Source organism: Magnolia sinica, chromosome 2 (assembly GCF_029962835.1).
Source record: "Magnolia sinica isolate HGM2019 chromosome 2, MsV1, whole genome shotgun sequence".
NCBI classification, from domain to species: Eukaryota; Viridiplantae; Streptophyta; class Magnoliopsida; order Magnoliales; family Magnoliaceae; genus Magnolia; species Magnolia sinica.
Window position 1 is genome coordinate 3581763 of NC_080574.1, and position 72089 is coordinate 3653851.

General features: G+C 41.9%; 2 protein-coding genes across 2 annotated transcripts; both read right to left on the minus strand.

Moving 5' to 3' along the window:
• Positions 1–6884: 6884 nt before the first annotated feature.
• LOC131225879 (laccase-14) lies at positions 6885–20794 on the minus strand. The gene is made up of 5 exons (XM_058221480.1): positions 20094–20794; positions 17683–17927; positions 9823–9951; positions 8219–9166; positions 6885–7363 (listed from the first exon to the last, which is right to left on the minus strand). The coding sequence occupies exons 1-5, from the start codon at positions 20267–20269 to the stop codon at positions 7233–7235; spliced, it is 1629 nt and encodes a 542-aa protein (XP_058077463.1). The 5' UTR covers positions 20270–20794; the 3' UTR covers positions 6885–7232.
• A 14238-nt stretch (positions 20795–35032) lies between these two features.
• On the minus strand, positions 35033–45431 carry LOC131232225 (laccase-15-like). The gene is made up of 6 exons (XM_058228425.1): positions 45274–45431; positions 44298–44449; positions 43845–44089; positions 39983–40111; positions 36213–37151; positions 35033–35307 (listed from the first exon to the last, which is right to left on the minus strand). The coding sequence occupies exons 1-6, from the start codon at positions 45376–45378 to the stop codon at positions 35177–35179; spliced, it is 1701 nt and encodes a 566-aa protein (XP_058084408.1). The 5' UTR covers positions 45379–45431; the 3' UTR covers positions 35033–35176.
• Positions 45432–72089: the final 26658 nt, after the last annotated feature.

A 72089-nucleotide genomic window follows, 5' to 3' on the forward strand; every position in this document is an offset into this window, starting at 1 on the left:
ATCCACTTAGTTGGTTTGATTTGAGTTGATATAGGCTACGTGTACCATTTTTACGTGGATGGGTATCATGCATTTCTAGCAGCCAGAGTATCAAATAACTAAAAAAAGAAAAAGAAAGAAAATGTCGAACTAAATCTTAGGCTGCTAACGGTAGCCCCAATGCATATACTTTTGTTCATTCAAAAATTTAGAATATTGTTTATATCTTAAGGAAAAAAAGTCAAAGTATAAAAGGGTTAAAATATGGCAACTTAATTATTTTATTTCCTAGAGATCTCCCATCGATGGCGAGGCCCATCGTATAGACGGTCTGGATTATCGAAAGATAATTTAAAATCCAAAGGAAAGCCGTAGAGCATTACGTTGGGTTGTTTTATCGCATGCCTCGCCGTGGAAAGTCGTGATGTTGAGTTTCTTTGGTCGGGAGGGAGAGAGAGTCGCTAACCGATGCTCGACGAGGGATTTGCACACTATACACGGATTTTCCGTCTTACAAGTGGGGCCAGTGATTCAGTAATCTACACCATTGAATGCATAGGACCCACAGTGGATGAACTACAAGTAGAAAATAGACGCGTTAGATAAATAATAACCTTGTGGGAGAGTTTGGGGCATCTTCCACCGATCGTGGCACGCAACATACCATCCCGATCACAGATAATGGGCCCCACTTGTCAGATAATACAACCCGCGTACACCGTCCAAAATGAAGGAAGTCGACAGGAAGGTCAGCTTCTAGTGTGTCAGGCCTAATAGACAATTTATTAAGGCCAGCATTAATAAATATATTAGGATGGGCCCTATCGACTAGCTGGGCCTCAGTGCTACTAGCTCAGGCCTCACAGCCTATTACTAAGTAGACACTTATATGATACTCAGGCAGCTTATAACGCTTGATATGCGGGCTCTCAGAAATTGTATATGTGCCTCATATTACCTCAAATTAAACCGACTAAATTGTGTATTCCGGTGTATTCCACTGTGGCTAAGTCGTAGTCTCAAAATCAGATTGTTTGGACTATCCTAACTTCTGATTTCTGAATAATTGTTTATTGAAATGGGACCATTGGATATTTTTCATTTAACGGTCCAATAAATTTCCACTGATTTCGATAATCAAATAAAATAATTTTTGGTTCATGAAACATATAAAATAGAATACATAGTTTGGACAGTGTAATTTTGACTTACATATATGCCATGCATGAATTTTTAAAATACATGAGTATCATCCATTGAACTCTGCCAGAGTATCAAACTTTTATCTTATGAAACAGGCCTATAAGCCCAAACTAGGCCTAACCCCCAACCAGACACGGGCCAGGTCTAACATATCCCACTGGGAAAATGGAATGCTGTAGAACTCCGTCCAGCACGTGTCAGTGATAGAAGCCGCTCATCAGGCCATCCCTACTTCGAGCACATGGCAGTGCGTAAAAATCAGCTGGTATGAACATCAGTTGCGCAACACGTGCACATAACACATAAATGGTTAAGAGACGATATTCAAAGGTCCAAATTCTGGGAGTTGGTGGCCCACAGCAATTCGGACATCCAATGGATAGATTCTGTAATAATAAATAATAATCCTGGTACAGTGGTTAGCCTACAAAATATCCCTTTCTCCAGCAACTGATGAAACTGTGGCAGCTCATCCACCGTACACCTGCCGATGTCACGCTGATGGAATGATCTCAACTGTCTGTTTCTCCCAGTAAATTTGGACGATGTAACTTCTTCATTTCACTCATCGATCCATTTGATGGCCTGCTGTCCTACGGTTAGGATTATCTGCTCATTGTGACGATTGGGCCAATCCATCCATATGGGTTGACAAAATGTAGTGAACTGTGCCATACGGGCAGTCAATACTTAAAAAGTGAAAACACGTGTACACCTCCACTGGGAATGATAATAACAATGATGCAGAGGAAGTAGGTCGAGTAGGCCCCAAACATTACATTTGCGTGGGGTCCACCAACTCCAGCCATGAGATCCGCCGGCCACCAAACCAGACCCTTTTAGCTGTATCTATCACGCCTTTGACTAGATAATAAATGGTAGGGCCTTCGTAGTCCGTACTGTCTATTATTTTTATATACACCCTTTTGAGAGTTATTTGATACTCGGGTCGGATGTGATGCATGTGCATGCACTAAGACAGGAATGGATAGACATTGCATGTATCAACTCAAACCAAACCTTCCAAGGTGGCTGAAAAGCATACGCTGCTGTAAACAAACATCAGGCTCATCCACTCTTTGGGTAGGACCCACATATTCTGTCAATCTAGCCGTTGATCATCTTAAGTGTTGGTTAGGATCTGCTGCAATTGCTAATTAAAAATCATTTGGAAATATTGCACAGATTTGGCTCTTGATTTCTTGAACTACCCGTCAGCATCACCACTGCAAACCACGCCATCTGCTCAGATGGACGGTCGGAAAGGATTAAAAAATGCCAGTTGGATTTTACTTAAATATGACTTAATGAGGTGTTTTGTTGTTAAAAAATCCCAAAGATATGCACTTTTGAAGTAGGTGCACCCTTTTCAATAGATCGGTGCCTGTATTATCTTGACCTTGATTTGGCATTGAACCTACCGATAAAAAGTGACAATATATAATAATAGTTGGGCCATACATGCCACTTAAAATATAGTCCGTGGGCACCGTCCAAATCTTGTGTGTTGCACTTTTATGGACATATTGGTCTAAAAATGGTAGGCCAACGGTCCAATAAAATATATTTAAATTTCCAGTTACTTTTCGATGGAAACACATGTTTGGCTGACATTTTTAAATTGAGGTCCCGGTCGCGATCTGAACAGCCGTGTCACACATGAGACCTGGATTCTGGAACCGTGCAGCTACACGTGGCACGCATGCATCCTAATTTTCTACCTCCCAGCTTGTGGGCCCATCTTGATTGGAGCATATCCAGAAAGTTGTAGCAACTGGACAATCTTAACCATTAAATTCTACCTGTAAAAATTTGGGCCGTTGGCGTTTGGTGGTCACGGATTGACGGGCTAGTTTTGTCCAACAAGTGCAATTTTTGGTAAACACTCCTGCAGTGGGGCCCATGTTTGAGCTGTGCGGATCGTGGCAGTTTATTTTGAAGATAAGGGAGAATGTTTAGCTGCCGTCCAATGTTTTAATGCAAATGCTCTATTACAGCTAAGTATTGAGATAAGCACAAGGGAGAGACCGGTACTGATCCACCGTTGATATTTATAAGGCCCACCCTGATAATTATATAAAATCTACTCTAACCATTAGATACCACACTTAATCTTATTCTTGTAAATGGTATCCCATCCATTTTTCTGGTGGGACATGCAAATGGAAACAATTTCGATGGTGAATATCGCACCGCACTCTATTTCCAAACATGTAGTTGGCTAGAAACAAAGATGGTGCTGAGATTTTGTCCCTGAGGGCTTATTTGGATGCTGGAAGTTCTTTAAGCTGTCGTTGACATGTAGGTAAGTCACTTACATGTGAAAGTCACTTACAAGTCATTTTGTTTGAATGTGTGTTGTAAGTTACTTATAAGTAGGTTTTTGTGTTTAGGTAATCAGTTAGTTACTTACATGAAAGGTGTTGTATATTTGCATTGAACTAAATTTAGTATAGGAAATCATTTATATATATATATATAAGCTTGGCACCAAGTATGCAATTTTATTAAGCCCATTTAAATAAATATTTAAGTTAATTTTTAAATTGAAATAATTATTAAGTTAGCCATAAAAGTAAGCTTACGGATCCAAAATACCTATAATATAGGGTACTAACTCAATATAAGAATTCATAGGAAATTATGAGTAAATTTTAATTAAGTCCATCGAAAAATCTTTTTGTTGTAGCTAGATGATTTGGCTCTTTATTGGATTACAACAAAAAGTACAACCTTGAGAAAATAGTGCAACATGCTAAAGAAACATCCCATAAGAGAAACCATGGACTCTTAAACATTAGATCAGCTAGAGCTCTAAAAGTAGATGTTTATAAAAACTCATTTATAGAGCTGGATCATATATGATTCAAATTGTTGGAAGCAACTGGATTGACTTTCTCACTCAATGCCAATCTAGAAAGCCTTAATAGAGCCGTATCATTGTATAACTTTTGGGACCACACATAAGATGATTTAATAAAATTAAAATGGTCCACCTTATTGGGCGATAATTAAATAAAAAAATTTTAAAATATAAGAGCAATGGTCCACTATGATAGACTGGACCATGGGATCTGCTTTGATGTATGTTTCATCAATTTATTATGAGGCATGACCTGGAAAAAAAAAATCCGAATCTCAGGCGGACCACACCACAAGAAACAATCACAATTGAATGCCCACCAATAAAATTTTTTGTGGGCCACAAAAGAATTAGATCAAGTTTATATTTATGTTTTCCCTTATCCACATATGTGTGAGCTTATCATCAGGTTGGATGGCAAATAAACATAAGGATGGGCCGTACGTAGTCTTTAATGATCGACATTCAATCACCACTGTTTTCTTTGACGTGACCCACCTGAGATTTGGATTGCCCTCATTTTTTTAAGCCCAAGCCCTAAAACGAGATTGTAGAAATGGCTAGTCTGGATATATCAATACAGTTAAATACATAACTGTCATTGTCTAACCCAACTGGGGCCGATTCAATCTCCACTGTTTCCTGTGGTAGGGTTTATTCAAGCTTTGGATGTGACTCTTTTTTTTACCTCACGCCCTAAAATGATCTCTCCAAATGGAAGGATGGTATGGATACAATACATATTATAGTGGGGCCACACAACTTGGTGACATCACTTTAATAGTGAGTTTCGCTGCACCACCTGTCAGTAGCTAATCCTTAGCCTTCACTTTTCCATATCATTTTAGAGCATGCTCCAAAAAATGAGATAGATCCAAATCTTAGGTGTACCACAGAATAGGGCTTGAATTCCCACCATTAGAATCTTCTTGGGGGCACAAAAGTTTGGGATCAAGCTGCTATTTGTGTTTTCTCTTCATCCAAGTGTACGTGACTTTATCAACGGGTTGGATGGCTAATAAACAATACAGTCGACCCTTGAAAGTTTTTAATAATAGGCGTTCAATCACTGTTATGTTCCCTAGTGTGGTCCACTAGAGATTTGGATATGTATCATTTTTAGGACTATGCCGAAAAATGAGCTGGTGAAACAGATGGACAACATTGATATGACAAATGAATCAAGGTGGGCCCCACTGCCGGGCCTCATCCACTAAGTTATTACCCTTGCCGCATTGGAAGAACATTAGTAACCCCTGAAGCACTTCGCCCGGGCAGACGGGCTTTTGGACTTCCAAGTACAAGACAAGCCCGTTTATAATTGAGCTTGAAATGTACGCTTGAACCCGGCTTAAGGTGGGCAAGGCCCAGAAAACGGACGAGCCCACTCAGCCCATTGACACGCCTGGCCATTTTCAGGGAGCAGATTTGGTGTGGCTTAGACCTCACCCAAGATGATGCGACCCTTACCGTGGGGCCCACCTTGATGTGTATATTCTATATCTACGCCGTCCATCCTTTTTGCCAAAATATTTTAGGGCATGATTCAGAAAATGAAGTAGATCCAATTCTCAAGTGGACCATATCATAGGAAACTGTGCTGATTGATCATTAATGTGCCACGAAAGTTTTGGATCCATTCATCCAAATTCATGTGACCTAATCAATGGCAAATAAACATTACTGAAACCTTACGGTGGGCCCTAGGAAGTTTCTAATGGTAGAGCGTTCAATCACCACTGTTACCTCTCAAGATTTTAATTTTCTTTATTTTTCAAATCTCTGCGTAAAATAATCTGGTAAAACAGATGGACAGTGTGGATATACTATACATACATCCCTGTTGACACGACTCATGGAGCCATGGTGATGTATGTATTTTATCTAAGTCGTTCATCCTTGATTTTAGGGTATAATCCCAAAATGAGGCGGATCCAAATTTCAAAAGGACCACACATTGGTGATCATGGTAAACAAACCTTCTTAGGATATGAGATTTATTTGCCATCAATAAAACATATTGACGTGAAACTTCTGTTGACCCCAATAAAATTTCGACAGTAGACGTTCAATCCTCTGTTTCCTGTGATATGGTCCACTTGATATTCGTATCTGCTTTAGCTTATTTTCTAAAATAAATTAGAAAAAATAGATGAACGGCTTAGCTAAAATACATACATTACGTGGGCTCCAGGAAAGACTGTCAACATGGATATCCCTGGAGACAATCTGGCGGCCCTTCACACCCTTGTAATGGCGCGTCTCCAGGCAATCCACTTCCGGCCATGGACGGCGTGGATAAACAGAAACATGGCCCCCACAGGAGCTCTGGTCGGACAGCTTACTGTCCAACCAATTTCAGACACAATCCACTTCCATTTCAAGGTGATCAAGCTGATCTTTGTATTTTTCTTTCATCGAGGTCTTCTTGACATTATCAACAGCTGCGATGGTAAATAAACCGTGGGAAAACCTTGTGATAGGCTCTTTGGATTTTTTAATGGTGAGGCACTCAATCACCACTGCTTCCTGTGGGGTGATCCACCTGATATTTGGATCTGCTTAATTTTTGGGACCACATGCGCTGGAGAAACAGATGGACCGCGTAGATATACAACACATCCTCAAGGTGGGCCCCATGGTGTACACGTTAAACCACATGAATCTTACCTAAAAGAAGACATTCCAGAGCTAGAAGAAGTGGAAATAGAATGGGCAATTAGGATTGTCCATCTACTAGGATCGAATAAGGATGGAAATTGATTTGAGCTAGCAGGGTTTGGAGGATTCTTTCTATATATCCAGGCTACACTAGGCTAGAAGTTAAAGAACGATCCCATCCGCTTGGAAATATCCAAGCCGAAGGCCTTTTTTAAGTACAGCTTCACTTTGGGCAGAATCATGCATGGTGGACCCAAGTGTCCATTGTTCGTGCTTACTTCGTTTGCACGCCAATAGGCCAGGGCACATCAGGCCTTTGACCAATGTTAGGTTGAACCCAATCCTTCTATATAGTGGGTCCAAAATGTTCAGACGGCCGATCTCAATTATTTGATAAATCAAGAAGCACAAGAATTGAAATTCTCAATTCGAGATGTTATTCTTAGCAGAAAACCCAAAACAAAAGAAAGAAAAATGATTAAAAAAAAAAAAAAAAGAACCATCCACGTAAGTAGATGTTTTAGGGTCAGCAGTTGGGCAAATCAGGTGGTGGAGGAAGCATCTGGGCTCCTGGGCCCACACCATTTTTTACTATGAAGACCATCCCCATTCCCCAGCTCTGGTGTCTCTCCAAATGGCAATGCATCAGCCAAACACCTGCAATAAATCAATAGATGTATAAATATTTAAGTGGGATGGGCTCAAGGCCCAGGCTGGTGTGGCCTGGATTGTTTTTGAAGGCCCGCTCATATTGGGCCAGGCTTGATCATACATAAAGGACTGATTGGAGAACCCAGCCCGTTGTTACTTAACACTGTTGGGATGGGTACTTGTTCAACGGGCTGGATTAATTGGGTCTAGGCCCATTAGTTAATCAACCCGGCTGATGGGCAGCGAGTGGATGATCCTCTACCAAAAGGGCCCACAAGTCACATTACCATCCAATCCGTTGAGTCCTTACGCCTCAGATATACACAGTGATGCCCACCAGATGAACGGTTCCAACACCAAAACAGCGCGTGCCTCATGTAAAATGTGCAGGTCCAGAGTACAGTTTTGCATGCTATAGCGGACTACTAAGCCGGATCTCCTAATAAAGTTAGGAATGCTCTACTTCCTGAGTAATGTTCTATGGGCTGAGAGTATCCAAACCTTACCATGCATATAGTTGCATTTAGACTTATTTGCATCCACATCACCTATCCGGACCGTCTATTAGATTCTCTCCAGTCTTGGTGGGGAGCCTTCAAAAAATCATACTGATTGGATGATCAAACCGTCAAGTCAGTGGTCTGCAAAGATGGATAAGATTGTTCATCGAAGATAGGTCCAGCCACGAATGTTCAGGACCACCTGACTGCTGTGAACTGCTGTGGTTTTAGAAGAGTAATGAAAGAAGATTAGATTAGACCTAATTGACGGACCTGACAGGTGATGTGAACAATGACGAGTCCAAATGCAACGATATGTATAGCAAGTTTCCATACAGATCAGTCTAGTAGATCAACTTACCAGGGTTATCAGCCCTGAATCTGAGGGCCACCCAGCCGTTCTTAGGAACACCAACGGTCGTCTCTTCTGGGGGGTCCACCAGGTTGTACCCCAAAGGGTCCTTTGTGGGGTCAAAATTCCCAAAACCCCATCCAACCACATAAAAGCTGTACCCATGCAAATGCACTGGATGGTCAATACCAACTAACACATTGGTTCCCTGCAGAACAAGCTCCACACTGGCATTGTACTCCAACATCTTCACCTTAGTACCGAAACCTGTAGCCAGCAGATTCTCCGGCAAGTCATCCCCGGTGTAATTGAACGTCTCCGGTGGGTAGCTCGGGAAATCCTGGTCGTAGATCCCACGGATCCCATAGAAGTATGCTCGTAGAATGTCAATCGATGGAGGTGCAACGAAACTTACGTTGTTCATACTCGCTGCGAACCGCTTACCGAAAGGACCCTTGCATGGATTATCAGTGCAATTGACTAGATTTACGGAGATAGTAAAAAATAAGTGAGTGTCTATCTGCAGTGGGACATTTATTGGATGCTGATCATCTGCTAGGCTTCTAAGGCCCTTTGTGAAGTTGATTGATGCTTGTGTGTCGTTGTAGGAAGGAAGGGTTGGGATTGGAGGAGATGATGGATGGGGAAGTGGGCCATCGTATTGTAAAATGGCTGTAGTTGTGGTATTGTCAAATCCAACTCCTATGGCACTTGAGTAGGCTCTTGAGGCCATGGGGTATAGGTTTGGAGGTTGGTTTGCTTCTAACAGAACGTCCATGGTCTGGCCTGGTGTGATCATGATGTAATCTGTCGGTAACGGTTTCACGTAGCTTCCATCTGTCCCGACCAATATGATCGGGTGTTGGGATACGGAGAAGAAGAGCTCTTCGTTCATGACCGCGTTGATTATGCGAAGTAGATAGCGACGGCCTGGACTCACCAGCATTTTGAAGGTTTCTGTTATGGGAAGGAAAAAAAAGTAAAAAAGAAAAAGAAAAAAGAAAAGAAAATAGGAAGGGTTAGATCAAGATATAATGGGCCCATATGGATGAAATCAAATTCATTAGCAAGATATAGATTCCCTAAATAGTGGTATATGCAGTTTATGCACACACTTTCATTCCTGCCTACACGGGCTATGGTGGGCCCCACATATGTGTGCATGTATCCACCCTGTCCATTAGGTTCGCTCTTCTATCTTTTCCATGGGTCCAAAAATCAGCCCTTTCAGAAAGTCAGGTGGGCCACACCATGGGGAAAAGATGGGAGGGGGTGCCGAACCAATAAAGCCTACTATATATTTGTGGAGCCCAGTGTGTTTTATATATACCATCCAATCTATTCAAAGGACATGGCCCAATAGTTAAAATTGACAAACAAAATATGATGACGTTCTAAAACGCAGGTAGACCACACCACGTGAATTTAGAGTTTTTAGGCATGATTTGACATTATTCCCTGGGTTCGGCTCACTTAAGTATTTTTTCGGCCTCATTTTTGGATTATTAAGTGATCATGATGGGGCCAGCACGATGTACGGAGTAGATCTTATACACACATCACGTGGAACCATTACAGGGTACCTCTTTCTCTCGACATTCATGAGATAATACCTTGTTGTGAGCAGGGATATAGGAAACCCGGTTGGCCATTGATGGTGTAAGCATCTGAGAGTTTGGGTGCTCCACCTGTTTGGTTTGCATCTCTTGATATGTCCATCACGTTTGTCTCCCACCACTCTCCTGCAAGTGAATATCATTCAACTATTATTCCATGGCCCATTGATTAAAAAAAAAAAAAAAAAAAAAAGCTTAGAATCTTCCAATCTCAAAAATCTTTGTGGCCAATAGCTGTGTTTCTCATTAGATCAACCGTTTGGATCAGCAAACTCGACCCAAAATCCAATGGGTATATCAGTAAGTACGACCTATCAATAGCTAAACTCTATGAATGCGCCTATTTCTACTAAAATAAAATAAAACTCCAACGAACCGCTTTATTTCGATCTTGATGGAAGTGGCGTTTTTTTTTTTTTTTTGGCATTATGGTAGAATGCTAATTATTGGAAGTTGACCCCACGACAATCAGTCCAATACATAGGCCCACTGTCACACTGTCAGTTCACACTTCAGTATTAGCCGCCCCCACCAGGGATTGATACCAAGACCTCAGTGTTGAAACGAGGTATTTTTAACTTGGTCTACCACTTGAGCTATGGATCGGGGTGTGGCTAACAGTGAAGTGTCCAATGCATAGGAGTTTCGACATGAGAATGCGAAGCCGTTATCAATACTCCCATGGTATATATATATATTTTAAAAGGAAAGAATGAAAAAGAAAGAAAATGGATGCATTTGGATGTTCCGTTTAATTGAATTGCAATCCTAATTAAAGTGGAAATTATTGTATTTGTGATGTAGAGTGGGTCGCAGACAATTACATGGCCAAGATGGATCAGAAAAGGCCCGGTCGACGACAGAAGTGATCCAGACCATCGAACCTTAAATCGGGCGTATCTTGCAATCCGGAATGAGTTACCTGACGTAAAATATATGATTTTGGGGTAGAACGAGCTACTGAAGCCAACCAACTCCGCTACGCCGGGTTGCGCAGCCCGGAATTGCGAAAAACCCCTGGATTGACGGTCATTTCCCAGTTTTAATTTCGTTTTTACTATAAATAGTAAGTTTTAATTTGATTATAACTCTTCATCCGTCGGGCTTTAGGAGTTGCGCCCAACGTGAAAAGAGCTTAGAATAATTAGGAGAACGGTTTGGTGAAGCCAAATAGGACACCTACTATTTTTGGCCGAAAACCTTGCGCACTAGTAGACATCACGACCGTCTATAAATAGTAAGTTTACTATTTATAGTAAGTCGCGGATTCTAAGAGTTTGAGTTGTTGTTTGATTCTAATTTCTTTTCCATTGCTTGGTAGCCCTATTTAAAGGGTTGTAAATTCGTTTTTATGGATCAATTAATCAATTTCAAATTTATTTGAATTTATTTCTATTTTCTGCTTCCTTTCCTCGTGGATTCGAGAAGTCTCTGTGAGGAGTCCAGAGAAGCTCCGTGGATTCGGAGTAGTTATCCTCATCACGTTCATCCCTGCGTCAATTGGTATCAAAGCGAGGATTCCCCTCGGGCCGATGGCAAACAACAAAGGTATGAATCAAAATCCTGTGGACGGTGATGCAGAGATTCGTTATCTTTCGGAAAGAATGGAAGCTTTCCACCGGGAGAGTCAGTTGACCATGCAAGGGCTGCAGGCAACTCTCGACCGTCTTGCAGATGCGCTACTTCGCCCCGAGCCCTAGGCGGTGCTCCACCACCCATGGTTGCTGTACGACACAACCCCGATTTTTGTAGAGCACTACCAGTGGCAAACCGTAGGGCTACACCAGATGATTCAAGTTCTAGCGACGAGGACCTTAATGAGAGTTTTGCTCAACGACCAATCTATGGAGGTGATCATCTAGATCGTGCTGAAAGAGACTATCGAGGTAAGGCTGAACTTCCTAGTTTTAACGGTTTATTACGTATAGAAGATTTTCTCGATTGGCTAGCCGAAGTAGAGAGATATTTTGATTACATAGACGTGCCAGATCATAAAAAGGTAAAATTGGTAGCGTTTAAATTAAAATCTGGTGCTTCTGCATGGTGGGAACAATTACAACTCTCACGAGCCCGCCAGAACAAGGCACCCATCTCATCATGGCCACGGATGACGCGTCTTCTTCGATCACGATTTCTCCCCAGTGATTATGAGCAGATATTATTCCAGCAATATTAAAATTGCAGACAAGGAAATCGAATTGTTACAGATTACACTGAAGAATTTCAACGGTTGGCTACACGAAACGATCTTTCAGAATCTGAGTCACAGAAGGTGGCACGATTTATAGGTGGGTTGCGACCAATAATTCAGGATCGAGTTCAGATGTACCCAGTCGGAACCATGGATGAAGCAGTTCAATTGGCGGGTAGGACAGAAACATAACTTGTAAGAGCTCCTGCTCGTCCATATCCTTCAAATCGACCCCCCATGACGGGTCCCACGCAGGATCCAGTGCTGCCACGAGGAAAAGATCTAGTACCTCAACTTCCTACAACCGCAAACCGTGATACGGGGAGCAGCTCATCCAGACCTCAACGTGCAGCACCCATAACAGCAGGTCCGAGTAGGATTCCAAATTCTTATACTCGGCCAAGGTCGAACAATTGTTACCGCTGTGGCCAACCAGGCCACTTATCAAACACTTGTCTTCAACGTCCCGCAGCGCACTTGACTATAAACGAAGGGGGCACTGAAGATGAGGTCGCAAAAGAAGACCATCGCTTTGATGAACATGAACAAACCACTGAAGAAATAGCAGGTGGCGAGGAAGTTACGAGCGAGGATTGTGGTGAATTTCTAGTTGTGAGGCGATTACTGTATGCCCCACGAAAGGAATTACATCCACAGCGACACAATATATTTCGTACTCGGTGCACCGTCAATGGAAAAGTCTGTGTTGTGATCATAGACAGTGGTAGTAGCGAAAATATCGTCTCGAGAGTAATGGTGGACAAGTTGTGGCTACCAACGATGAAACATCCTTCCCCATACTCTATTGGCTGGATAAAAAAGGTGAATGAGACCAAGGTAACTGAACAATGCACTATCTCGTTTTCAATTGGCAAAAATTATAAGGATCAAATACTTTGTAACGTGGTCGATATGGAAGTTTGTCATATGTTACTCGGTCGACCCTGGCAGTCGGACCGTGATGCGACCCATCGGGGACGAGATAATGTCTACGTATTCGTCAAGGATAGTCAAAAAATAATCCTTGCCCCTATGGCACCAGAGAACCACCCTGAAGCCTCTAAAATGGAGGAGAGTTCCCTCTTGACAATTCAGAATTTCATGGAGGAATCTAAGGAAACTGGCGAGGTATACGCCGTAGTAGTAAAGGGTGAGGAAGAGGAACCCTCAAACATCCCTCCAAGTTTAAGACTGTTGCTAAACGAATTTAAAGAAGTCTGGTCTAAGGATTTACCTGATGGATTGCCCCCCATGAGGGACATCCAACATCATATAAACCTCGTCCCTGGGGCTATCCTGCCCAATCGCCCTCATTATCGGATGATTCCAAAGGAGTGTGAGATACTTCAGGGGCAAGTGGAGGAATTGATCCGTAAGGGTCTCTTGAGAGAGAGCATGAGCCTATGTGCCGTACCAGCATTATTAACGCCAAAAAAAGATGAAAGCTGGCGCATGTGTGTCGACAACCGAGCAATCAACAAAATTACCATCAAATATCGGTTTTCAATACCACGGTTGGACGACATGCTCGATATGTTAGAAGGGGCCAAGGTGTTCTCTAAACTAGATCTAAGGAGCGGGTACCATCAGATTCGTATTCGACCCGGTGATGAGTGGAAAACGGCATTCAAGACCAAGGAAGGGTTATATGAGTGGCTGGTCATGCCCTTCGACCTATTGAACGCACCAAGTACTTTTATGCGTTTAATGAATCAAGTTCTAAAACCGTTCACTGGCCGTTTTGTGGTAGTATATTTTAATGACATATTGATATATAGCTAGGATGAGGCGGAGCACAGGAAACATCTCAGGCAGGTGCTACAGGTCTTACAACTTAACAAGTTGTACCTTAACTTGAAGAAGTGTAATTTTTTAACTGACGGCCTATTGTTTCTAGGATTTGTTGTAACGTCCACAGGCATTCGTGTGGATGATGAAAATGTGCGAGCTATTAGGGAATGGCCGATCCCGACAAACATTCATGAGGTGAGGAGTTTTCACGGGTTGGCGACTTTCTATCGTTGATTTGTGCGAGATTTTAGCACCATAGTCGCGCCTATAACAGATTGCATGAAAAAGGACCGTTCCAGTGGACCGATAAAGTTGATAAGAGCTTTCATGAGATCAAGCATCGTTTGTCTACAACACCGGTCTTGGTGCTTCCTAATTTCGACAAATTGTTTGAGGTTGAGTGTGACGCTTCATATGTCAGAATTGGAGGAGTATTATCACAGGAAGGCATGCTGGTAGCCTTCTACAGCGAGAATCTCAGTGAAGCCCGAAAGAAGTGGTTGACTTATGAGCTTGAGTTGTACGCAGTTGTTCAGGCGCTGCGACATTGGCGGCATTATCTGATTCAAAGAGAGTTTGTTTTATACACTGACCATCAAGCATTAAAGTTTATTAATAGTCAGACTAACGTGAATCGTGTGCATGTTAGATGGGTTGCGTTTTTTACAGGAATTCACATTCGTTCTGAAGCACAAGTTAAGGCAGTAGAACAAGGTGGCTGATGCACTTAGCCGTCGTGCATCACTACTGGTTACAATGAGCAACGAGGTAGTCGGCTTCGACTGTCTTAAGGAGCTGTATGCCGAGGATAAAGACCTCAAAGATTCTTTGATGAAGTGTCGGGTGACCTTCATATACAGGACGATTTTCTCTTTAAAGGGAATCGATTGTGCATCCCCCAAAGTTCTCTGAGGGAGCAGATTATTCAGGAGCTACATGGAGGTGGCCTTGGTGGACACTTGGGGCGAGACAAGACGCGAGCTCTTGTGGAAGAGCGGTATTACTGGCTGCAGTTAGTACATGATGTGGGAAAAGCCGTACAACGTTGTCATGTTTGTCAGACCTCCAAGGGGCAATCTCAGAATACGGGCCTCTACACCTCGTTACCTGTGCCTAACGGTCCTTGGGAGGATTTATCAATGGATTTCGTGCTTGGTCTCCCACGAACACAACGCGGCATGGATTCGGTGTTCGTGGTGGTAGTCGTTTCTCAAAGATGGCACACTTTATCCCATGCAAGAAGACCCTCGATGCAACACACGTGGCGAATTTATTTTTCAGGGAGGTCGTTCGGCTACACGGGGTCCCCAAGACCATTACTTCCGATCGTGACACGAAGTTCATTAGCCACTTTTGGCAGACTTGATGGAATCGATTCGATATACGACTTCAATTCAGCAGTGCTTACCACCCACAGACTGATGGGCAGACCGAAGTTGTGAATCGCACATTGGGAAACCTCCTTCGCTGTATTTCAGGAGAAAATCGAAGCAGTGAGATTTGTCCTTGTCCCAAGCAGAGTTTACATTCAACAATATGGTGAACCGCTCGACAGGGAGATCACCATTCCAGATTATCTACGGACGAGTGCCTCGCCACACACTTGACTTGGTCCCTCTACCCAAGCACCCGGGCACGAGCATTGCAGCAGAACATATGGCAGACAAGATCATGGGCATCCATGCAGAAGTGCAGACTAAGCTACATGCCTCGAACGAGAAGTACAAGGAACAAGCGGACAAGCATCGGCGACAAAAAGTGTTCGAGGTGGGCGATCGCGTTATGGTTCATCTGCGTAAAGAGAGATCTCCGACCGGGACGTACAACAAGTTGAAAAATAAGAAGATTGGACCCGTCCCAATCATCCGAAAGATTAATGATAACGCTTATATTGTTGATCTTCCAGATGACATGGCAATCTCACAGACTTTCAATGTCGCGGACCTGACCGAGTATCATGAACCAGAGCATGACGAGAACTTGAGGACAAGTTCTTTTGAAGTGGAGGAGACTGATGTAGAGCAGGTCGCAGACAATTACATGGCCAAGATGGATTAGAAAAGGCTTGGTCGACGAACGAAGTGATCCAGACCATCGAACCTTAAATCGGGCCTATCTTGCAATTCTGAATGAGTTACCTGACGTAAAATATATGATTTTGAGGTAGAACGAGCTACTGAAGCCAACCAACCCTGCTATGCTGGGTTGCGCAGCCCGGAATTACGAAAAACCCCTGGATTGACGGTCGTTTCCTAATTTTAATTTCGTTTTTACTATAAATAGTAAGTTTTAGTTTGATTATAACTCTTCATCCATCGGGCTTTAGGAGTTGCGCCCAACGTGAAAAGAGCTTAGAATAATTAGGAGAACGGTTTGGTGAAGCCAAAGAGGACACTTACTATTTTTGGCCGAAAACCTTGCGCACTAGTAGACATCACGACCGTCTATAAATAGTAAGTTTACTATTTATAGTAAGTCGCGGATTCTAAGAGTTTGAGTTGTAGTTTGATTCTAATTGCTTTCCCATTGCTTGGTAGCCCTATTTAAAGGGTTGTAAACTCGTTTTTATGGATCAATTAATCAATTTTGAATTTATTAGAATTTATTTCTATTTTCTGCTTCCTTTCCTCGTGGATTCGAGAAGTCTCTGTGAGGAGTCCAGAGAAGCTCCGTGGATTCGGAGTAGTTATCCTCATTACGTTCATCCCTCCATCAATTTGATTTCTTAAATCAAGTAAAATATAGGACTTGTTGATGTCATCGATAGACTGTTCGATGCCACCTTCAATGACATCAATCAGTGCTTGATCCCATCAGAAAATTTTCAGATTTTCTCTGGTTAGTTGCTGGACATATTAGTGTGTTTTTTGATGACATCGAAGTGGGTTCGATTCCATCAAAGTCAACCTCACGCAATGCTATCGAATCTGGGTCGGTGCAATCGAAGGAATCCAAAATTTCATGTGTTGTCTCTAGATGGTTTAGGTGTTAGTTCGATGCCATCAATATGGCTTCGATGGCATCAAAGTACAAGCTTCAATAGCATTGAATTGTGTTCGATGCCATCAAACTATTTGGCGCAGATTTATATAGAACGTTAATTTTGCGAGATTTGTTTTCGATTTCTTTTAAGATTCCTTTTTAGCTTATAAATATGGATGTAAACATGATTGAGAGAGTATTCAAGGGTTTTCAAATGGTGTGGCAAGGGTGAGATTCAACATCGTTCGAATCGGGTAAGTTCTTTATTTTGTAATTTCTACTTTCATAGTGATCATTTGTTGCTTTGTGCTGTGATTTTTTTTCCGCAAGAGTTTTTCTACTTAAAATTTGTTGTGTCCTTGTTCTGCTTGCTTTGTGTGATTGGAATACTCTCATAGGTTCTTCTTTGTGTGCTTCTGCGATCTCCCAATAGAAAGAACCAAAGTACATTTGGACTCGTTATGAGATAGGTAGGGGCTTTTCACTTGGAATTTGGGTAATTTTCAATGGTCAAAACCATATAGGGGCTTACCTTGGATGAGGGAGTTTCCACCTCTGATCAATCCTTCTTTGGTCCATCTTTATCATGAAAGTATTTACAATCCGCTCTAGATCATTTTCCTTTGCCTTTGAATATTCCAAGGGTTAAAATATTTCAACATGAGACTGTTTTTGGGCCCATCATATAGATGGTTTAGGTAATTGATAAGGACCCTAATCCAACGGATGAAGTCCAAATGTAGTCAATTTCAATAGATTGCGATGCATCCCAGCAAACCTCATAACTAAAAATTGTATTCCATGGAAATCAAATGGAGTGTGTGCCTCCAAAAGGTAAAACTGAAAAATAACAATTCAATTTGCTTGCGCATCCAAATGGGGCCTTAATGTACCTAGTATGATTGGCACTTCCCCATCAGGCATTGTGAATGGATAGGCAGTTCCAGGGTTTGGATAAACGATGATGGCTCCATGGACCGTTGCTCGGGCCCAGTCGCTGTGTGCATGCCACCACAATGTTCCTTCTTCCACGGTGAACTCGAACCTGTAAGTGTAATTTTTGCCTGGTTGAATGGGGCATTGCGTGATATACTCAGGACCATCTGACCATGGATTCCTCTCCTGTTTCACTCCATGCCTGCAAAACTTACCACTTTCAAATAAACAACCTACATGTCCATCCTACACACATGCATGCCTGCATGCATCTAGCCACTTGAGCTGGGTCTGCTCCTCCTCATACCAATGTATTGCTACTTATACATTGGATCTGGAGTCATATTGCAATGATCAGAACCAATTTTATGATGGACTTTACCATCGATGGAAGATATGAGAAATTTCTTCGGGAAGATGCTATCGATGGCCCCACAACAGAATGGTTAAAAGAGACGGTTCCTATTTAGTATGAAATGTTAGGATCATTGGAAAATGACCCCAGATACAACAACTACAATCCGTAAAAATACCAATAGGTTTGATGGTTTTCATTACCCGATTGCATTTTAAATGACGATATGAATCAATGCCACCGGATAGAAGCTATAATCTTATAATCATGCTTCATTGATAATTCTCAACTTAAAATCTTGGATTTGAATATGATTAAATATTCATTTTCATACCTAAGAACCTTTTGAACAAATATTTCTTACTAGTGGCTTGGGTAGTACAGAATCCAGAACATGAGCGGTTCAGATTATCAAATCAGCCACCTACCATTAATTCTGAGGTGGGAAGTCAGCTTTGATTCTACCAGGCTTTCATTTTTTACATGTAGGTTTGTGATTTAGCATCCAAACCGTTGATATTATGGGCCGGGGAGTGAAGGTTGCGTGTACCAAAAATTTCCCAGATGGAAGAGCTCTAAACCTTTCAATAGGTGGTCTATAAATAACGGTTAATGTAGCATCAGTTCCATTCAACCAAATATTCCATGGTGAAGATCTTTGAGCATGGGCTATCTTCTCTCTGTGTCTCGAATATTGGCCCACCTATGTGATTTCCAGGATATATAGACCATCCATTAAAAGGCCACCAGTTTGGACTTTGGATTCTATACGCGGGACGGACTGGGTCCTGGCAGATGCTGTGTGGGTCCACCATATTGTATATGTTTCATCCACGCCATCCATCCATTTTCCCCATCATTTAAAGATATGAGTCCAAAAACAATGCAGATTGAAATCTCAAGTAGACCGGATCGGACTCGGTTCGAGTCAGGCATGCCGGTATAGAGTCGGATCGGATTCGGGTCAGGCCTATTTCGGATCAAGTCGAGTTAGCGCTAACTCGGTCCGTCTCAACTCGATGCGCTGACGCTACTCGAGCTCCAAGTTTTACATGGGCCCAAAGTGATGTATTTATTATATCCACACCGTTCATCCATTTTTTAAGATCATTTCAAAGTATTAGCCAAAAAATGAATCATATCCAAAGGTCAACTGGATCACACCATATATAGTAGCAGGATAATGATTTTTACCATTAAAATACTCATAGGGCCCACCATAACGTTTATTTTTCATCCAATCTGTTCATGAGGTCACAAAAACCTGGATGAAGAGTAAAAACAAATATCATATTGGTCCAAAACTTCTGGGAGCCCCAAAAGGTTTCAATTATAGATGTTCAATCTCCCACTGCCTTTTGCAGTGTGGTCCACTTGATCTTTAGATCTGTCTTATTTTTCAGCTCAAGCCTTAGGATAAACTTGTCAAATAGATGGACGGTTTGGATATAACACATATCGCATGATGGGACCCACAGAACTTGCTGACATCAATACACCAGCTAGATAGCTGATGTGTGGTACACAAGCCAATCCGCTTCGGACGAAGATTGCGTACTACCCCTCGTCCCTAGCTCCGAACAGGCAGTTATGTGGGCGGGCCCACCATGATGTATCTTTACATCCAAGCCGTCTATCCCTTTTCTCAAATTATTTTAAGCATTAAAACAAAAATGAAGCAGATCCAACGGTCAAATGAACCATACCACAGATGACTCTTGTATTTAATGCAACTGACATTTAATGCTTTGTACATTTTAATGTAACCAAGCTTATTATATGGTGTGGTCCACTTGAGCCTTGGATCTGATAATCTGAGAAAAGGGATAGACGGCTTGGATGTACAGATACATCACGGTGGGCCCGCCCACAGAACTGCCCGTTTGGAGCTAGGGACGGGCGGGGGTAGTACGCAATTCGCGTCCATCCGCTTCCACGGTCAGGAAAGATTTGGGACTCTTCTGACGAGGATTGCAAATGGGCTGTCCAGCTAGCTGAGAGAGAGAGAGATACCAATGAAGGGTAATGTTGTATTGGGCTTGATTTTGGGCTTTAACAAAAACCTCATCTCCTTTGTTTACATACAGCGTTGGGCCTGGAAATTGCCCATTTACTGTCAATATGTTCTTTGTTTTGCACAGTCGTGTGTACGGAGTCGATTCCACCTGTAATGGACGCAAAAATTGCATTGATTTCAATAAGTAGGATATGATCTGTGTATAAACTGTGCACCAAAACCGTGTATAAATCACCTATACTCCAAGAAACTTCTGGCCCAGATCACCTTTTCGTCATTTGTTGAATTTCCAGGCCCAGTATGTAGACGGGGGCCAGACCATGCCTGCTTAGAGGCCCAAATAAACAATACTGCAGAAGTTAATAAACGTGGGCTCATGGTTAGAAGTGCGTGATAGGTTTGGGCCTGGGCTAGTTTCCTTGTCAGAAGAACTGGATAAAGCTCTCCGCATCCCATCATGGCCCAGTTTCATCCCTTTCACATTCACATCAATCCTGAAAGTCCAATCAGTGGGCCACCTACTTGACCGTATCTCATTCAGTTGCATGACCTTACAATCTTTACAGATGTAAATCACTCTACCATCCAAACATGAACACGGCCTTGGTCCAAAAGGTCCAATCAAAGGCCCTGATCAACACAAAAACCATTTATATGTGGGATGACTACTCACATCTATATCCATTCAGATCTAGGAAAAAAAAAAAAAGAAGTGTAAATAAATAAAATATATCTATATACTGTGGAATACTACTACAGCTACTAATAACAACAATGGCAACAATAAACAACAATAAGAAGAAGAACAATAACAACAATATACAAGAAAAGAAGAACAAAGGTACTTACAATAAAATCATAATAATGTGTCTTTCCACAAGCTTTGTGCCCCAAGAAAACATGTATCAATAAGAATCCTAAAAACTGAACGCTTCTACTCTTTATTTTCATTTCCTACGCCAAAACAAGCGTTTTTTTTTTTTTGGTTGGGGGAAGGGGGGCTTGTTTTCTGCTCTTTCAGTCTCTTTGATTTCCACTTACATTCTTGAAATAGTAACACCTTTTATTGTTGCCAGATTCTTACGATATTCTCGGCACCGTTTAAAGAAATACAGTTGTACGTAGTTAACTCATATACAACATGCAAATGAGTTAAACTTGAACGTGGAAAACAGCAAACCAACCTTGAGCGTCTGGATCTGCCACATGTGTGCAATTTGTAATGGAAAAGCCTGAGCAGATTGGTTCACGTGGAAACGACATCATAGAGCGACCCATTCATGATCGAGAAAAAAGATGAACGGCGTGGATAAAACACTTAAAGCACGGTGGGCCCCGCAGAGCCCTGCCCGGGAGGCCAGGCCATTGGCGTGCTCCTGCGCAAGTCAGGTTAGCAAGTCCTTGGCATTTCTGGGGTTGTCGACGGGCTGGGTTGGGGCCGGGCCGAGCTTTGTCCAACTGTAGCTGTCTTAAAACCTAAGGCCAAACCCAGCCCAACATGAGGCTCCAGCGGAGATAAGAAATTTTAAAAAATAAAAATTAAAAAAGCACACCCATTATTTTTTAAGAGGTCCACCATGATGCTTATATGAGATATAATCTTATCATTAAATGTGTAATCCCGTACTATGCCAAGGGGCAAAAAAACTAGACTTTTCTGTGATTCAAATGAGCCACATCAAAGGAAAAATTGCCAGAGACATCCATTAGTATTTAAGATGCTGAACTTGTATTTAAGCATAGGACTCAAAAATCCAGCTCATCTATCTTTCAGTGTGCCATATCAAGGTAAACAGTTGAAGGGTAAGCCTTTTACCATATGCTTCAAATCATGTGACTTACTTGAATATAGAAGGGTGTTTTGTTTTTTATTTTTGCCACGGACCTGACAAGACACCTGATTAATGAAGTGGATTTTATATCAACACCAAAGTTGTAGCCCACCCAAGCGGCCAACCCTTTCATCCAAAAATACTTGAAATAACACCTTTCATCTTTACGCATGAGATGTGTCTCTGGATAACTCTCCTCATACTGGCTCCGTATCTCTTAGGAGGCCCATTTTGACATCCACGTGAGATCAAATTCACACAATAGATTTGTAATCTTACTTTATGTCTATGCTAAAGAATCAGATTGAAATATGATTCAGGTGGGCTATACTAAAGGAAATAATTGGGAGAGACAAAGACTATATATTTTCAGGGCACACTGTGATGTTTATATAAAATCTACTCTAACCATTAGATATCATACCCAAGCTTATTCTTGGGGCCTAAAGATCAGTCACATCCGTTATTCCGGTGGAATGTACAAATGGAAATAATTTGGACGGTGAATATTTCCCCGTACACTATTTCCACAATATGTGGTCCACTTGAAACACGGATGGTGTTGAGTTTTTGTCCCAAGTTTAAGATGGGGTGACACACATTTTGATTACGGTGGATTTTACATAAACATCATGGTGGGACAGACCCAGCAACCCCTTCTCTCCTTCCATGTATCAAAGCCAATGATTATTTTGAAGTCCAACAGACTGAGACGAAGATAAGGTGAGGCAGGTGACGACACGCGGACGCGGATTGGATAATCACAGGTAGAGTAGCGAGGCAGGTAACGACACAGCGGAGACGCGGATTAGACTAGCTACTGAGGTGACGTCACCAAGTACCGTAGGTCCTATCATGATGTATGTGTTGTATCAACACTGTCCACCCATTTGGAGAGATCATTTTAGAGCATTATTCAAAGAACCACGCAGATCTAAAATTTAGTAAACCCCACCGTAAAAAACAGTGGGGAGAGTGATGCCCACCATTGAAACCTTCCTAAGAGCCACTGTGATGTTTATTTCACATCCAACCCCTTCATAGGTTGATACATACATTAAAGAAGGGAAAACAAATATTAGCTTTATCGTAAACTTTTGTGACCCTTTTAAGTTTTTAATGGTGGGCATTACCCTCTATTGTTTTATGTGGTGGGGTCCATTAGAGATTTGGATCTACTCATTCTTTTGCTCATACTCCAAATGGATGAATGGTGTGGATACAAAACATACATCATGGTGGACCCAGCAAATTTGTCAGTAGCTATAATCTGCATCCCGCTGCGTGTCACGCACTGACCGTAGGGCCCACCTCGATTTATGGGTTGTCCATTTACTTTTGGACACGGATTAGATACTGACAAGTTGAGTAGCCAAACTGGCTACTGAAGTGACGTTGTGAAGTTTTGTAGGCCCCACCATGATGTATGTGTTTTATATGCCATCTCTAACCATTTGGAAAGGAGTCCGGATCCTCTGTTATCAGGTCAACAGAGGATTCCTGATACCCTAATTCTCATTGGTCCACATCACCACCCAGTAAAAAATTAAAAAAAATTAAAAACAGCTTCAGACGCCAAACCATTAGGGTAACAGGAATTCTCTGTTAACTTGATAACAGAGGATCCCGACTCGAAAGGAGTCCGGATCCTCTTTGGGAAGATCATAACTAAAGAATAAGTCAAATCCAAAGATGGAGTTGACCCCACAACAGAATACATGAGAGAGTAACAGTACTCTTGAAACCTTCCTTAGTCCACCGTAATATTTATGTTTATTTGTGATCCCCACATGTTCATAAGTTATAATATACCTGGACCAAGGGAAAATGCAAATATAAGCTTCATTGAAAATTTCTATTACTTCAGAATTTTTTTACTGGTAGGCATCCAATATCCACTGTTTTCCGTGATGGATGTATTCACGCTTTGGATGTGACTCATTCTTTGTCGCATTTCCTTTATATATATATATATCCCCACAACTTGGTAACGTCACTGCAGTGGTAAGTGAGGCTGCTACACCTGTCGGTAGCTAATCTGCATACTCCACTTTTCCGGATAATTTTAGAGCATGATCCAAAAAAAATGTGGTAATCCAGATCTTAGGTGGACCACACAACAGGACTTGAAATTCCCACCATTAGAATCTTCTTAGGAGCCACAAAAGTTTCCAATCATGCTACTATTTGTGTTTTCCCTTCGTCCAAGTCTACATGACTTTATCAACAGGTTGGATGGCTAATAAACATTACAGTGGATCCTTGGAAGTTTTTAATAGTAGGTGTTCAATCACCATTGTGTTCCCTAGCGTCGTACACTGGAGATTTGGATCCGTATCATTTTTGGGACCATTCTCAAAAATGAGCTCGCGAAACGGATGGACAGCATTGATATATGTCAAATACATCAAGGTGGGCCCCACTGTCCGCACCTCATCTACTTAGTTGTCCGTGCGGGCAGACGGGCTGTTGGACTTCAAAGTCCAAGTCCAGCCCGTTTATAATTGAGCTTGAAATATAACCTTGAGCCCGGCTCAAGGTGGGCTAGGCCCAGAAAACCGACAAGCCTACTCTGCCCATTGTCGGGGAGCTGATAAGGTGTGGCTTGGACCTCACCCAAGATGATGCGGCCCGTACTGTGGGCCCCACCTTGATGTGTGTATTCTATGTCCATGCCTTCCATCCATTTCGCTAGATTATTTTAAGGCATGATCCAGAAAATAAAGCAGATCTAATTTTCAAGTGGACCATTCCATAGGAAACAAAGGTGATTGACTATTAATGAGCCACAAAAGTTTTGGATCAAGCTGATTTTTGTTTAATCCCTTCATCCAAGTTCATGTGGCCTTAGGAAGTTTTTAATGGTAAATAAACGTTACTACAACCTTATGGTGGACCTTAGAAAGTTTTTAATGGTAAATAAACATTACTAAAACCTTACGGTGGGCCTTAGGAAGTTTTTAATGGTAGGGCGTTCAATCACCCCTGTTTCCTCCTAAGATTTTTAATTTTCTTTATTTTCGGAATCATGACCTAAAATAATCTAATAAAACAGATGGACAGTGTGGATGTACTAAACATACATCAAGGTGGACCCACAGTACAGGCCGCACTTAATACGCTCACTTTAGGGTATAAAGTATAATCCCAAAATGAGGCGGATCCAAATTTCCAAAGGACCACACATTGGTGATAATGATGCCCACACGTTGAAACCTTCTTAGGATTTGAGATTGATTTGCCATCAAATCTGTTCTTATTGAAAGGAAACACAAATATCACATTAATCCAAAACTTAAAATTTCAATAGTAGGCGTTGGATCCTCTCTGTTTCCTATGATATGGTCACTTGATCTTTGGATCTGCCTCATGTTTTTGCTTATTTTTTAAAATAAGCTAGGAAAATGGATGGACGGCTTGGATAAAATGCAACATCACGATGGGCTCCCGGAGAGAGTGTCAACATGGATATCCCTAGAGATGTGTCTCCAGGCAATCTGCTTCAAGCAATGGACAGTGTGGATAAACAGATACATCCCGGTGGGCCCCATAGGAGCTCTGGTTGGACGGCTTACTGTCAAACCAGGGTTAGGACACAATCCACTTTCATTTCAAGGTGATCAGGTGATCTTTGTATTTTCCCTAATCACAAGAGATCTATTCTAAGGACAAATTGGTAGCAGCAAAAGCTAAATTTTGGACAACCTATTTAGATGAGTCTCATCCTAGTCTCATAACTCTCAATCATTTTATACTGTATTGGTTATTCTCATGTTGTTTGTTTACTACCTAAATAAGAAAGAATTACATAGTTCATGTAGTGCCTTTATATGTTAAAAAAACCTAGCACATAATTAAATGTAATGAAATAGTGTTATCATTATCATTCCATCATTGCAAAATCAAAAATTGGCAACTGTTAGCCAAATGTAGATATTTTTAAAATATAGTAAAAGAATTTGTAATCATTGTATTTTTCATTTGTATTATCAAAAAAATTTCAAATATAAATAAACGCACCAGTGTATGAATTTGATGATTTGATATAAAGTAATGAAAATTTTTCACCATTATGATTTTGACGATGATAAACGAAACACAATGATACCTGGTGATAATTATCAATTTAAATAAGTATAAATTATATATGAAATTACAAAGGACCATGCTATGCATGGAGTATGTAGATTCAATAATTGAATTAAAGACATACTCTTGATTGAGAAGCCATAGCTGCAGGCGATAGCCGAGATCTTCTTTGCCTTAACCCTTAGGGAGGGTTTGGTGCATGGGATTGGGTGAGATTAACTGGGATAAAATTGTTTGAAATCAATCATTATGCATAGCCAGAGATTGTCATGGAATTCAAAATTTTCATCCCATCTCATTTCGTGTGTGAAAAATCTCTCATGTATACTAGGGCTGAAAGTTGGGCGGGTTCAACTCGACTGACCCGACATTGGGTTGGGCTTGGGCAGGATGTATCGTGTTTGGTCTTGGGCCTGAGCCATACAAACGCCAACCCGATAAAACTTGGGTTGGGCTCGGGTTGAGGTCTCGGATTGCCCTACTCAACCCGAACCTGATCAATATATAAGTTTCTTATAAATTGATTATAATTGACTGTGGATTGTTTGTGTTGAATGCACAAGAAATTCCAATCCCGTCGGGTTTCATTGGTCCACGTCATTCCTGATGACTCAAGTTAACAACATACATCGGATTTCTCTCCCCCAAATAGATTGCTTATACATAATACGACTTTTAAAGAAGTAGTTGTCCTATATTTTAGCTTGTTTGTTAAAAAAAAAAATGTTCCTTACGATAAATAATTACATATATAATTAATAAAATTATAGGTATAAAAAATAAAACTCATATTAAAAATATAATAGATTAATGTAATAATGAAAATATTAGCATATATCTACCCGACCAACCCGACCAACCTGACCGAACTCGCTTGGGTTGGGCTTGGGTTAAGAATTCCCAACCCAAAGTTAGGTTGGGTTGGGTTAGGGTTGAGGTATAGGAACCTTGGGTTGGGCTAGGGTTGAGCACCAACCAAACCGAACCTGCCCAACTTTCAGCCCTAATGTATATAACAGATGAATAAGATACTGTGTTTGGGTAGCAGGGTGAAAAACCATGGTGGAATAGCGTGGAGTAGATACCGTCAATTGTGATAGATGCACTTTTGTGTGTGTTTATATCACACAGTTCCATGGCCCCACAATGATGTATGTATCATATTCACACTGTTTATCCATTTTATGAGATCATTTTAAGGTATGAGCCCAAAAATGACGCATATCAAACCTCAAGTGGGCTACAATATACAAAGCAGTGGAGATTTAATGTCTACTATTGAAAACTTTTTGGGGGCTACAAAGTTTTGGTTAAACTAGCATTTGTTTTTTCCCTTCACTGAGATCCATGTGACCTCATGAATAACTTGGATGACATATGTATATCATGATGGGCCCTAGGAGGGTTTCAACTATCAAAATAATTGTCCTCACTGCTTTATGTGGTGTGGTTCACTTGAGCTTTGGATCTGTCTAATATTTTGGGCTATGGCCTAATATGATCTCAAAAAATGGATGAACAGTATGGATATAATACATATGTATATTATGTTGGGCCCCACAGAACTTGGTGATGATAATACACGGCCACGCAATTTAGCTTCCGATTTTCTCTCTTAAATCCCTCACTCTGATTGTAGTAAATTAAGTAGGATTGGGAGACTCCTTAATTCAAAATTCTATCCGGTGTGGTTTCTAAAGTCTTAATCCAATGCTAACAAAAGTAATTACCAAACAGCAACAAGGTTTGAGAAAGTGGTTTTTCCAATTCAAATCCATCAAATATCATCTAATATGGTGCACCAGACTGATCCTTAGAGAAGCACTAATATAGGAATAAAAACTTCAGTCATATTAGGCTCGGGGACCTAGGCCAGTTTATATAGCTTAGAGGGTTGATGAGTTTGAAACCGATTGAAACTCCTCTCCCTGAGCCTCTACGTGAATTTGGTGATTCTAGTCTAGCCTGAATACCGTGTGTGTGACACAATTATAACACACCACCCCTTGCACGATTTTAAATGAATTACAACTTAGTGAGGTCCACTAGCATGCTTAATCACACTATCCTATTGACCGTTGATCAATAAGGCCTACCTTATAGAATTCTTACAATATGTTTTAATAGCATCATCTTATGTATATTATAAAATGGACATTAAAATTCAAGGTTTCTTAAGAGCTAGGATGCATGCAACACTAGAAACAAATTGGCTTGTCCTCGGATATTTTGCCTCAAACTTTTTCTAAGGCAAAACAGCCCATGTAAGTGTGGATGTCATTTCTATCCTCTCACATGTATATCATTTATATTCATTGGCATACGCTTAAAGTCTTGTCTCTCTCCACCTCTCTCACTCAGATATATGACTGTTTATCCTTTACCTGGATACAAATCCTCTAACTAGAACAATGAAAGAAATACAAAAAATAAAAATAAAAATAAATAAATAATAAAAAATTAAAGTCTGGACGTGACGCTTTCTCAACCAGTTCAAGGATGGCCGTACCAGCATACGTCGCTTTAGATGGTTGGAATTTTCCACATATGAACAGTTTCCATCATCACTTGCAAATGCTACATATATCATTTTATATGGGTGGACCACCGTTGGGCCTCATGACATGACTTTTTGTCCCACATAACATGTCGTTGTGCAGGTCATGCACATTCATACAAAAGACTTTTAGGTCACAATCACAATGGCTGGAATCACTGAACAGGTTTTACATCATTTGTCAATGGTTTGAAATTTCCGCCTACCTTCAGCTTTATGTTCACCATGACATGCCCTCTAGAGTCAAGAAGATACAGCTAGGCTTCTCTGTGGCAAAGGACCACGAATTTGTATGATGATAATGGAGACTTTGGGGTGCGGTTTTGGCGGATCCCTAACTGTGGGGCCCACTTTGATGTATGTGCCTTACATGCATGCACACAACACCATCCATCCATTTTGACAGCTTATTTTAAGGCATGATCCCAAAAAAATAAAGCATATCTTAGTCTTAGGTGGATCATTCCAAAGAAAGCAGTCTTGATTGAATCCCCACCAATAAAAACTTCATGTAGGCCACCAGAATGCTTATTTTCCATCCAACCCGTTGATAAGGTCACAAAGGTCTAGATGAAGAAACCATACAAATATCAGCTTGATCCAAAAATTTTATATCCCACGAGAATGTTTTATTGATCGATTGCCAATATTATAGTCCATCATACATTTGGATATGCTTCATTTTTTGGGATCATACTTGAAAATGAGTTTGAAAAACGGATGAACAATGTGATATAAGGCACATGCATCACCTTAGGCCCTAAGGTGAAGGATCCCAACCACCACGGTGGATTCGGGGATCCACTGAAACTGCCCCCAAAGTTTGGGGCTGCTTGAATTTAGCCAGAGTTGCATTGAGATAGGCCGTTTTAAAAAGTACTTTTTCACCTCAATCTCTTTACACACACACACACATATATATCCTGAACATACGACAAATATTTTTATTCACCACATATACGACTGTCCATGTGCCCCACATGCCTACATGCACTACCATTAATCTTTAAGCATAACTGTATGATACATGTGTCACTTTGCACAGGCATTATCTTTCACTCAAGTCACGATTTATCTTTCACATAATTCCAAGGCCAACAAGGAATATATTTAATTATGCTTAACATAATAACTTAAATAGCATGTGCCGAAACAACTTATCTCAACAGCCTGATTCAACAAACTTAGCTGGAAGCCAACGGGTTTTTTAAGATAGGGATGATTGTCTCAGCTAAAAGAAGCAGAGAATCCAGTCATGTAAAAGACACCTAGCTAAAACAAGTAAACAGATTTTAATGATTTTGGTACGACATGTAAATGGTTTGAATTTTCCACAAACGAACAGCTGAGATCATAATTACCATATGCCACATGGAATATCACAATTAGACCACTACATGTGCAACATGACATTATTTTAGTGTAGGGTAGGTCCCACTGTCAAATCCAAAATGACATGACTTGGGTCTTTATCAGATCCAAGCCATTTTCAAAACTAAGGCCAATGCCCTGCATTATTCATTTTATTAATCTGTAAATCTTAGTACATAGGCAGTTGGGTCAACGATCGTGACCCAGAACCTGGTTACCTGGCCCTGACAGGATTTTAAGCGGTTTGTGTTTAATGGCCTACGGATTGAACCGGGCTGGATAGATGGACAGGTACAATCAAAGAGCTAGGGACCACCATATGTGGGGGCCATATATATATATATATTTTGCCCCCTTTTTCTATCAAGTTGATTGCAGACATTTTAAAGTTGGATTTGAATGTTAACTGTCTACAGGTCAAGTGGTTAGGATCGTTTTTGGGTACATAATTTATATTGGTGGGACCTAACTTGACGTAGAGTGGGTTGCAGATAGTTTCATGACGAAGATGGATTAGAAAAGGTCCGATCGAACATGGAGGTGATCCGGACTATTAGAACTTATAATAGATGTATCTCGCAAACTGGAATGAACTATTAGACGTACCATATATGATTTTGAGGTACGATGAGCTACTTTTGCCACCCAACTCTACTATGCCAGGTTGCCCATGTCGAATTTGCAAAATACTGTCAGATTCACTATCGAATTCCTATTTTAATTTCATTTTTACAATTTATATTAAATTTCAATTAGTTTGATTATAACTTTTCATCCATTGGGCTTCAAGAGTTGCACCCAACATGAAGAGTGCGTAGAATAATTAGGAGGATGGTGAAGCCAAATATGACACTTACTATTTTTGGTCGAAAACCATGTGCACTATAGGGATCACAACTGTCTATAGACAGTAAGTCTCGATTTCTAGGAGTTTTAGGGCCTGTTTAGTTTTTTGGCTTAAGTGTAATTACCTTGTAAATGAGTAATCATTATTTACCAAGGTAATAGTACCTGCATCTTTCCCAACGTTGACTTGACCAGTTACTTTTTAAGCACTTAAATCGAGGAATTTGTAAAATAAATATGGGGCCCACCATAATGTGTGTGGCTTATCCACACCACCCATTCATTATGCCAAATGAATTTAAGGCATGAGCCCAAAAATTAAGCAAATCCAAAGGTCAAGTGGACAACACCACATGAAATTATGAGAATTGAATGCCTACCATTAAAAACTTGTTAAGGCCCTTAGAAATTTTAGATCAGGCTTATATTTATATTTTTCATTTATCCATGTCCATGTGACCCTATGAACGGGTTAGATGGTGAATAAATTCCAATGTGGGCCCAGTAAAAAAATCAACTTTCAACGGTGGACAAATTAAGTCGATTGTTTCCTTTCACGTGGGCCAATTGAACATTAGATCTTCCTAAGTTTTTTTGGATCATTCCTCAAAATATTCTAATAAAAGAGATGGATGACACGGATATATTATATACATTATGGTGAGGCCCATGGATTTAAGTCAACATTTTTGGACCAGTTTTCTAGATGAAATTACTCACTCATTTTCAAACAAGTGAAAAAATGTAATAATTACTTTGTTACGGTGATTTAGCTGGATTATGGAAAACCAAACAGGCCCTTAGTTGTAGTTTAATTCTGAAACTTCCTTGGATGCTTGGTATCCTTATTTAAACAGGTGTAGACTCATTTATTTCAATTATCAATTAATTTATAAATTTTTTAAAATATTATTATTATTATTATTATTATTTTTTCTCACGGATTTAAGATGTTTCATTGAAGAGTCCAAAAAAAGCTCGGGGATTCAAAGTAGTCATCCTTGATGAAGACGGTAATCAACCTCATCACATTCATCCCTGTGTCATAATTCTTGAATGGTTTGCATTTAATGGCCGTACGCAGTAATAGTTTGACACGGAAATGCCTGAAATCATTTTTGAGGTGGTCCGGTGGATCTTACAAATAGTTATTCTAACCCACATGGATACACATGCTAACATATTACACGTGTCAGAGCAGTGAGCACCAAACGAGTAGCTTGCATGATATTTGAACCACGCCATCACAAGATTGGGTTGTGGCTAGCGCAAGATCCTTACAAAGTGCTCTCATCACCACTGTGACAAATATTATTGAGATTTTTTTTTGTGTGCGTGTAAATCCCACGGTAATATCACGAAAAATACACTATATTATAGTTAGAGATTTTCTAAATCCCAGAAGATTTTTTAAAATATTTTGTTTTTATCGTTATATTGACACTATATTAACTAAAAAGAACTGTAAAACCTTAAGAAATGACACTATATTAACTAAAAAAAAAACTGTAAAATCTTAAGAAATATGTTGTATAATATTTTATAATATTTAAAATTATTTATTAATTTAAAATAAATATTTTTACTTTTGAGATTTTACCAATAATATTCTTAGAAAAATATTAAAATTTGAAAATCACCCCAGAAATTTTCATGCCAAGAAACTACCAAGAAGGAGACTTGTCAGTTGTCACTATGCTCTTCACCTGATAAATATGGAATTGTACAGTAACATGGCACAATCATGTTATGCCATTTCCTTTATGAGAAAGTCATTGCAATTTAGCTTCATGCCAATATGGCCACATTTGGAATTGTAATTTTAGGTCATTGATGCATTCCTGGTAGGGTGTACATGTTAAACCACTCGGATCTTACACAAGGATGAGATACTCTAGAGCCAAAAGAAGTGAAATATGGTAGAGTCATCTTGCTCCATTACACAGAGAATAGGCAACTAGGATTGTCCACATAGTAGGATCCAATAGGGATGGAAATTGATTTGAGTTAGCAAATAAAGAAATAAAGAAAAAAGAAGAAGTAACGGTGCATCCAGTGGCCTGAGAAAGTTCAAATTACTATACAATGTGCATGTGTGGCTCGTTTGTCATCCTAATTCTTTGTATATGGCATGTATACTGTGTAATGGCCTGGATCTTTGACATGTGTGCAATATGCTTCAATCCTAATGTAAAGAGGGTCGCAAATAATTTCATGGCGAAGATGGATTAGAAAAGGTTTGATCAAAGGCGGAGATGATCCGAACTGTCAGAATTTAAAACGGACATATCTCACAAACTAGAATGAATTATCAGATGTAAAATATATGATTTTGAGGTAGAACGAGCTACTTTAGCCACCTAACCTTATTATATATGCTGGGTTATGCAAGCCGGATTTGCAAAATACCACCAGATTGACCGTCATCTTTTTATTTTAACTTTATTTTTATTATAAATAATAAATTTTAGTTTAATTATTACTCTTCACCCATTGAGTTTTAGGAATTGCGCTTTTCATGAAAGTACTTACAATAAGTAAGAGAACAACGTGGTAAAGCTAAATAGGGCACCTAATATTTTTGGCTGAAAACCTTGCTCGTTAGTAGACATTATGATCATCTATAAATAATAAATTTACTATTTATAGTAAGTTGTGAATTTTAAGAGTTTTAATAGTAGTTTGATTCTGAAATTTCTTTCATTCCTTAATATACATATTTAAAGGGTTGTGAAGCCTTTTATTTCATTCAACAATCAATTTTAAATTTTATAAAATTTAATTTCTATTTTATCACTCGTTTCCTCTTTAATTAGAGAAGTCTTTGTGAGAAGTCTACAGACGTTGCATAAATTCGCAACAGTTATTTCCCGAGAAGAAAATGGTGCTTGACCTCACCTCCTTCACTGCGCCGAATCCCTAACATGTTATCGGCACCCTCACTCGAGGCCATTTCAGTCATTTGCTTCATTTGACGAAGCAGCCACAAAACGCCAAAACAACTGAAATTATTGAGCTTATGCCAATTCGTCAAAAAAGGTCTTCAGGTCTGGTTTTAGGTACACTCCAAAAAAATCAATCCGCGTCTTAGCGCCTGACCATTTGGAAGTGGGTTTCGGCAACTAATTGCTTCTTAGATAATGATATGAAACCCTTCATATTCTAGATTCTGCACTAATTAAACTGCCCATCTTAAGAAAGATTCGTTGAATAGATTACTGAATGTGAACATGAATTCAGAACATTGAAAATAAAAAAATTAGTAGGTCATATTGAAATCCAAGAATCAAAGGTGAGGATCGTCAATCAAGTATATGATAATGAGATTATAGCTTTTATAAGGCAGTTACAAGAATATAAAGGGTTCACATCATCATTTAAGAAACAATATGGACTGAAAACGCATCCCATTCGTTACTGTGATAGGGGGCACCGTATCCTATCAAAATTCTCCTGTGATGATAGGCTAGATCGGGAAGCACTGGAACAGGGTACAGCCCCCTGTTTAGCTTCAAACCTTCAAGTAACACGGACAAATGCTCCTCCCTGGCACGTGCGTGAGTTTGCAGGAGGTGAAATCATGGATGGTTGAAAAAGCAGATGGGCCCACCGCTAAAATGATTTGGCTGAAAATTGAGGACAGTCAGCAATAAATGTAAACGCGTGACCCACATTTAAAAGGTGTCGAGCTGCATGGTTTCATGGAAGTCAAGAAAGTATCTTTCCACGTAATATTTCTCGCACCAAGAATATACAGAGGACAAAATTTTATATTTAACCTTGCTACCTTAGAGAGTGGGTGTCAGATTTCTCTACCAATCAAGTAGATCTTTATTGAGCACTAGCATAAATGGATTAGTAAAACAAATTGTTTCTTATTAGAGATTTCCATCCATTTGACCGGTGGCTACTAACCACAGAAAAAATAAAAAATAGTTAAATGGTCATAAGAAATTCATGGATAGGATTGTTTAATAAGCTTTATTTTTAAAAACATAAAGCCATTCTTGCAGGGCGGCTTCCGTTTGGGCAGAGGATCCGGTAAAATCAAGATCCAGTCTAATCTCGATTTTGGTCTGCTCAATCTCCTCCTTTTGGGATTCTTTGTGCCACTGTAGAGCGGCGAATCTAAGGTATTTTGTCTTTTACAGGATCCAGTGCGTCCCGATTACTAGATTTATAGGATTCCAGCTTTTGCATATATCGAAACATATCATCACCCACCACTTGCCAAACAAACACAAACACATATATATCACTTTATTAAACGAATGGTAATTGGAAGGATTCAGTCACTCAATAGGCCACGCCTTCTCTTATTTCATTTTCTTTCTATTTTCTGGTAATGGGAAATGGGGTCTCCTTTAAACTATCATTCGCATGTTCAGCAGGGAGGCAGGTCTGCAGGTGGGGGCTGCATCTTAGCATCTGGCCCTTTTCCGTTCCTCACTATTAATGTGGTGTCCATACCCCAACTAAGATGACGTTCCAGATGGCAGTGCATGAACCATACACCTGAAAAGAAAGCCACCATGATTAGTATCATGTCTTATTTGTATGACAATGATGATGATGATGATGATAGTTGAGCCATCCGTATGGACGGTCAGGACCATTCAAGAAATGGGTCCCACATAGAAGTATGGAATTCAAGAAATGATTCCCGTCATTGATTCTCTGGACAGATAAAATCATGGTTCAAGCTCTCTTTTAAGAACCAGATAAAATCCTATCTATGGTGGGGCCCACCTAATGAAGTAAGTCTCAGATTAATTAGCAGCATGCCCAGGACAAGAATTTCCTTCAACGCCCGCGCGCACACAGGTTGCACATCTAGGTGGAAGCTCCGTGGGGCCCACAATGATGTGTGCGTAACATCAACTCGGTCCATTGTTATCTCCAGATAATTATAGGACGTGAACCCAAACAGGAGATATCTAAAACTTTAGTGGGCCACACTATAGGAAACGGTAGAGATGGAAATGCCCACTATCAGAACTTTTCTGGGGCCCACCACGATGTTTATATGCCATCAACCAGTTCATAAGGTAATTCCCACCAGGTTGAAGAGAAATTACAAATATTAGCCTCAACCAAAACTCCTGTGAGCCTCAGTAGGGTTTCAATGGTGGCATCCTAATCCCTACTTTTATATTATGGTGTGGCCCACCCAAGTTTTGAATCTGCATGATACTTGGGCTAATATCCTCATATGAGCTGGCGCAACAGATAAACGGAATGGATGATACACAGACATCACGGTGTGCCCACCACAGTGCTTTTTGTTGTACCGGCTCCTCGAAACCGGTGTTGTAGGAAATTCTAGGTCCCCTTCAACGTGTTTTGTGGTCTCAGTTTGGCACTACCGGCCCTTAGATAACTAACTACCCTTATTGAACTCCGAAAATTACAAAACGTACCAGGATTATTTGCTCGGAATCTGATAGCGACCCACCCTTTTCTAGGGACTCCAACGGTGTTGATCAACGGAGGGTCCACCAGGTTATAGTTCCTAGGATGATTGACAGAGTCCCAGTTCCCTGTACCCCATCCAACCACGTAAAAGCTGTAGCCATGCAAATGCAACGGATGGTTCTCTCCTTCCACCAAGCTGGTGCCCTGATAAACAATCTCAACCGTTGAATTAAACTTCAACACCTTCACTTGAGTCTCCCGCCTCGGTGTCAAGAGTGTCTCTGGCAAATTATCGCCCGTGAAGTTGAAATAATACGGTGGCCTTTTCGGAAAACGCGTATCGTAGACGCCGTTGATGCCTTGAGAGTAAGCCTGAAGTATGGAGATGTTCGGAAACACGAAGCTTATGTTGTTAAGGCTCGCTGAAAGACTTCTGTTGTTTGCCAAAACACATGAGGCAGTTTCACACGGCTTCGTTTTAACGGATACCGCAATATAAATGTGTTTATTAATGGTTTGCGGGCAGAATGCCGGGTGCTCTTCGCTGGCCAAGCTCTTTAGTTTCTTGGTGAAGTTGTTCGCCGCTTCAGTGTCGTTGAAGGTGGGAAGTGTCGGTATGGATGGAGAAGATGATGATGTGATGTTGGCGTATTCGAGGATCGCTGTTGTAGTTGTGTTGTCGAATGGGACATTGCCGCTCGAATAAGCATGGGCAGCCATGTAATAGATGTTAGGGGTCTGATTAGTTTCTATTAGTAGGTCCATCGTTTGGCCTGGCGTTATCATGACGTAGTCTGTGTAGAAGGGTTTCAGGTATTTCCCATCCATTCCTACGAGTTTCAACCGATGTTGGGCAATGCCAAAGAAGAGCTCGTCGTTCATGGCTGCGTTGATCAGTCGGAGGAGATAGGTCTTGCCAGGAAACACCTTCTCCCGGAAGATGTCTGCAGTAAGAAGATAATGAATATGATCATATATGCATGCCATCCCATTACTATTGGACCCGATCGAAATCGGGTCGGGTACTACATGTGTTAAATACGGGTTTTGCTGATGTCCCCACCTTCTTGGAGGAACTTAGAAACATCACCTAACGCTTTGAATTATACATGAGACGTCCAATCCTCGATTGGGAGCATGCCAAAGTGCTATCCTGGAATTATAATTAATACAAATTGGGTCTATCTAGTAGATGTTTGAAGATGATGATTGAGACTTATTTTGTTTCCTTGTTCAATATTAATTGTTCATTTTCAATGCTATTGGTTAGAGGCTTAGGATTATTTGATTGGTGAGATTTTCGCATTGTGGCTTGCTATAAATGGTATGAAACGAATGAACAGTTCGGATCGACTATAACTATTGTTATAAAAGGTGTGGGAAGGTTTCTAAGATGGGGACTTTCAGCAAAACTTATATATAAAAATAATTTTAGAGTTTTAAAATATTCAAACGTCCTCCCTTGGCTTAGGAGAACACGGACTCGGATTGCGTAGTTTACGCACCACAGATATCATTACTGTGTGCTTCTAGAAAAGCTGTAAACCCATTATCATGTATGTGTTTTATTTATGCTGTCCATGCATTTTTCCAAAACATTTAAGGGCATGAGCCCAATTGAAGTAGATCTAAATCTCAGGTGGACCATTATCATAGGAAACACTGGTGATTGAATGACTACAGTTAAAAACTTAGGACTGCCTCATTGTACGACCTGGGCTGAAAACTGAAGCATATCCAAATCTAACCACACCACTGGAAATAGTGGTGATTGGCTTTAAAAACCTTCTTGTGTATGATAAAAGTTTTGGATCAAGCTAATATTTTTATTTTCCCTTCATCTAGATCTGTTTGGCTTTATTAACAAGTTGTATGGATGGAAAATAAACATTGCAGTAGGCGGTAGGAAGATTTAATGGTAGGCGCTCAATCACTATGATATCCTATCATGTGCTCCACCTGAGATTTGAATCTACTTTAGTTTTGGGTTCATGTATTAAAATGAGGGGATCAAATTGATGGACAGCACATAAATATACAACACATCATCATGGTGGGCCTAAGGCACGACCTGACTGAGTCCGGTCCCTGGTAGCAGGTATTCCAGTAATTATGAAGGACGTGGCAGGTAAGACTGGAGGTCCAGGGACAGAGCTGACCGATTCATTCCCCATCCAACACTTATCCAGCGTAAGGGAGAGAGACGTAAATCAGTATACTTTTGACCCTTCCTCTTTGGGAAAGGGCATTACTCAGTGAGGAATACTCAGCTGCATAGCAGTTCTCACGGGTTTTCGTGGGAACTTTCCTAGACTCATTTCTAGGAAAATTAGCCCAAAATCTGAACTGTCCACCTCATCAAACACCCCACGAAACCCTTAGGGCCCAACATTTATTCTGATCCAAAACTTTGGTGGGCCATAATGAAAGAGAGAGGCAAATCAAAGGAGAAAACTATTTCATTTTGTCATGGGCTACCAGAGTTTTGGATCATGATAAAAAGTTGGGCTATTAGAGTTTCACGAGGTGTTGCATCAGGTAGACAGTTTAGATTTTGGATTAATAATCCCATAAATGAGTTCTCAAAAAGTAATAACAGGAACTTATGAGAACTGGTGTACAGCTGAGCATTCCTTTAATTTAAGATACAGATACAATACAATAGTATTAAATTCAAAACATTGCACTCCACACGTGAGCTGCTACCACCGTAGGTTTGCTCCTCACATACATGGGTTTGATAACTCACTTCGACGTTATTGGGTCGCCGCGGGTGATTGCCCGGCAGGACATAACTCTGTTTCAAATATTTATTTTGCTAAAATAGAGAAAAACGTGAATTTGATGAGATTTTGAAAAAATAGCAAAAATACGGTTTGAAGAACTTTTCCCGAAAATATCATGGGATCATTTATCACGGTGCCGTACGTCGACAGCCTTAGGCCCTCCAAGGGACGCGATGATAGCTACACATCGACGACAGTGGTTTGTTATTTTTGTTGCAATAGCCATTACTGTGAACGTGCCATACATGGTGGGGCCTATCATAGACTGTCCTCTCCTCACCTTATAATCATGATTGAAGAACTTTTCCGCATTTGACGTGGACAGTTGGCTAATTTTTTTTGACCGTTTGTTGTAAGTTTCAAAGTCCTCTTGGACGATTATGATCAACCATCAGCGTTGATTTCTGGTTATGGTCCATCCACGGTGCCTATTGGATGAACAGCACGGATCTCGTGCATGTGAGTAGTGTGTAGGTGTACAGTTCCATTGAGGTTTACTAATTCCACCCACGTGTGAGAGTGCACGCATGCACACACAGAGGCATGTGGCACGTGTGTGAGATCTGAGCTTTCCATCCGCCAAGTTACACTTTTTAAGCCATAATAATCAAGCCATTTCACACCACGGGTGGACCACAACATGTGATGAGTGGCCAGAAAGTATAATTTATATTGTACTTCGTGGCCATCTTAAGAGTGAATTATCTGATTTTTTAGGCATGAGGCATGAGCATTATTTATTTCCAACATCATGGAATTAAAGCTCAGATCTCACACACGTCATATATTTACAAGCGTGCACTGATTTTAAAACGGTAATTAGACCCGGACCCATTAAAATCTGGTTGGGTGGATCGTGTAGCCGGTGGCAGCCCAATTAAGAACAGGACAAAAATGGGTCAAGTGGACCTAGGCCAATCTAGGCCATAATAGATACATAGCTCATGATCTAGGCTTCCTGGCCTAGACTGGAGAGGCTGTTTTTATACCTGACTTGGAGCAAGGATAGAGAGCTCCAGGCTGGCCGTTTATGGTGAAAGCATCAGAGTTGTTGGGTCCTCCTCCTGTTTGAAGCATTTCTTGAAGCACATCGTTCACGTCGCTTTTCCACCACTCCCCTGCAACAATAATGGCAAGTTGTCAATGTGCGAACTGCACGACCGACTCTCTCAGTCAGATTTTAAGAATGGTAGACAGGAATCTAGGAGCATCTAGCATTTCCGACATAAGAAGTCATTTTCAAATGCGCGTTAAGATTCGAACGCGGATTGCATTTAGACAGGTGCCATGTGCTCTCCATATGAAGTGGAACCCACATGGAAAAAAACAGCGATGACTCCCTGCATGAGGGGGACGCATATTGCGCTCTACCCCGCCCGTCTCTAGCCATGAACAGGCAATTATGTGGGCCGGACAACCGTGATGTATCTGTTTATCCATGCTGTGTGTCCTTTTTTCTCAAATCGTTTAGGGTATGAGTACAAAAATAGTGTGGTTTGCTTGAGCATTAGATCTGCTTATTTTTGCACTCGAGCCTTAAAATGATATGAGAAAAGTAATGACCAATAGGGATAAATAGATACATCATGGTGGGCCTGCCTCATAACTGACCATCTATGGCTAGAGATGAGTCGGTGTAGGAAGTAATCCAGTCTGCATGGGTAACTAATAAACCCAATACTAGCCAGACTCACTGCCAAAGTGATGTCACCAAGTTATGTGAGCCCCACCATGATATATGTGTTGTATCCACACCCACATTTTAGGGCATGGCCCAAACAATGAGGTAGATCCAACGCTCAAAGTAGACCCACCAGAAAACAGAAAACAGCGGAGACAATAAGGCCTATCATTAAAACCTTCTTAAGGCCCAACATGATGTTTAGTTGTGATCCAACCTATTCATAAGTTAACACAAACATAGAAGAATGGAAAACACAAATGTAAGCTTGATTGAAAATTTCTATAGTTGTTAGAAAGTTTTTAATGGCAGGCATTTAATTCCCACTGTTTTTTGTGATAGAGTTCACTTGAGCTTTGGATCTTACTCATTCTTTGGGTAATGCCATCAAACGATATCTCCAAATGATGAATGGTGTGGATACAACATATACATCATAGCAACCAACGTAACTTGGTGACATCACTTCACTTGCATGTGAAGTCCTGCGGCTGTCGGTAGCTAATCCGCGTACATGCAAGAGTCCTGCTACTGTCGGAAGCTAATTCGTGGATTAGCTACTGACAGGTTGAGTTAGGAGACTAGCTACTGAAGTAATTTCACCAAGTTCCGTGGCCCCACCATGACATATATTCTGTACCCATACCTTTCATCCATTTTCAGAGATCAATTTAGGGCAATATCTAAAGAATGAGTTAAATACAAAGCTCCGGTGGACCCATCACAGAAAACAGTGGTGAATGTAACGCTCACGATTAAAAACTTTTAAAGGCTACAAAAGTTTTATATCAAGTTGATATTGGTGTTTTCTCTTACGTCATGTCTTTTTCAACTTTTGAACAGATTGGATTTCAGATAAAGATTATGGTGGGCTTACGATAGTTCCAACGGTAGGAATCACTCTCCAACGTCCACTACAGATTTTTATCTATGTCATTTTTGGCTCATGACTTAAAATGATATCTCAAAACGTATGGACGGTGTCGATATAACACATAAGTTATAGTGGAGCCCACAGAACTTTGTGACGTCACTTTAGTAGCCAACTGGCCACTCAACCTGTCAGGATCTAATACGCGTCCGCTTGATCATCCGTACGTCTGAAGGAACCAATGCGCTTTCACACGGTCATAATATTTCTTCCCAACTGGGGAGCTGATTGCTTGCAGGCAACGGTACCACAACGTATGGCACCATCTTTGATGTAAACATGCCATTTATCTTTACATAAAATATACAAGGCTGAAACAGCACACTTGGTGGGCCACGCCTTTGAGTTGGATCGTCGTTTTATAGTCGATTTTGATGGTATGCCCGACCAGATGAGCCGAGCGGCTTCATTTTTATCCCACGTTATCTTCATGGAGGGGACTACCGTTTCCAAGGAACTGATCACCGGCGCAAATATATTGTTGGCGGGAAAGAAGATACAGCACCTCAAGGCAGAAAGAATGGTGCTTCTATCCGTCAATTAGGGTTGTCAACGGGCCGGGCCTGGGTAGTCTCGGACCAGATATTGATTAATTTAAGCCCGGCCCTGGCCCATTGACACGGGGAATCACGAGAGCCGGACAGTCCCCGTACACAGCTGGATGCACGAGTTGCCTGCTTATGAAATGGATGGCCATTGGGACCGCGGTGCAACGTGTAAGGTGGTCCTGTAAACGCACCAAAGCACCAAACCAGAAAGTACCCCTGCTTAAAGCAACATTAATTAATTAATTAATTAATTTAAAAAAAATAATTTGTGGATCATATGCTATATTTTCTAACCGTCCATTTGCTAGCCAACTTGGAATGAGATGGTGATTTTTACGCCGCACAAAAAGCGATTAGTGTGCACGTGCAGTACACGTGTTCGTATGGATATATGTTGATTTCAGTTTTGAATTTTGTATAAGAGAAGAAATTGAAATATTATATTTTTCTGTTTTATTTAAATATAGAGGTGTGGACTTGGGAGGAATTATATATTCCTCCACCCGAGGATATGGATGACATCTGCATAGTAGTTGAGTTTGTATGAGTGAGGCCAAGATTCCATCATCCAACTAGTGATCTGATGGGACGCACTATTGATGGACCACGCCCAAAACAAATCTCCAGGTCGATAGATCCTAGCCATTCATGTCTTTCCCAGAACACCAATTAAGTGTTAGAATTGCTTCGATGATAAGATTTTTTGGACTACGGTCCATCTTGTCTGGAGCCCATCAGATCAACGGCCAGGATCACCAAACAATATTCCCACTTGTGCAAACCATTACCCCATGATGTGCACGTTTCTCGGGAAGCATGAAATGTGTTTGAAAATAATAAAAGAATAAGGGTTATAAAATAGAGAAATTAGCCTTGAAAATGATAAGTAGATAAAATATTTGAATATAAAATGTACCTGAAAGCATGGAATTCATTTACCATGCATTCCAATGCAATCCGTTTGTATCAGAAGGTATCGACGATAAGACTGTTACAAACGATACATTTTGATAATTTATTCACATTGCATGTTGTGGCACCAATACCACACATTGTATTCAAATGCGGTAAAAAAACAAACAAACAAACAAACAAACACATGTGCGTTCCATCTGGATTTGGGCTCTAAAAAAACCAAAAGCCTTGTAAGACAAACAGCGTTGCAGGCGACTGTAGTTGAAAGCGGATTCCGTAGTGGGAGGCAGTGTGGGGCCTACCGTGATGTATATATTCTATATCCACACTGTCCATCCGCTTTAACAGCTCATTTTAGATAATGATAATAAAAATAAAGAAGATTCAAAGATCAAATGGACCACACCATAGGAAAGAGTTGGGATGATAACACCCACCGTTGAAACCTTCCTATGGTCCACCGTAACGTGTGACCTCAATGAATGAAAAATAAAAATCTAAGCTTGGTCCAAAACTTTTGTGAAACCCCAAGAAGCGTCGGTGTTCAATCAAGACTGTTTCTCATGGTGTGGTCTATTTAATATTTGGATCTCCTTAATTTTTGGGCTCATGCCCTAAAATGAGATATTAAAACGGACGGATGGTGTGGATAAAACACACACATCACGGTGGACATCACGGTGCCTGCTACTAGGAAATCCGATTCCCAGTTATATGGTCAGTTGCCATACGTGTTTCAGAGTAAAGTGAAGGAAGGAAGCCTTGGAATCACATACCTAAGATGACTGTAAATTCCTTCAGTGGCTTGACAAATGGATACTTTTTCCCTATCCTTGGATGAATGACGATTGCACCATGGACCGTCGCACGTGTCCAATCACTGTGAGCGTGCCACCACAGAGTCCCTTCTTCATCGGTGAATACAATCTCGTAACCGTATGTTGCGCCCGGCTGAATGGGGCACTGCGTGATGTATTCTGGACCATCTCCCCATGGATTCCTCAACTGTTTCACTCCATGCCTGAAAATTCCCTCCCGCACTCACTACTTTTAGCTCCATCCACTGTAGACTATAATTGATTTTCTGGCTGCGTTTGGATGCCCAATTGAATTGAATTGCGATAACTAAATACGTTAAGTGGGGCTCCAAAACGTAATCCACTTTGATTGAGCATCCAAACGCATCCTTTAACATCTATTGAACGAGAGAGAGAGAGAGAGAGTCAAACCAATGAATGGTGAAGTTGTGTTTGGCTCGGTTGGTGACGTTGAGAACGATTGTATCTCCATAACGAGCATGCAAAGTAGGGCCGGGAAATTGGCCATTAATGGTCAAGATGGTCTTATTTTCGCACAATCGAGTGATTGGAGTTTCTCTCAACTGCAATAACAAAAATCAACAAACACCATCACCCACTTTCTTAATATTTCAATAAAGGCTCGCTTGGATGCGTGGATTTGAACTGCCGTGGAATCGAGTGGATTTCACACCGTCCAGAATCGTGTAGACTTCAAATCCGAGCTCCAAGTGGGAAATAAAAAAAGTGTCCTTTGAATCCAAATTCCTTCCATTCCTAAGAACAAAATACCAGCAAAACTCCACAAAACCTATGGATTCCACGCTGCCAAACGAACCCTGAAATGACCACAACTATACCACTATTGCTAACCGTTCATTCGTGATTCAAGCCTTAGTGTACGGTTCTTATGTGCCACAAGTTGGCATAGTTGCACGGTTGCTCATTTCCACCATAGGATTGCATCCTTCAAGTGATCTGAACCATTCATATTCTAGTTAATTACTACCTTATACAAGTTATGCTCTTGTAATCAATTCATCGTTGTTGATCCCAACCTTTGAATCTTGAATTTGAACATGAGCCATTAATTATTTGTCTTCATACAAAATCACCCATTCAACAAATACTTCTTATGATGGTCCTGGTAGAACAGACTACTCCAGAACATGAACGATTCAGATCATCATTTAGGATGCAATCAAGGGTGAAATCCTGATAACAAAACCTTCAAACCCACGATCCATGATTAGAACGACAAAAATACTGAACTATCTACATATCTACATGACCATACATGTATGTGTGTATGTATGTATGCTCATGTTTATGCAATCAAATAAATGACCATGAACTTGCGATGTAATCATGTAAACCATATTGCTACATGAGAGATGGTGTTATTTACCTCAAAACTCTGATGGTGCCTCTTTGCCGAGACCATGCAAATGAAGAGGCCGTGAAACAGCACGAGCCGTACAAGAAGTGGGAGCAGACCCTTCCTCGGCCCCATTTTAAAGAAGCGGATAGCTTTTCTCGTGTTCACTTAAGATTGTGAGGGAGAGGTTTATATAAAAGTTTCAAGCCATAGATTTAGGTACTGAAATTAACCCAAGCCCTTACTTGTCTTTTCCCATTAAACTCTATCACTCGATGTTCTCTTTCCCCTCACGTCTCCCCCAATTCTCCACCGCTTGGATGATGGTCACCATGGGGTCCACTTTCTGCCAACCCGAATCGGTGGGCCCACTAAACCCCTCGGCAAGGCTGCCACGAGGAATTATACACTTTTACTTTCTGGAAATTTGAATGGACTTTCATGTAGTACATTTCTTTTTCTTTATCCGTAAGTTATTGGTGAATTTAGCTGTCTTTACCTACGTTCGATGCGACTTCTGATTTTACCATGCAATGCTTTTGCCTTTGAAAATTCTTCTGGAGTGCTGTGGGGTGATTGAAATGGTTGGGATGCACTTATCTGTTATTTTAATTAAAAAAACAAGTGTTAGAGTCTATCATTGTGGTGTCGACTTAGCTTGTTAATCATCCAAAGTTTCTAATAGATTCATCACTAGAATTGAACATGAGTCAAGCGAGCTCGAGATACTCGCTCGAATCGACTCGACTCGACTTGCTTGATATATATAATATATATAAATATATATATATATATATATATATATATATATATATATATATATATAAACTTAAAAAAAAACAAGTGTTAGAGTCTATCATTGAAGTGCCGACTTAGCTTGTTGATCATCCAAACTTTCTAATAGATTCATCACTAGAATTGAACATGAGTCAAGCTAGCTCGAGATACTTGCTCGAATCGACTCGACTCGACTTGCTTGATATATATATATATATATATATATATATATATATATATATATATATATATATATATATATATATATATATATATATAAAGTTTTTTTTTTTTTTTTTTTAAACCCCTAAATCTACTCTACTCGACCCTACCCAGCCACTTTCTCTCTTTTCTTTTTCGTTTTATTCTACTCGAGCGTGAGCGAGTGGCAGGCCGACAGAACCCACCCAACCCTACCACCCGATAAGCCGAGCGTTGATGACTGACAAGAGCAACCCCACCTCTCTCTCTCTCTCTACTCTCTACTCTCTACTCTCTCCTTCTTCAAGCCATGTAACATTTCTAATTTTTTTTTCCTTACATGATGTAATCAAGTTGGGTCAAGGTTGGGTTGCATCGGGTTGGGTTAGTGTCGGGTTGGGTTGCTTCGAGTTGATTTTTATCATTTTAATTATTTTATAATAATTTATAAAATAATATTTAAAAAAATCATATAACTTGAATCGACTTGACTCAGCTCGAGCCAGCGAACCGAGGTGAGCTCAAAGACCGAATCAAGTTGAGCTCGAGCCTGGGTCATGGTGGGGTCGAGCTGAGCCGAGCTTGGCCTAGCTTAACTTGAACTCGACTCGTGTACAACTCTATTCATCACACCAAACATAAAAGCAAATAATCGGGTCAATCTAATCATCTGTTAAGCCTCACATAAATTTTGAAGGGTTTCGGGTGGTGAATCTTGTTCTCTATGGTGTCGCCCAGTAACACCTTCGTTTTTGAAACCCGAGTATAATGATTATTTTTTAAAAATCCGAGCGTTTGTCTTTAAAATTTCAAGTTTAATTTAAACAATTTTGTCATCAATCAGAATTAGCAATATTATTAGCAGAATAAACCATGCATTGAATTAAAAAAAAAAAAAATCATTCATAACCAAATCCAAATGTTGCACATATACAGAACTTATAAAACCCAAATGCCAAAAGTGCACTAGTCTTGATCTTCTTCTTTTATAAAATTCCATTTTTTTTTTCTTTTTCATTCTCATCTTTTTCTCTAAGAAAGAAAAAACCCTAAATGTTGCTTGAACTCTCTCTTTACAAAAGAGCTCATTTTCTCTCCTTTTAGTTTACTTGGCCAAAAGACCAAAACAACCCCCCACACGTACTTAAAAACTAAGTTACTTAAGCCCACACATGTGGGTCCCACCTCTAAATGAGGATGGACCCCAATAGTCACTGGTTGGAAAAATTTATATTCCATAGATCTTAGTACTCTTTTTTTTGTTAGCTTGTTAGTACACCCACTGTCAGTTCACACATCACTAGTAGCCACTCCCACTAGGGAATCGATACCAAGATCTTAGTACTTGAGTTTGCACATTGATTGATCAATCCTCTACAAATCATCTAATAACAAGGGGTGTACACGAACCGAGCTAGCTCGGTTAGCTCACTCGGCTCGACTCAAAAAAGCTCAATTCGACTTGGTTTGAAGTTGAGTTCGAGCCAAGTCAAGCTGATTTTTTGAGCTCGAAAATGAGTTCGAGCAGGCCCCAGCTTGACTCGACTCGGATCGAATCCAGCTTGAATCGAACTCAGATCGAACTAGTTTAGTGACTCGGTTACTTTGCCATTGATGTTGCTCACCAACTGTTTGATAAAATGACTCAACCAAATGTAGCCAGTGGCAAGGAAGGTTTGGCCGGTGGTAAGCAAGGTATGTACATTAAACAAATGCCTTTTTTCTCTTGTTTTTTTTTTTTTTTTTTTTGGGTTTTTATGTTACTTAAAAAGTGTTTGATAAAATACCTATAAAACCATTGCCTCTGTTTTACAAACAGTGGGACTGTGAAGTCATTGTTCAAGTGTTTGTGGAAATGCCACAATGACGAACTCGACTCGATCTTGGCTCAAACTTAGCTTGAGCTGGCCCGAGCTGTTGACCGAACCGAGCCAAGGTGGCCACTCAGGCTCGAGGACCAAGCTGAGCTGAGGTAGCCAGTCAGGATCGAGAGACCAAGCCAAGCTGAGCTGGCCAATCAGGCTGGAGGACCAAGCCGAGCTGAGTTTGAGCTGAGGTCAGCCAATGTTCGAGCCGAGTTGAGTTGAGGCCAGCTCGACTCGGTTCGACTCAATGTACATCCCCATTGATAACACACTTGATAGTTGATGGAATAGACGGTTGGTATACTGCCGTTTAATTCTACCCCTGTATCTCAACGCCAGGGTTAATAGTGTCACGCCTGTGTACTATACACGTGCACCATGCAGCTGAATTCTAGCCCAACCAACATTAGTAGGTATCATAAGTGTTGATAAAAATATCCGGTTCGTCCTCTTAGTCCTTCGTATACCTGCACAGAGAGAGGACAAAGGAGACCCTGGCTTGAGCAGGGGACCCTCCGATGCCAAAGTCAGGCCTGGATTCTGGGTCTAAGTGTATTGAGGAGTTTTTAGAGAGAATTCTTTTCGTACCTCTCAAGGTGACAGGGGTCCCTCTTTTATAGCTGCTGGGGCATTTAATCGCACGAGGATTCTCTTCCTGATATTGTGCGCGGGATCTTCTCCTGGTATCACGGAGATAGGATCGTGCCCATCTCGAGCCTTCATCCGATCCCGTGAGCTTCGGGGTCGGAGATCTTATCCCAAGATATCCGGGATGAGGCTTGATCTTGCGATGGTCGATCTGGTAAGGTGGTCCGCCCGACGCATGCCCGGAATGCTGATGAGTCGTCCGAACCGACTCAACCTTTGTCTCGGTTTAGCGAATCATGCCTCGGATTTGACACATCCTTTGGTGACCCGAGGCATTAAGTCCGAGTCTGCGGACTTGTATTTTTTGTCCCCAACAGTAAGCCCCCCCTACTCCGTGTGTTTCATATGACACTTAGGAGTAGCGAGTTTTGAGTCGGTTCACAACCCAGTCCGAGACAGGAGGTAGTCATTTAATGCGTTCCGTGTCGCCTTTGACGGGAGGCGGTTCGGTTCCTGACATCGCATGCGCCGTCAGCCGTCAAACCGCTCATCCCGCCAATGAGGGTTGGACACGTAGCAAGGGCATTATTGTCGTCAGTCGACGAGCGCCACGTGTCGAGTGGGGGAATCGATGCAGGTGTCGAATCATTTCCCCATTAATTACTTCCACCGTATGGCAATCTTATAAATTGGTGGGGGTCCCACATTTTGAACTTCTATTGCCATTCCTACTTTTCATTCCCTTTGGAGCCTTCTCAGTCTTTCATCTTCTTCCTTTCCTCTCTCTTAACCGTCAGCGCTTCCTTCTGCCATTTCCGTTTTCCTTTCTCCCTCCGGTGAGTTTTTCCTTCCTCTTTATTAGGTAATAATGGCGGATAGGGGTTCTCGAAGTCCCCAGGGGGAGCTTCCGGAGACGAAGGCGAAGCGCAACATTTTTGGAATGTTGCGGAATCGCCTTCCTTACTGACGGAGATAGCAGTGGATGCCAACGCTGCTTTTCTATCTGAGAGAGTCACTGAAGCTCCGGCGGAGCGCCCTGCTTCCGTTGTTCCTTCTCGTGGTGGGTCGTCTTTATTAACCCGCCCGGGAAGGCCTAACTTTCCAAGGGGCATGGAAGAAGATGAGGAGGAAGAAGATGAAATGTTGACTGCCGAGGGAACCTCTGATCCAGTTCCTGTCGATGAATCGGCGCACGCCGAGTTTGAAGGAGAAGGATCGGGGGATTAAGGGTCCGGTTCCCTCGGTTTTAATCGAGGCGGATCTTACAGAATCCGAATCGGGTATCACATCCCCGAGTCGGTCATCACCTATCTCCCCGTCCGAATGACTTGCCGGATCACCCTCCTGCCGGTCGCGATTTACCAAGTGTCAATGCAATGCGGCTTGCGTCGGCCCCTTCAGGCCATCGTCCGGGAGTTTTGTCTCGCATTCAGATTGCCGGGCAGATAGTCCCGAATGGGTGGAGGAACTTATTCGGTGTGCGGTGTTGTGGGCCGAGATGGAACAACCACCGCTTACAGTAATTTCTCCACCTGTACCAAGTGCGAGTGAATCCGAACTACCCGGGCTTCTACTCTTCGCTGCTTGGCGAGGCGGAGGCGGTTCACGATAATCGACCCTCCCACTTCCAACAAACATTGGAGAGAGCGTTGGTTTTGGGCATGTGGTCGCTGGGAGACGGATGAGTCCGGGTCTTGCGAGGCTCGTGTTCCTCGAACATTCCAGAGAGCAGTGACTTGGGTCTTCTCTCTCTGCCCTTTTTCATTTTTGTAATATTCTCGAGTCCAAGGGCTTGTGTCGAGATATTAGAAGAAGCGGCGAAGCTCGGCTCGTGCCTCGGCTCGGATCAAAGAGTTGAGGACGTTGGATCCGAGATAGGTCTTGGAAGGTGCTTTTACAGTAACGCCTTCATCTTGCAGTTCTGGACTCGGAAGTTACAGGTAATTAAAAATGTATCTTCTGAATTTTTCCCGACTTACTTCATTTTTTTTTATAGATCTGCCCGAAGCCCGTCAATCTCAGGATCGTTCCCGAACCTACTTCCTCGGAAATGACCGGAGCTCGTCCTCCCCTTAGGGCAGTCACGAAGTTGAAGGCTCCTCCGCGGTCAGTTCTTCTGTCGGAGCCTCGGCCGCCGAAGAGGCAAAGGGTGGTGCGGAAGGAGAAAGAGCCAGCGAGTTCTTCTGCCCCTTCCGTCGTCGTAATTCCCGACCCGGAAGAAAGGGCGGAAGAGACGGCGGTCGCTGCCTCGGAACCTCAGGCGGCACCCGACTCGGTACACGTTGAGACGGATGTTCCGAGACAGGAGGAAGAGACCAGGGCCGCGTCTTCCAGAGGGGAAGGTGAGACGAGGACCGCATCCTCCAGAGGGGAGGAGACGAACCAGGAAGGGCCGTTTGTCCTGCAGCAGGTGGTATCGGGGATGGTTCCCTGAGCCTTAGCCCACGGGGGCGAAAGAGAGTTCGTGAGGCTCTACAACGCTCCGTCATCGCAAACCGTCAGCCATGCAGCAAGGGTGCTTTTTGAACTCGCTCCCTGCTTGATTAAGGCCAGCAAGGAGCTATCCTCGACTCATCGGCTGCAGACTCTTCTGTCGGAAGCCGAAGGGCGACGCGAGGAGGCCGAAATCCGGGTCGGCGTCCTGACAGGCGAGGCAGCCCTTGCCCGGAAGGTTGCCGAAGATGCGGGAGGAGAGGCGGCTTCCTCCAGAAGAGCCTTGGTTGATGCGAAAGCAGAGGTTGCTCGGGTACTGGCTCTTCTCTCCGAAGCTGAAGAAGAGAACCGGCGAGTTCTCGCAGTTCATGCTTCGTGCGCAGATGACTTAGTTCGGGCTAAGCTTGAGGCTCTGGAGCATATTCAGCAGGTCGACGAGAAGATTCGGGAGGCTGAGAAGGCTAGGGACCAAGCCGTCCAAGCTTTCCTTGAGTCGGCGGAGTTCGAGGACGAGAGGGACCGCTTGTTCCAAAGCGGATATCTGGAATGCGTCAAGGATATGAAGAAATCTTTTCCTGACCTTGACCTTTCAGAAATCGAGGGTGGAGTAGCCTCGGAATCCGAGAACCCGGACGCCGCTGCTGAAAACACTGCTGCTGGGGACGAGGCCGGTGCATGAGGACAGTTACCAGGGCCCTTCGATTTTTTCTTTCTATTTGCTTTGATGTATTCACACGTTGTATTTGCATGTGTTTTGATGAATGAAAGAAAAATGCTTAGCTTTATTCATTTGACTTGGCTTTAATCTTTCTTAGTTCAGAGTCTTTAAACATTGAGTACCAAGCTAAGGATAGTAGACCTTGAGGTGTTCAGCGTTCCAAGGGTGAGGCAATGGTTGTCCGTTTAGGTCTTCTAGCCGATACGTTCCTGGTCGGATGGTGCCCGAGACGATATAGGGTCCTTCCCAATTGGGTCCCAGCGTACCCGACCCAAATTCCTTGGTGTTGGAAAATACTTTCCGGAGAACCATATCTCCCATTCGAAACCTTCTAATCTTAACTCGGGTATTGTAGAACCGAGCCACTTGTCGTTGCCGCGCCTCCGTGCGCAGCCGCGCCACTTCCCTTTGTTCGTCCAAAAGGTCGAGTTCGAGTGCAAGGAGTTCTTCATTCTCTTCTGCATTGAATGAGGTGATTCGAGCCGAAGGTAATCCGATTTCAACGGGAGTGATGGCTTCCGAGCCATAAGCTAGTGAAAACGGAGTCTCTCCTGTGGCTGTTCGAGCTGTAGTTCGGTAAGCCCAAAGAATTTTCGGGAGCTCTTCGGCCCATGCTCCTTTGGCCCGGCCAAGCTTGGTCCGAAGATGTTGCTTGATAATCTTGTTAACCGCCTCAACTTGTCCGTTGGTTTGAGGATGATGAGGTGAAGAATAAACGTTTCTGATTCCGAGGTTGTCGCACATCTCGCGAAAGCTCCTATTATCAAATTGCCTTCCATTGTCTGTAACAATGGTACGGGGTACTCTGAATCGGCAGATAATGTTTTTCCATACAAACTCGGTGATCTTCTGCTCGGTTATTTTAGCTAATGGTTCTGTCTCGGCCCACTTCGTGAAATAGTCCACTGCTACCACAACAAACTTGGTCTGACCTTTTCCCATAGGGAGCGGTCCTATAATGTCGACGCCCCACTGTGCGAAAGGCCAGGGACCAGTCATCGGTGTCAGTGCCTCGGGTGCTTACCTCAGAATTGCCGCGAACCGTTGACATTTGTCGCATTTTTGAACGAGCTTGCGAGCGTCATGTTGGATAGTGGGCCAGTAGTATCCCTGTCGTAGGACCTTGTAGGCGAGAGATCGCCCTCCAGAGTGGTTTCCGCAGATTCCTTCATGGATTTCACGTAATACATAGTTCGCCTCACTGGGTTTGAGGCACCGCAGCAACGGAGCGTAGTAGCCTTTCTTATAAAGGGTTCCGTTGAGTATGGTGTAACGAGAGGCTCGGATCTTAACTCGTCGAGCCTCGGCACGATCTTTAGGCAGCTCTCCCTTGTCAAGGTAGTGGCGGATTGGATAGATCCAGGATGGTCCCGAGTCGATTGTGTTGACGGCCTCGCCAATTGGTTCATTTACACTCGGCTTGTCGACATATTCGATAGGGACGGACCTGGGTATATCATCTTCATCGGCGGAGGCGAGCTTTGCTAATAAATCGGCTTTGCTGTTTTCTGTACGAGGGATCCGAGTGACACGACAGAGCTGAAATCCATTGACAAGTTCTTTCGCTTTCTCCATGTATGCTCTTAATTGGTCTTTCCGTGTCTGGTATACACCGGTAACTTGATTAACAACCAACTGAGAGTCGCTGAAAACGCTTAGGTGCGTAACTCCCATACTAGCGGCGAGTCGGAGGCCGAGTAACAATGCTTCGTATTCTGCCGTATTGTTCAACGCTTGGAATCCAAGTCGTAAGGCATACTGTATATAGGTATTATCGGGAGTTTCCAGCACAACCCCAGCCCCACTGGCCTTCGAGTTGGAAGAACCGTCGACATACAGTTTCCATGGAATAGGGCAAGGGGGAGCGGTTGATGTCGGAACTGCACCGTCCTTCGGCGTATCGTTTACTGAGAGTTCGGTCGGAGGCGTCCCCTCGGTGATAAAATCAGCTACGGCTTGCCCTTTGATTGCTGCCTTTGGTCTGTATTGAATATCAAACTCACTCAGCTCGATAGCCCATTTAGTGAGTCGGCCGGAAGCCTCTGGTTTCTGCAATACCTGGCGAAGCGGAAGATCGGTCATCACGATGATGGTATGGGCATGGAAATACGGCCTGAGTCGGCGAGAGGAAGTTATTAAAGCCAAGGCGACTTTTTCCAAGCTTGGGTATCTCGTTTCTGCTGGCAGTAACGCTTTGCTGACGTAATACACCGGTAGTTGCTTTCCTTCGAATTCTCGTATCAAAGCCGAGCTGACCGCTGCCTCGGATACTGCTAGGTAAAGGAGTAGGGACTCCCCTGACTCGGGTTTTGTTAAGAGAGGTGGAGAACCGAGATATGATTTTAACTGTTGGAACGCCGCTTCACATTCTTCCGTCCAACCCATCGTTTGCCTTCCTTTCAATTGTTTGAAGAAAGGGAGACATTTATCCGTGGCTCTGGACAGGAACCGATTAAGTGCTGCGACTCGTCCGGTCAACCTTTGGATGTCCTTAATGGTTTTGGGGGATTCCATATCAATCAAAGCCTTTATCTTCTCAGGGTTTGCCTCTCGTCCTAGCTGACTAACCAAGAAACCGAGGAACTTTCCAGAGCGCACTCCAAAAGCACATTTACTCGGATTTAGCTTCATCCGGAACTTCCGTAGGATTAGAAACATTTCTTCCAAATCATTCACATGATCTGCCGCGTGTATGCTTTTGATGAGCATGTCGTCGATGTATACTTCCATGGTTTGGCCTATAAGCCGAGCAAAGATTTTGTTAGCTAACCTTTGATAAGTTGCGCCGGCATTCTTCAAACCAAATGGCATCACTCGGTAACAATAAAGGCCTTTGTCGGTGACAAAGGTAGTTTTTGATTTATCTGTTTGATGCATTACAATTTGATTATACCCTGAATATGCATCCATGAAGCTAAGGAGCTCATGTCCGGCGGTACTATCTACTAGCTGGTCTATCCTCGGAAGCGGAAAGCTATCCTTGGGGCAGGCTTTATTTAAGTTGGTATAGTCAATACAGACTCGCCACTTCCCGTTGGATTTCTTTACAAGCACGACATTCGCGACCCACTCTGGATAGTGTATTTCTTCTATGAAATTAGCCTGGAGGAGTTTGTTGACTTCTTTTTCAATGATGGCGTATCGTTCAGGGCCAAGCGGTCGTCGCTTTTATCGGATCGGTCGATAAGACGGATCGACGTTGAGTCGGTGAGTCACCACAGAGGGGTCGATCCCGGGCATATCTTCATGACTCCAGGCAAATACGTCGGCGTACCTACGGAGCAGGGCTATCAGCTTTTCTTTCAAAGGGGACTGCAGAAACGAGCCAATTCGTACCATCTTGGATCTATCTGTTTCGATCAAGGGGACCGAGACAAGGTCTTCGACCGGCTGTCCTCGTTCATAATTCTCGCCCCGAGGGTTCAATGATTCGATCGTTAATATGTTGGTCGGACTTTTGTCGGCTGCTCCTTTTACAGCTATCATGTAACATCGCCTCGCATCTTGCTGGTCTCCTTTGACAATTTCGACTCCCGACTCGGTCGGGAATTTCATTGAAAGATGGTATGTGGATACCACGGTCTGGAGGAGACTCAATGAAGGTCGGCCGAGTATTGCGTTGTATACTGAGGGTTGATCGACGACCAGGAAGTCAACCATCATCGTCGTCTGATGTGGGGCACTACCAGCAGTGAGTGGTAATGAGACAGTCCCTTCGGGCAGTACTTGTCATCAGGAAAAACCGATCAACGGGGTCCGAACTGGGCGTAACGTGGATCATTCGATCCCCATTTTGTCGAACGCCCGAGTAAACAACACGTCTGCAGATGATCCCGTATCGACGAGTATTCGGAACACTTTTCGGTTAGCGATCGCCAGGGTGACGATCAACACATCATCGTGGGGGTGATGGATACCTCGGGCGTCTTCCTCAGTGAACGATATGCAATATCTTTTCCTTTTTTTCTCCTTTGGTGGCCGATCTATAATCATGAGCTCGGACTGAGGCTGACTAAATTTTCTTGCATGATTCCTTCGTGCATTGTTTGAGTCGCCCCCACCTTGTGGACCGCCGATAATCGTCCGGATTTCTTCCATATGCTGACTCTCGATCGGGCGTGCCTCAGCTGCCCCAGCTTTAACCATATGTTCTCTGAGTCGGCCGTCTTTTATGAGTCGTTCGATCTCTTCTTTTAGGTGACGGCAATCACTTGTGTTATGCCCGTGATCACGGTGATAATGGCAGTATTTATCCTTGTCCCGCCGATTAGGATTACTCCTGAGCTTACTGGGCCAGTTAACAAAGCCTTCGTTTTTTATTTCCATCAATACCTCTTCCTGAGTCTTGTTCAGGGGAGTATATGTGGAAAATCTTCGAATCCGCCCGTTTACCTGACCTTCGCTCATCACGCGCTTGATCATCCTTGCGTTTCCTTCCTCCGGCCGAGTCGGCTTCCTTTTTGGCCGACTCTTTGGCCAAAGTTTTAGTTTCACGCAGGATTCGCGCTTCCTCGGCATTCGCATACTTATCCGACCGTGCCATAAATTCTGCCAGAGTATCGGGCGGAGTTTTGTCTAGAGATGTCAGGAATGGCTTATCTCTAACTCCTTGCATGAGCGCATTGAGAGCCGTTTCTTCTGAATGTTTTCGAACCTGAAGGGATTCGAAATTAAAACGCTTGATATAATCTTTCAGTAGCTATCCCTGCTTTTGAACTACGTTGTTCAGATGTGCAGGGGGCTTCAATTTCTTCTTTCCGCCGATGAAGTTGGTGAGGAAGGTGTCGCTCAACTCAGCGAATGAACTGATGGACTTTGGTTTCAACTGTTTGAACCACAGTCGAGCTACATCGGTCAATGTAAGAGAAAAGGCCCGACACATTACTGCATCCGAGGCATCGTGAGATCCATATAGGTTCTGAAGCATTCAATATGCTCGGTCGGGTCGGTCTTGCCGGTGAAAGGAGTGATTTGAGGTAATCGAAACCTCTCGGGCAACCGGGCCTTCAGTACCGAGTCCACAAATTGGGACGCCTTCGCTTCGGACCCGGTTGAATATACATTCCGGCCGTGCTTCATGTCCGCCATCTCTTTCGCCATCTCTTCCCGCACTTCTCTTTTAAAATTTTGAATATCGGCTTTCCAAGGTTCACTGCTCTCTGCCGTGCCTTCCATGGATGGGCGATTGCGCCTTCTTCGCTCTATCTCGTGCCGAAGATCAGTCGGGGGTAGGGAAGCGTTGGCTGACTGCGCTGGAGATGGTTCTGATCCGCCTTGGGGTTGGCTCGGCCGGAAAGACTGCGGCGCGGAAGGTTGAGGATCAACCGCCGTAGTTGGTACGTGCGCTGTCTCCCCTTGAGGATGCGGGAGGGGCTGCATTTGTTGCTGATACATTCGTTCCAGCATCTGCTTCATCATATTCATATCAGACCGAATTTCTTGAACCTCCTTATCCAACCGTCCATCGTCGCGACCCCGCTGATTGTTGCTTGTCCTGGTCGCTCCTCGTTGGCGGTTGTTAGGTGGGTTCTGGGCTGCGGGGACCGCGACTGGACCCACCGGCCCTTCAATCTCATTCAAATCTTCCTCTGGGACCGTCCTTCTAGTCATTACCATTGAAATCAATATAGAGATATGAGATGGCTTTTTTGTACGACTCCCACAGACGGCGCCAAGCTGTTGATGAAAATATCCGGTTCGTCCTCTTAGTCCTTCGTATACCTGCACAGAGAGAGGACAAAGGAGACCCTGGCTTGAGCAGGGGACCCTCCGATGCCAAAGTCAGGCCTGGATTCTGGGTCTAAGTGTATTGAGGAGTTTTTAGAAAGAATTCTTTTCGTACCTCTCAAGGTGACAGGGGTCCCTCTTTTATAGCTGCTGGGGCATTTAATCGCACGAGGATTTTCTTCCTGATATTGTGCGCGGGATCTTCTCCTGGTATCACGGAGATAGGATCGTGCCCATCTCGAGCCTTCATCCGATCCCGTGAGCTTCGGGGTCGGAGATCTTATCCCAAGATATCCGGGATGAGGCTTGATCTTGCGATGGTCGATCTGGTAAGGTGGTCCGCCCGACGCATGCCCGGAATGCTGATGAGTCGTCCGAACCGACTCAACCTTTGTCTCGGTTTAGCGAATCATGCCTCGAATTTGACACATCCTTTGGTGACCCGAGGCATTAAGTCCGAGTCTGCGGACTTGTATTTTTTGTCCCCAACAATAAGTACAATGGAGATACGACTACCATGACCGGTAGGAAGCCATTTCCCTCGAAAGCTGCCGTTCAGTTTCCACGTAACTCTCAAATTTTAAAAGATGTTATTCACTAGAAATTGGTAGGTAGAACCCAATGAACGGTTACATAACACATTCTAGGGTAGAAAGTTTCTCGTAAATACAAGTTATTCAACATGTGTGGGCACTGATTTTATTATGCACTGGCACAAAATTCAAGCAAGTACATATATTAGGTGGGCATTGATCTTAAGACATGTCTTATCCATATCTGTGTTTGTGCCTGCGTAGCTAGGGCACCATTCTTTGAAAAATTGATTATCCAAACTCGTGATGGTACCGATGTACACGACTTCCAAAGACGGAAGGCATTGATGATAATAGGGTAGATGCTCTCCACAACATAAACCAGGCAATATCAAGGATTAAGATTGATTTCGTGTGCTGACCCGGTCATCACCCAAGCCAATGTGTGTTAGGTCACATGTGCTCTCTACCGTTCAAATCAGGTGGTTAGGATATCTTGATTACTGTAATCTCAGAGATATGCTCAAAATCTAACATGCCCCACTATGTGGACGGTTCGGATGGTGCATTAAGTGACAGGAGTGAGAAGGATGAGTAACCAATTTGGGCCAACAATCATATTACTGTAAACAACTTCCCATAAATCAATGTTAGAATTTTCAACCAATCTCACTTTGGAACTGCAGCTCAGCAAGGTTTCCGCAATTTACTCGTTTTAAATACGGTTTTATTATTATTATTTGGATTGTTCAGATAAACGCTTGTACAATTTCTAAATGCATGTCTATAAAACTCAAACATTGTTCAATATTAAAATCATTTCCACCAAAATTGAAAGTTCAAACCATAGCCAGTTGTCTCAAGTAGCAGCCGCCTATCTTGCGGCCAGGATGCAATTGGCGGCTGTGCTACATGCCATATCAACCTATTTTTGAGCCTTCATTGATGTGTGTGCAATCCAAACCTTGCATCATGTGTGACCCACCAATGGGATATAATGTCCAAAAATCAGGGTGATCCAAAAGCCTGGTGGTCTACACCAAAGCGAAAAATAATGCAAAAGGATCACCCAAAATGTTTAAATTAAAAAATGTGACCTATCTAAGTATTGGATCATTCTGAAATTTTGATCAACCCTTAATCTCAGTAAGGCACACATAATGAACGGGTTAGATTGGTAGATAGACAAAAATGGGCACCAAACATGATTAGAATTTATTTTTAAAATTTTTTTATGGTGGGTGTTCTCTCTAATTATTCTCACTCTTTTAGCCCAACAGAGATCTTTTTGTCTAAAACCAACTTTGACCATGGACCAACCCCACGTGATGAATGGGATGGATTTGCGGATGAACATCACAGGTGGGTCCCACTTCACTTGATGTAATTTTAAAAGCAGAGTCACATGTCACGGAAGCGGAATGGATGACGTACCACACACCACCGACCTGGCTGGTGTGGGTACGTGTCGTGAGAAGGCGAGCGCTGAGATTCCTCGAGCTCCGAGTCGTACGAACGGTTCAAAGGAGATCAAAGTTACGTGGGCCCACGATGATATATTTATTATATCCACCCAGTTCATCCATTCGGAGAAATAATTTTAGATCATGGACCCAATAATGAATCATATCCAAAGCTCAAGTGGACCACACCACAAATAGCAGTGGGACAATGATTCTCACCGTTAAAACATTCGTAGGGCCCACATTACCGTTTGTTTTCCATCCACTCTGTTCATAAGGTCACATGGACGGACAGTTTGGATATAAGACATACCTCATGATGGGACACACAAAATTTGATGACGTCAACACACAAGCTAGGTCGGTGGTAGGTGTTGTGTTTTTTAGAATAAAAATAAATTTCAAAAATAAAAATTATTTTTAGAAAGTAAATAAATATATTAATTATTTGAACTTTCCATAAATAGTATGTGTAGTCAGTCTGTAAGAGAAAGGGTTTTTACTTATACAACTAGGGTTTAAATCTCCTCAAGGATGGTGTAAAGCACCGTCTGCATGCACAGTATGGGCTGTAGGGCTGCTTGGGCGCTTTTTGGCGCTTTATTTGGCGCATTTAGAACTTCGCAAGTGCGCGTCGTTGCAAGGAGTAAAAAGAACCTTAGTCTTTTCGGCACACGGCTCAAACTTTTTGGGCCATGATTCAATTGGAATTAAACTACGGTCTATCCTGATGTTTTATTATCTTTTTGTTAATTGTGACATAATTGTACATGTGGCACCTATGCTACGTGTCACTCATGTGGATACAGTTTTTACTGTTGGATAATTATTTCTGTCTAAATAGGTACAGAAATAACTACCATAGGACAAAGAGTCATGTCCTTTCATAAAAGGCTATTGTTTGTTATGAATGGGTATGTTTTGAGAGTCAAAAATTGCATATTAGACCCCAGTTACTACTTGATTTTACGAACATGATACTGTTGAACGCCCTATTTTAATCATGTTTATGCTGCAAGGTGAATTTAGAAGCCTGGACTGAGAAAGGGTAATAAAAGCATGGATTTAACACTCAGAAGTCACCAAGGCAAGAGACGGACCCCAGGGGACCGAGATCTGAGAAAATCAAGCAATTCACGCTAAAGAGGCCTGAAAATAGTCCAGAATGCAATATCACAGGGTTCCAACTATCCGTTGTAAAAGTGGACCATAAATTAACCGTATGCGTCAAATTTCAGTCATTGTTGTAAAAGTGGCCCAACGGACAGATCAGCCCACAATTCACTGATGTGAGGCCCACCTGATATCTGGATATGCTTCGATTTTGGTCTCAACCCCTTAAAAGGGGTGACAAAACGAATGGACGGAGCGAATTTTGCATATACATCATAGTGGACCCCACATGTATGTACATGTGGGAGTGCATAGGCGGTGCACTCCCGAGCCACACCTGACCAAGACTCTTGGTCAAGGGTTAGTTGACCCAACCCGTCTATTGGTTTCACACAACAGCGGATGTTCGTCCGCTGCAATTCAGTAGTGGGCCACTCCCATCGTCCTGATGGACGATCGAGACCGTCCATTCAATCCAGGGGGTGGCCACAAACACAAAAATGGTGATCATCTGCACCCATGCACAGGAACACACGATTTCCACCGTCAAACGTAAGATGAACGGCAATAGGATTCGAACTTTTGGGCCGCACCAAACCCAAGAAAAAACATCCATTTTCGACTGAAATTTCGAGGGGAGTCCAATGAATGTAGTGGATTTTTCTTCTAGAGCTGATCAGGGGTCCACCGATCATCACAGCATACTCTGTTTACGCAGGCCCTGCATCCGTGAAAACCGGTCACAGTGGGCCATTTAGTGACCTTAGCTGTGATCGGTTGGACGATCTGATCCGTTCAGAAGACGCCCAAGCTAGGTACGACCCCAACCATGGAGTCAGATTCAAGGGTTGGGAGCATCAGCCATCCCAACATGTGTCCAAACGCAGCTGCGTAAATAAAGTCGGTTCATCCGACTCCAAACCGCCTTCTCTAGCCGATCGACCTAGCCTCCTTGCTGGCTATAAAAGGAGAAGAAAGAGAGAGAGAGAGAGATAAGAAGCATCCTTAGATGTGGAGATCTTAGGCAGCCGTGGAGGCACTCATAGGATGTGGAAGAGAAGAGAGAGAGAGAGAGAGAGAGAGAGAGAGAGAGAAACCGTGGACGGCTGGCGGCAACACCTCTTCTTCCTTTCCTTCTTCCCGGTTTCCTTTGTTTATGTTTTTCCTTTAAGAGGTTTTTTAGCGTTATCATGTTGATGAGCTAAACCTCTTAGTTAGGGCTAAGAGGTGAAGCTTGTAGCGTGATGGGCGTGTTTTTACGGCTTTGATTCATGTTTACGTGAACTAACTTTGATTCTAGTTTGATTATAAGATATGCTTTCAGCTTTTGATGGTTTGTTGTGACTGAAATTACAATGGATCTGCAATCGCTTTGAGCATGTTCTTTTATTATAAGATTGTGAATTTAGGAGGCTTTATTGTTCACCATCATCTCCTGGGCATGGTTGGATGATAGAACCCTTCCTAACGTTCATAACTCTCTCAGATTGGTTGTGGATTGGTTAAATTCTGTTGTTTGCTTTGTCTCCTAGGCATGGTTTTGTGATGGAATCAATTCTAATTCTCATACCTCTAATCTCTTGAAAACTAGATCAAAGGAAGTTCATAGTTGATTTTAATGAATTATCTTCCTACTGGATGAAGATAGGATTCTGATTCTAGTTGTGTTTATGAATTAAGCATAGATCTCCCTGATCTCTACAAGTGGATCCTTGGCACCCTAGTTTCCCACCTTTGAATTTTACAAATTTTAGTTAATTAGTTTACCATTATTCTCTTAAAATTTCCTGATTTAGATTACATCTTAGTCTAGTTCTAGTTCGAGTTACTTTCAGATTACGTACAAGGTTCAGTCCCTGTGGATTTGACCTCGGTCTTATCGAGATTATTACTACATCGCGACCATACACTTGGGGTTGTGAACAGTATGGATTTCTTGAAGAGGCACATTAGCATCCCTGTAAGAAGAAATCCATAACCTTTCAATTGATATAAATCCTGGATACTATAATTCAAAAGTTAACACTCTTAATTCATATGATTATATCATCTTCTGTACAATTACTCTCAATCTGACCTCTTGTTAAAGTTTTTTTTCTGAACGTCTTAAAGGCATATCAGTGTCAAAACTAGAGATCTTTTCAACACTTAAATGTGCAAATTTTCGTGTTGAAATTCGGATTAAGAGTTCATTGTATCCTGAAGACAATTTACAGATTTCCTTTGTTTACACTTGCTGGAACTTCTAAAAAAAGGGCAGCAAATCTGTTTTAAGAAATTGACTATTCAAGTCGAGCCTTGAACCCAATACATATTGTGAGACCCGTATCCTACCCCATACCATTCCGTATGCCTCTGCGGTCCTCCCGGTTGAATTCTGGAGACCCGCGACCTATAGATTTCATTTGCGCTCGACTGTGAGTCACACCCTGTACACCCGAGTCGGTTCGACCCGAGACCTGTGCCATTGCGACCATGTCATCGCTACGATTCCGATGCCGCGTCTCGTGCGTCAATCCGACGTCTAGATCCCAAGATATGACATAGCGGTGGACTGCATGTTGCGGGCCAGGGTGTACACGTTTCCCCATAATCATAATGAGGATGATGTCATCCTAGGGAATACATCACCCTATTCTACAACCTAACCTACTCCCTACCTAGCCTACCCCATAAATGCTCCTTTTTTTTTCAACACTCATTATTACAAGCTCTTACAACCTATCCTTTCACTCTCTCTATCATCTCACTTTCTCTCTCTTCTTCTTCACTTCCATTGCTAGCCATGGACGTCCCAAGCAAATTCCATTTCCAGCCCTCTTACCTTTAGTTTCCCCCCAATCTAACCCTTAGAAGCCCATCTCCACCATTGGAAGGGGTCCTAAAAGGCTTATGAACCCATGGGAAGAAGAAGAAGGAGAAGATCATTGTGGGTGCTTCTCTCTCTCTCTCTCTCTCTCTCTCTCTCTCCTATTTATGGCCCACCTGATGTGCGAGTTTATCCACGCTACCCGGAAGTGGGACAACCTTGCCATCCATCAAACAGGGCTCACCCTGCTGACCGTCCGACAGCACCATTGTTGCCCCTTTTTGGGCAAGCCCTGGTTAAAGGGAAGCCATAAATAGCAACTTGATTCTAAGCTGGGTGGGCCACCTATGCGGACCCCACTTTGATGAATGCGTTGTATCCATGCTGTCCCATTATGGGACCCATCTTGTTGACGTCCAGCAGCATTGCTGCCTGGACTGTTTTGGGACAGATCTTGGTGAAGGGAAAGCACAAATATTATCTTGATCCAAAACGAGTGGACTGGCAGGCCACACTGACGTGGGCCCACCATGATTTATTTATTTATCACCACCGTCTAGAAATCTAGACAGTGGGCTGCACTGTGGGCATGGTGTTTTATCAACACCATCCATTTGTGGTCCCAGCAGCATGTAGCTGATTGTAAATGACGTCAGCAAATGTTGTGGGCCCCATCATGTTGTATATGCCTGAAATCCAGACCGTCCACCATTTTCAGACAGTGCTGGACGTGGACCCACTTGATGGACGTGTGTATACACACCATCCATCCAACGAACAGATTCAAATCTTTGGTGGAAAACCACCTTGATGCACATGTTTTATCCACGGTCGTTCATCCATTTTGCTGGTGGGTCCTACACGTGTGAACCCACCTGCCACGTGGGACCCACACGTGTATGTGATTTATCCAACCAACCGTCCAAGTGGGTTGCACTGTGATGTACTGTCCACACCGTCCAATCCACTGGACGGTGGTTGCTGGACCTTATTTCCTTGAAAGAAAATATTTATATATTTATACAAATAAAATAATACAAATATTATAATAATATATATATTTTTATATGTGATATATGATGGTGGCCCACCCACGTGGTGCCCACCTGATGATAGCAGATTGGCTGCTGTATTTCAACACCAGCTATGTAACTGCTGGAGACGTCAGCATGTGGGTCCCCTTTTTATATATGTACTACACCCACCGTCCACGTGGACAGTAGGGTCTGCATGTGATGTGTGTGGGGTCCACACCATCCAGATGGATAAGACGGTGGGACCCATACAATATGTATGTATTACCACGCTGTCCACCCACCTTTCTGCGTATATAATAATAATAAAAAATATAAAATATTATTATATATAAGTGGTGGGCCACGTGCATGTGGGACCCACCTTCCTCCACCGTCCAATCATGAGGCGTGCTGTGTGGGGCCACCTTGATGTATGTATCATTTATCCACACCGTCCATTTCTGGACCGTGCAAAGAGGGGGCCACCGAGACGTACTCAACCATCCATCTATTGGTAGCCGTTGTGGCACCAACGTGATGTATATGTTTTATATACAAGCCGTCCTTCCATTTGGAGGTGTGGGCCCACCCCACATGTGTAGCACGTGTGGGGGTGGGACCCACCTTGGTGAATGTATTGTATATCCATTACATCCATATGACTTGGATGGTGGAATGGATTCCACGGTAATGTACGTGCTTATGCACACTGTCTATCCATTTTAGCTGACATGGGGCCCACCCCACACGTGCTGCACTTGTGGGATGGGACCCTCCTTGATGATGTGTTGAATATCCACTCCGTCCATGGCAGGTGGGACCCACCTCGATGTATATGCTCTATATCCATCCGTCCATCTGAACGAATGGCGTGAGGCCACCATAATGTATTGTTATATCCAATTTCCTATCCACTTGAGGACGTGGACCTCACTTGAATGTATATGGTTCTCCAGCCGTCCATCTGTCCAGGGTGGTGTGGGAACCCCCTGTGATGTATGTATTCACCATGCCACCCATCGGCATGTGGGGCGCACCATGATGAATATGTTTCAACCACACTTTCCATCTGTTTTGCTAAACCACGGGTTGCCTCTTTGGCTCACTTAATATATATGAGGCCTACCTGTTTTATGAGGCCCATGTGATGGGGCTCACCTGTTTTGTACTTGAGGCTCATATGCGGGGTCCACCTATTATGTATTTAAAGCCCACTTGATGTGTGTGAGGCCCATTAGTGTGGCCCATTGGCGAACGGCCCATTGTGATATGTATTGGGCCCATTTGATGCATATGAGACCTGTGTGTAGGGCCCACATGTTATGTATTTGAGGCCCATGAGCAGGGTCCACCTGTGGTGTATATATGCCCATTGATGCGGCCCACTTGTTGTATTTGAGGCCCACGGGTTGCGGCCCATTATATGTTTGGCTCTATATGAGCCATTCCTTGGGGGCGATGTTGGTTAAATGTCCAAATTGATGGGCAATGATGGTTGAATATCCACATTGTGACCTTCCATTAGACCTTGTTATGCCCATTCTTACCGATTTGTCGATTTGATTATCGATCGATCCGATTGTCGTGACTGATTTGCCGACTCTGATTATTGATCGATCCCGATTGTCGTGACCGATTTGTCGATTTGATTATCGATCGATCCGATTGTCGTGACCGATTTGCCGATTCTGATTATCGATCGATCTGATTGTCGTGACCGATTTACCGACTCTGATTATCGATCGATCCCGATTGTCGTGACCGATTTGTCGATTTTGATTATTGATCGATCCAATTGTCGTGACCGATTTGTCGATTCTGATTATCTGTCGATCCGATTGTCGTGACCGATTCTCCAACTCTGATTATTGATCGATCTCGATTGTCGAAGCCGAGTATCGAGGCTGATTCTGAATGTCAATTTCGATTGTCGAGGCCGATTTCAATTGTCGAGGCCGATTGTTGAGACTTATATGATGTATATGCGACCCATAGTTGATGCTCATTGTGATGTATTTGAGGGCCAGGCGATGTAGCCATTGTGATGTATGTTAGCCCATGCGAAAGGCTCATCGTGATGTGTTAAGCTCTTGAGTGAAGCCCATGAAATTATATATATTTGGCCCTTGTGTGAGGCCATGGGTCCACCATTCCTTGGGGGACAATGTTGGTTAAATGTCCACATTGTTGTGATTGATGGTCGATGCCGGCTATTGATATCAATTATGAGTATGTGACAGCATAACATCATGATATATGCCCATACGCATCATCTGCATGTTGGTTATGAGATGTGATTGATCATTGCATATGTCTTTGAGTATGTTGTTATGAGACTCCTTGATAGGCAGAGGTTATTTCACTTGAGCACGTGGTATGCGAAGGATTGATGCATGACTGGATTGTATGACTCATGTATCTCACATTATGATTACTGTACGCCCTAGCGACATCAGGGCCGTAGCCTCCACAGGCATATCGTGGATGGCCAAATGGGACACCGAAAATATTTGGTTCTAGCATACGGGCGCCACAAATGTCCCTAGGTGAAAATCCCTACACTCCGTGGCCAGGAGACGCCCTAACGTCGAGACCGAGTGGATATATGAGCGCATGAGGGCCGTATACCAGTAGGCCTCGTCTCCCACTGTGTCGTGGTCGGTTGGGAAGGGGTGTGACCTTACCCGCCTGAATGAGGGGGCAATATTTAGGTTGAGTTTGACCAGCTTGAGGAATGGGTCCGTTATTGACAAGCCGGGCTCGATATTGGCAGGCGAATAGTGATGTCTCTTCCACTTACCCAGTTATGCGCTCGGATAGGGGCAGCAAGCTGGCGTAGAGTGTAATAGACCCCAGTGATTCCCCAGAGAGTAATCGCACTGATATGTGGACTTATTGAGTAGGAATTACATATTCATTCATTCACTATGCACTCGGGTTGGTGGTGCGTAACTATTTGTTACGTGTACCTTCGCATGACCAGGATTTCGGTTGGGCGCGCGACTAACCTGAGATCAGGAGTTTACCACATTGAGTCTGACTATCCAAATTTTGGTATAGGATTGGTTTGGATAGAAGTCCCTTGTGGTGGACCCCGTAGTCTGCGATACTACGTATTATCATCCTTACTTCACACTCCAGCATGGTCATTTCATTCGCACCACATATTACATTACATCCGCAGTACCTAGCATTTTGGGTTACTATGTTTCTGCACTTATATAGCCTAGACGGACTTAGCAGGATTTATATATTGCATTGTACCCTCAGTATATGATTTTTGGCTCTTTGACTCCTCCTTTGTATAGCTGATCTGTATTCCACTTACTCTGATATTATGTAACTTACGGACTTACTAGTATAATTCCACTTACTCTGATATTGTATCTTATCAGTATTTCCATTTATTCCATTGTATGATTTATGACATTGTTTTGCATACTTGGCCCTTACCTTATGTACAAACTTACACCACCCTCTAAGCTTTCTATAAGCTTATGCACGATAGATGCGTGCAGGTGATGTTAGGTTGCAGAAGTGTTGAGCTTGGAGCGTGCGGCAATCTTCTGGAGCTTGATTTTCGATTTATGTATTTCTTTTTAGCATTGTACTCAAATGATTATATTAGTGGATATGTGATGATGATGTTGCCTTTGTGAATTGGGTGATCTTGTGGTTATGCCTATTACGAGTTAAATATTTATATAAAAAAAAATTTTTAAAAAATCCTCCTTGTAGGATCCTAGGATCGGAATCTGACGTCTGGACGCTAGGAGCCGAGAATGGGGTACTACGGAGGCTGTCGGCACCGGATTTGGCGATCGGGATTCCTGTGAATCCGATTTCCGGGTTTGGGGCGTGACACATATGATTGTCTCATTATATTTTTCTTCTATCCTCCATTGTGTACAAGAAACACTTAATTTCTAACATTCAAGACGGATCTTATTATCTTTTTACAATGGAGGCAATTCATTACATTCAAGTTATCAACCAAGACTTTGTACGACTGGATCATTTCGACGGTCAATTCTTCTCAAGATGGCAACAAAAGATGTTTTTCTTTCTGACTATTCTCAAGTTGTCCTACATTCTAGATGATGATCTGTCTTCTCTGCCCAAGCCAAAAGAAGACGACTCAGATCAAGTGAAGGTAGAATAGAAGAAAAGGAAGGAGGACGATTTTCTATGCAAAGGTCATATCCTAAACACCCTTTCTATTTCTATCTATAATTCGTATAGTAAAATATCCTCTGCTAAAGATCTGTGGACAAAATTAGATCAAAAATATAAAATTGAAAAGATCGGTACTCATAAATTTTTGATCGACAATTATGTCCTTTTCAAGTTTAAAAATGATTAATCAATTCTCTTCCAAATAACCGAACTACAAAAGTTAGTTGATGAATTGAAGATTGGTGGTATAGATCTTCCTGAAGAATTCCTAGTCGGTGTAGTAATTACAAAATTACCCTTATCATGGTTTGATTATAAAAAGAAACTGAAACATGATAAGAGAAAGTACACTCTTGAAGGGCTTCAATGACATCTTCATATAAAAGAAGAGTCAAGAAACCGAGACAAGAAAGAAAATGCTTCGAAAAATCATTCCAAAGCAAATATAGTAGAATATGACAAACCAAAATTTCAGAACTCCAAATCTATTCCTCCAAAGAAAGATACAGAGTTTAAGAAAAATGACTAGTGTCACTTCTGCAATAAGACATGATACTACATAAAGGAATATCGACACAAGAAGAAGCAGCTGAAAGCTCAGGCTAATATGACAGAAGACCATCTTGTAGCAATGGTTACTGAAGCTAACACAATAATATTCGATGGTGGATGGTGGCTAGATACTGGTGTAACTATTCACATATCGAAGGATCGAAATATCTTCAAGACCTACGAAGGTATTACAACTGGACAAGAAGTGAAGATGAGTAATAATGTTCGTGCAAACGTTGTTGGAAAAGGAATAGTCGAGCTTCAGTTTACATCAGGCAAAAGACTGACACTAACAAATATATTGCATGTACTTGACATGTCTAAAACTCTAGTGTCAGGCGATCTTCTCAATAAGAGAGGATTCAAAATAGTGGTTGAGTCTGATAAGTTGGTTATCACGAAGAATGGTATGTTTGTAGGCAAAGGATATTCATGTAATGGTATGATTAAACTGAATAATAATAATAATAATAATAATGTTTCCGTTTATATATTAGATTCTGTATCTTTATATCACGCTAGACTATGACATATTAATTATCATTCAATGAAAAGATTGATAATCCTAAGACTTATACCAAAATACAAAATTCAACAAAAAGGAAAATGTGATGTGTGTGCCCATTCTAAAATAACTAGAAAACCATTTGGGACTGGCATAAGAAAATGACAACCCTTGGAGTTAATTCATCCCAATATCTGTGATTTAAATAATACCTTAACTTGTGGAGAAAAAATGTATTTTATCATATTTATCGATAATTTCACTAGATTTTCCTATTTATACTTGATAAAATCTAAAGATGAAGCCTTTGAAAAGTTTAAGCTTTATAAGGCTGAAGTAGAAAATTGGTTGAATGTTAAAGCCCTCAGAAGTAATAGAAGAGGTGAGTACTCTTCTAATGAATTCAATGACTTCTATGAATTAAATGGTATAATGAATGAATTTACGGTACCTTACACACCTCAACAAAATGGCCTAGCGGAACGCAAAAATAGGACATTAGTTGAGATGATCAACTGTATGATTTTAAATTCTGGATTACCATTGAATTTATAGGGGGAAGCTTTATTAATAACAAGCTGTATTTTAAATGCTATCCTACATAAAAAAAATTGGATATTTTTCCATATGAATTGTGGAAAAAGAAAAAATCATATCTTCATTGCTATAAAGTGTGGGGAAGTAAAGCAAAAGTCAAGATTATTGATTCTAAGAGAGTAAAGTTAGGTCCTAGAGGAATCAGGTGTGCTTTTGTCGGTTATGGGATTCATAGTCTCATATATAGATTCCTTGTTCTAGAACAAACTACTTTTGCCAATAAAAACATGATTATAGAGTCTAAGGATGCTATATTTTTTGAAAATATGGTATATAAAGACTACATGAATAATTATAGAAAAAGACATGTTGATGAAAATAAAGTAGAACCAATGAATGAAAATTCTAGCAACATTCAGGATAAAACTCAAACTTATCCAGAAAGAAATGAACCAAGAAGATCGAAAAAGACAAGAAAAGAAACAATTTTTAGCCCAGATTTCTATATGTTCATTACATAAGGGGATAAAAATGAAGTAAGAAAAGATATTACTCTACCACTAAGTATTGAAAGTGATCCATCAACACTTAGTAAAGCTCTCTCATCTCCTGATGTATAGTTTTGGAGGGAAGCTATCGATGATGAAATGGATTCCATAATATCCAATAAAACATGGTGTTTGGTCGATCTTCCACCAGGTTCAAAGCCTATAGGATGTAAGTGAATTTTTTTTTAAAAAGAAATTTCAATCCTGATGGAACCATAAACAAATTTAAAGCTCGATTGGTAGCCAAAGGTTTTAGACAAAAGGAAGGTATCAATTTTTTCAATACATATGCTCTTATTGCTCGTATATTTACCATTAAGACTTTAATTGCTCTTGCAACAATTCACCACCTAGTAATCCATCAAATGGATGTCAAAATGGCATTCTTAAATGGTGATATAGATGAGGAAGTGTATATAGAACAAGCTGAAGGGTTTGTTCAACCCGGGTAAGAGAAGAAAGTGTGTAAACTAGTCAAATCTCTCTATGGGCTCAAACAAGCTCCTAAGCAATGGCATGAGGAGTTTGATCAAGTAGTACAATCTAATATTTTTTTTAAAAAATCAAGTAGATAAGTGTATATATATTAAAGGTTAAATCATTATCTGCATATATGGAGATGATATGCTAATATTTGGACCAAATGAGGACTGTGTAAAAGAAATTAAAAAGTTTCTAAGTACTAACTTCGACATGAAGGATATGGGTAAAGCCGATGTAATATTATGTATTAAGATTTATAATATTAATGATGGAATAACCTTAACACAATCTCATTACCAAGAGAAAGTGTTAAAGAAGTTTAATCATTATTATGGTAAACCGGTTTCAACACCATTTGATCCAAGTTTTAAATTGGTTAAAAATACTGGTAGATGTAAAGCGCAACAAGAATATGCGAGTGTTATTGGAAGTTTAATGTATGCAATGAATTACACTAGACCCGATATAACATTCACAGTAGGAATGCTAAGCAGGTATACTAGTAATTCAGGACAAGTACATTGGAATGGAATTTCGAGAGTTTTAAAGTATATAAGAGGAACCATAGGCTATGGACTACATTATAAATCATATCTCACTGTATTTGAAGGGTACAGTGATGTAAGCTGGAATGCAGATATCATAGAATATAAATCTACAAGTGGTTAAATATTCATTCTTGGAAGAGGAGCAATATCATGGGCATATAAGAAACAAATATGCATATCTCACTCTACAATGGAAAGTGAATTTATTGCACTTGGCGCTACTTGTAAAGAAGGTGAATGACTAAGATACCTAC

Coding starts and splice junctions, on each gene's coding strand:
- LOC131232225 (XM_058228425.1), bottom strand. CDS start 45,378: ATGGGGCCGAGGAAGGGTCTGCTCCCACTTCTTGTACGGCTCGTGCTG. Junction 44,450..45,273: donor GGCACCATCAGAGTTTTGAG/GTAAATAACACC, acceptor TTGTTATTGCAG/TTGAGAGAAACTCCAATCAC. Junction 40,112..43,844: donor GGAATTTACAGTCATCTTAG/GTATGTGATTCC, acceptor TTATTGTTGCAG/GGGAGTGGTGGAAAAGCGAC.
- LOC131225879 (XM_058221480.1), bottom strand. CDS start 20,269: ATGCAATTTTTGCGTCCATTACAGGTGGAATCGACTCCGTACACACGA. Junction 9,952..17,682: donor GGAAGTGCCAATCATACTAG/GTACATTAAGGC, acceptor ATTCACTTGCAG/GAGAGTGGTGGGAGACAAAC. Junction 9,167..9,822: donor ATATCCCTGCTCACAACAAG/GTATTATCTCAT, acceptor TTCCCATAACAG/AAACCTTCAAAATGCTGGTG.